At 35.7% G+C, this 70,720-nt stretch overlaps 7 protein-coding genes and 2 long non-coding RNA genes across 18 annotated transcripts; 5 read left to right on the top strand and 4 right to left on the bottom strand.

The window, feature by feature from the left end:
* Positions 1–6,174: 6,174 nt before the first annotated feature.
* On the bottom strand, positions 6,175–8,652 carry LOC147277564 (small ribosomal subunit protein bS16m/bS16c-like). Of its 7 annotated transcripts, none has more exons than XR_015123792.1 (5): positions 8,343–8,652; positions 7,928–7,973; positions 6,896–7,305; positions 6,708–6,764; positions 6,175–6,437 (listed from the first exon to the last, which is right to left on the bottom strand). XR_015123792.1 is itself a non-coding variant. In XM_086253546.1 (3 exons), the coding sequence occupies exons 1-3, from the start codon at positions 8,473–8,475 to the stop codon at positions 7,083–7,085; spliced, it is 402 nt and encodes a 133-aa protein (XP_086109672.1). In that variant the 5' UTR covers positions 8,476–8,652; the 3' UTR covers positions 6,679–7,082. The 7 variants fall into 7 exon arrangements, 1 of the variants encoding a protein (XP_086109672.1); XR_015123793.1 differs by having other exon boundaries at positions 6,175–6,430; XR_015123790.1 differs by having other exon boundaries at positions 6,708–7,305.
* An 11,185-nt stretch (positions 8,653–19,837) lies between these two features.
* Positions 19,838–24,008, top strand: LOC147277563 (Peroxidase superfamily protein). The gene is made up of 3 exons (XM_086254141.1): positions 19,838–20,111; positions 21,260–21,454; positions 23,206–24,008. Exons 1-3 carry the CDS (start codon positions 19,863–19,865, stop codon positions 23,827–23,829), a joined length of 1,068 nt encoding a protein of 355 aa, XP_086110267.1. The 5' UTR covers positions 19,838–19,862; the 3' UTR covers positions 23,830–24,008.
* A 3,842-nt stretch (positions 24,009–27,850) lies between these two features.
* LOC147277562 (uncharacterized) lies at positions 27,851–29,323 on the top strand. Its single transcript, XM_086255662.1, has one exon. It carries the CDS (start codon positions 27,851–27,853, stop codon positions 29,321–29,323), a length of 1,473 nt encoding a protein of 490 aa, XP_086111788.1.
* A 5,607-nt stretch (positions 29,324–34,930) lies between these two features.
* Positions 34,931–35,435, top strand: LOC147277561 (uncharacterized). Its single transcript, XM_086255478.1, has one exon. The coding sequence runs from the start codon at positions 34,996–34,998 to the stop codon at positions 35,257–35,259; it is 264 nt and encodes an 87-aa protein (XP_086111604.1). The 5' UTR covers positions 34,931–34,995; the 3' UTR covers positions 35,260–35,435.
* A 288-nt stretch (positions 35,436–35,723) lies between these two features.
* LOC147277560 (putative serine/threonine-protein kinase At1g54610) lies at positions 35,724–42,902 on the bottom strand. Of its 2 annotated transcripts, none has more exons than XM_086255472.1 (7): positions 42,300–42,902; positions 41,415–41,696; positions 41,007–41,324; positions 40,666–40,887; positions 39,266–39,360; positions 37,788–37,896; positions 35,724–37,236 (listed from the first exon to the last, which is right to left on the bottom strand). In XM_086255472.1, the coding sequence occupies exons 1-7, from the start codon at positions 42,690–42,692 to the stop codon at positions 36,871–36,873; spliced, it is 1,785 nt and encodes a 594-aa protein (XP_086111598.1). In that variant the 5' UTR covers positions 42,693–42,902; the 3' UTR covers positions 35,724–36,870. The 2 variants fall into 2 exon arrangements, with proteins under 2 accessions (XP_086111598.1, XP_086111597.1); XM_086255471.1 differs by having other exon boundaries at positions 37,794–37,896; positions 42,300–42,707.
* A 1,909-nt stretch (positions 42,903–44,811) lies between these two features.
* Positions 44,812–46,381, top strand: LOC147277559 (uncharacterized). Its single transcript, XR_015124065.1, has 2 exons — positions 44,812–45,014; positions 45,800–46,381. It is a non-coding gene; the product is annotated as an uncharacterized LOC147277559 (long non-coding RNA).
* Positions 46,382–47,665: 1,284 nt separating this feature from the next.
* On the bottom strand, positions 47,666–49,744 carry OHP2 (one-helix protein 2). Its single transcript, XM_086255477.1, has 2 exons — positions 49,190–49,744; positions 47,666–47,988 (listed from the first exon to the last, which is right to left on the bottom strand). Exons 1-2 carry the CDS (start codon positions 49,621–49,623, stop codon positions 47,874–47,876), a joined length of 549 nt encoding a protein of 182 aa, XP_086111603.1. The 5' UTR covers positions 49,624–49,744; the 3' UTR covers positions 47,666–47,873.
* A 2,259-nt stretch (positions 49,745–52,003) lies between these two features.
* LOC147277557 (Low affinity potassium transport system protein) lies at positions 52,004–59,446 on the bottom strand. Of its 3 annotated transcripts, none has more exons than XM_086255475.1 (3): positions 59,296–59,446; positions 56,148–56,795; positions 52,004–52,593 (listed from the first exon to the last, which is right to left on the bottom strand). In XM_086255475.1, the coding sequence occupies exons 2-3, from the start codon at positions 56,696–56,698 to the stop codon at positions 52,524–52,526; spliced, it is 621 nt and encodes a 206-aa protein (XP_086111601.1). In that variant the 5' UTR covers positions 56,699–56,795; positions 59,296–59,446; the 3' UTR covers positions 52,004–52,523. The 3 variants fall into 3 exon arrangements, with proteins under 3 accessions (XP_086111601.1, XP_086111600.1, XP_086111599.1); XM_086255474.1 differs by having other exon boundaries at positions 56,148–56,774; XM_086255473.1 differs by having other exon boundaries at positions 56,148–56,770.
* A 3,421-nt stretch (positions 59,447–62,867) lies between these two features.
* Positions 62,868–64,308, top strand: LOC147277556 (uncharacterized). The gene is made up of 2 exons (XR_015124005.1): positions 62,868–63,671; positions 64,108–64,308. It is a non-coding gene; the product is annotated as an uncharacterized LOC147277556 (long non-coding RNA).
* The last annotated feature ends 6,412 nt before the right edge of the window (positions 64,309–70,720 follow it).

The following is a 70,720-nucleotide window of genomic DNA, read 5'->3' as shown; positions in this document are numbered from 1 at the left end:
GCTAAAGCAATGAGATCTTTAGTATACTTGTGCTGATTGAGAAAAATCCCATGAGGAGAATAATGCACTTCAAGACCAAAAAAATATGTGAGTTTCCCAAGATCCTTCATGTGAAAAGAAGAGTGTAAAGAACCTTTTAATTTTTTAATGCCATCTTGATCTGTCCCTGTGATAATAATATCATCCACATAGACTAGAAGAATAGTAATACCTCTAGCACAATTGCGAAAAAACATAGAAGGATCATTAGTGCTTTGCTAGAAACCAATATGGTGGAGAGTCTTGTGAAACTTTTCGAACCAAGCCCTTGGAGCTTGTTTAAGGCCATAAAGAGAACGACGTAGATAGCAAACATCAGATAATGAACTACCAGTGACACCTAGAGGAAGCTTCATATAAACATTTTCTTTGAGATCACCATGCAAAAAAGCATTTTTCACGTCCATTTGAAAGAGGGGCCAAGATTGTGATGCGGCAACAGCAAGGAGTGTACGAACAGTTGTCATCTTCGCCACAGGAGCAAATTTCTCCTCATAACTAATACCATACTCTTGCTTGTTTCCAAGAGCCACTAAGCGAGCTTTATAATGATCCAACGATCCATCAGATTTGAGTTTAACTGAGTAAATCCATTTGCAACCAATGGGTTTGTGACCAACAGGACAAGAAACAATATCGCAAGTATGATTTTGTTGGAGTGCATCCAATTCTTCCTGCATAGCTTTCTGCCAACATGGATGTTTTATGGCCTGTGAATATGAAGAAGGGATAAAAGTGGATGACAAAGTGGTAAAAAGTGACAAACGATCAGGAGGCTTTGTTTGGCGAGTAGATCGTCGAAGAGGAGGTGCATGACTTGCATCAGGAGGTGTAGCAATCGGATCAACATGTGAAAAATCTTGATCTAGAGGTGCTGGACTTGGATCAGCAGGTGCAATACTTGGATCATAAATGGATGATGGTGGATCGGAAGGGCCGTCTTTCGCACGAGTTGTTGATGTACCTCTTCGCTCATAAACCATCCCAGGTTTAAACCTTGTAATAACATTAGATGATGAATCATTGCCAAAGTCATGAAGATAAGAATAGGAAAGTGGAGGAGATGAAGTCTGGTTAGTTTGAAAATAAAGTTGCTTTTCTACGAACACAACATTACGAGAGATACGAATACGACGAATAGATGGATCATAGCAGAGAAATCCTTTTTGATTAGGAGCATAACCAACAAAGGCACAACGAGCAGCTTGGGCAGTCAATTTATTCCTTTCAGGTGCAGGAAAATGAACATAACAAAGACAACCAAAAATATGCAGATGATTATAGTCGGGATTAATTTTATGAAAACGAAAATATGGAGATTGATGCTGAAGAATAAGAAAAGGAAGTCTATTTATAAGATATATGGCTGTAGAAATAGCTTCTACCCAAAAATGAGCAGGTACAGAGGCATCAAGCAGTGGAGTACGTGCAACATCCAAGAGATGCCGATTTTTTCTTTCAGCAACTTCATTTTGTTGCAGAGTATAAGGACAACTCCGCTGGGAAACAATGCCTTCATTTTTAAGATAGTTTTGAAAAGCATAAGATGTATATTCACCTCTAGAGTCAAAGCGAAGAATTTTTATGGATGTCGAAAACTGAGTTTTAACATAGGCTAAGAAACGTTTGAAGACATCAAAAACTTCAGATTTAGAATGCAAAAAATAAATCCATGTACGGCGACTATAATCATCTATGAATGTGACAAAGTATTTGTGATGAGAATGAGAAGGAACGGGAGAAATGCCCCAAACATCACTATGAATCAGATCAAAACAATTGCTGGAAAGTTTATTGTGAATTGGAAAAGGAAGAGTCATGCTTTTACCCATTTTACAACTGTCACAAGTAGATTGAGAGACATTATGAGCAAAAACTGACTCTTTATTCAAAAGCAAACCAGAATTCAACAAAAACAATAATTTTGTGGCATTAGGATGACCAAGACGTTTATGCCACAGTTGAGATACAGTATGCGAAGTAGAACAAAATAATGAAAACAAGGATTTATTGCTGGGATAGCCTGACAAGCATAGATGAAACAATCGTTCGCATTTAGGTCCCTTCTCGATCACCTTCCCCGAGTCCTGATCCTGCACAATACAACCAGATTTAGAAAATGAGACGGTACAGTTGTTATCAACTAATTGTCCAACTGAAATCAAATTTGAAGTTAAGCGAGGTGTATGAAAAACATTATTCAATGGCAAAGGATGTGTGATATCACCAACGGATTGAATGGGAAGATGTTCACTATCAGCAGTGTGTATTTGTAACTTCCCTACATAAGGTTTCACATTGGTAAGATTTGTTGAAAAAAAAGTCATGTGACTGGATGCACCAGAGTCAACATACCAAATAGGTGAAGATGGAATCTTACCAGTAAGACCAATTGCAGAAAATGCAGATTGGATCATTTATTGAACTACCTCAGGAGTACGTTAAGACATTAGATAATTGAGATGGTTGCTGAAATGAAGGTCCCTCTGTGGCCACAGCACTCATAGCCTTCGGTTGTCGATTCTGAGGTCGTTTACGGCAGTCAGAAAGTACATGTCCAGGTTTCTTACAATAATTGCAGCATTTTTTCTTACATTGGTTAGCAATATGCCTGTATTCCTTGTAGCTATAACACTGGATGTTGGTTATATCTCTTCCCTTTGCCTGAGTTGCATAGGCAACATCTAGTGAAACTGAAGAAGTCCCATTTTGTTCAAGAGCAGCTTACGTAAAACCTCGTTGTTCTTTGCGAAGTAATTCCCCCAGACAAATTTCTAATGATGGGGAAGGACTTCTATTCATCAAACTGGAACGCAGAGATTCAAACTCCCGTCGCAATTTCATAAGAAACTGGTCGTTTTTAGTAACTTCATGCACCTTTTGAATGGTGGGTAGTTCCTCAGATGGAACAACAACATAAACGAGTTCCTGATATTCAACCCAAAGATTCATAAATCCAGAGTAATAATCTTGAATTGACATATTACCTTGTGAATATTCAGCAAGGTCCAATTCGAGTTGAAACCTCCTTGCTGAATTGTCTTGATTGTAAATCCTTTTAAGATGATCCCACATCTCCTTAGCAGTGTGAAAGGAACGCAGATTGATAACAAGATGAGGATCCAAGGAGCTTAAGATCCAGCTAATGATTTTGGCATCACGAGACTCCCATTGAGCAATCTGAGTAGCATCTGTCCCTGCCGTTGGTTTGACAGTAAACCCATCAAGATGTCCCCATAGTTCCTTCCCTTTGACAAACATACGAAAATGAAACTCCAAAGAAAAATAATTCTTTCCATTCAATTTAATAGGCAAAATTTCTAATTTTTCTGACATTGTAAGACAAATAAAACTCAAAAGAAATGTCAGAATACACAAATAATCAGAAACTTAAACAAACACCAGACACCACAGATACTACTATGATGTATTCCAACGAAGAAAGCCTAGAACCTTCTCTAAATCAGACAAGCTCTGATACCATGTTAAAATGATTTTCAAAATATATTTATGTTTCTTTCCTTAGAACAATGCTATCCTTATATACAGGATCATTCTATTACAATGATTATTTACTTCTTCAAAACTATAGCTATAAACTCCCTAATATTGAGTATTTACAAATGAATGCTATAATTACATATAACAGTTGTAGTATCCTTGCTGATATCGCTAGTAAAGGCTCAATCCCATAGTTCAAGCAATCAACTCAATCATCTCTGAAACTTCTGATTTCCTCAATTATAGGGTCAATTCCTTGATTCAGGAAAGCACCATAATCAGCTCTAACACGGTCCTCTCCCATGAGGTTTGGTCCTCAAGTCTTCTTCTTGGTCTTCTTATCCTACATCACAACTAAGCAAAACCACAAAGTATAAACTCACAAGGGAAAGGAACATAAGTTAAAAAGGAATTTTGTTTGGTCAAAGTTGAACATAAGCAAAACCATATTTTGGAGTTATAAACATGCCATAATCGAAGTTATAATTAATATAAGTGAAAACATACCTTTTGATTATTACCATAAATCTGCAGCAATAAAGGAGAAAATGAAAAATATGAAAGAAGCTCCATATATCACCAAAAAACAAAGTAGCATATCATAACTTTCAACTTGTGGTATAGACTCAAACAACAAGATAATATTTAACACTAAATAAAATTTGAAGTTGGATATATTAGTGATACCAAAGGAATACAACTAACAAGATAATATTTAACACTAACAATATAATAATAAATAAGGTGAACAATCAGAATACAATGAACTTAAAAAATAAATGGAATTGATACCAAAGAAATGACCAAAAGTGGCTGTAGATACTCTAGGGTTTGATTTGGGGGTTTTTTATTCATCCACAATCGGAATCATACATGTGCACCAATGGAAGAGCCATAATGAGAGAAGGAAAACCTGATGAAGATCGCTGGAATTCGCTGCCCATATCGCCGAAAACGACGGAGGAGGGTCGCGGCTGTTAGGGTTTCGAACCACCACGTGTGGCGGCTGAATGGGCTAGGTATTTACACCATTGAACTCAACTCACCCATGGGAAGATTTCAGGACCAACTCAATGGCAAGAGGTCGTCAGAATTAGTGACCCATCGGAGAAGAAAGCTGGATCAGGTTCGGTTTGAATCCATGTTTTCATTGGGTTGTTAAGCAAACAAAAGGCAGGGATAGAGAGAGGAGGAAGAGACTAGTTGATTGGGGTCCATGTCGCCAGCGTTGACTGCTAGACGGTGATGAGATGGCCGGAGAGGGCTCATGGCAGAGGAGAGAGAAGATAGAGAAACAGAAAGTGGTGTGCGTCTGCTTCTGAAGGCAAATGAGAAAAAAATATGCTGAAGTTAGGTTTTTATAGTAAAACTCTATCTGACGAATTTACAAAATTGCCCTTTAACTTAAAATACCCGAAACTTGATGGTCATAGCTCTGTTTCACGTCTTCTTCGTGTCTACGCTCTCGTAGTCCCGAACCCTATCCAACTAGACCAAAACTCATTTAAAATCTAAATATTTAATTTTGTCAAATTAAAACCTTAAACCAATTTAATTATAAAAGCATTTCTTTTTAAAACAAAAAAATTTTATAAATTCATAGAAAAATAATTTTAATGAAATATTTTATAAATTCATCTCTAAACCCAAAATGTCAATTGTCACTTTTTCAACTTTAGTTTCAAAGAAAAGAGGTCTTGTGCACAACCACCATTATAAATTTAGTTTGGGTTAGGGGTGGGAAAAGAGAAATTATCCCACTAATTTTCCAATTTGGTTACTATGTTTATGGAGCTACCAAAAAATCAACTATCTTATAAATTAGTGTGTTGTAAAGCAATTATTATCTCCATCATAAACATAATAATCACTAACAATAAGTATTAGTGACCACCTCATTTGTCAATAGGCACCCTCTCATCTATGGGTGCAAAAAATAGAGGCCTTTGGCCATTTTTGTTGTAGTGTAATGATGGAATTGACAACTCTGAATAGGCTAAAGGCTAAAATTTCCTCAATGACAAATTGCAACTCATTTTGTCTTTTATGCTCTTGTTTCTTTTTTCTTTTAATTTGCAACTAACAGGTTATTAAGAGTTGGTCTTTTGTAATTCTGAGGAAAGCAGCTACTTACAAATTTAAAGTCTGAGAGTTTGTTTCTTTTTTTGTAATTCTGAGGAAAGCAGCTACTTATTGAGGTTATTCAGAGTTTGTTTCTTTTTTTTTTTACCAAAGTTGTTGTAGTAGTGATCGAGCCTAATTTTGTTTATTTCAATATGAACACCAAAAACATAGTTAATTAATTTGTTGATTCCCAACTGAGCATATGTATCAGACCCACCAATACAATATGTGGACCATGAAATTAACTTGCAACCTTTTAACAGTACATAATATGCATTTAAAATCTGTCTCAATTCAAAGTTTAAATCCGTATAAGAAGGTTAGCCCTTCCACCGTATGTACTACTAATTAGCACTTATGAGTTCTGAACACATACTATACCACATAATTAAATAGCACACTTAATTATCAAACAAACTTTGAGGAGGAGAAAATGGCTTGCCCAATAGACTAATATAGATTAATTTAATAAAAATAAAAGATGAATTATGATCTTAATACAAAAGGGTAAGGTATGATTCATTCTAGATGAACTCTCTTCAAATTACAAGCAAGCAAATAAATACAAGAGAAGTAAATATGAGTACTACTACTGCCTCCTCATCAAAATTGCTATCAAGGTTCACAATTCCAAGTTATCCAAATTTAATGATTCACCATATCAACTATCAACAAAAGGGCAGTGGGGGTGCAGGGTATGATGCTGTGCCATTGGATGAGCCTACGCCCCTCACCAGAAAGACCACTTAATTTTTTTATTTGCCATCTGCCAACTAGAAACTCCAAAATATCAGCGTAATCCTTAGCAGTATACTGTAAATACTTCAAGCCACCGGGTCACAGTGGAGAAATATTCAAAAAGATTATCATCTTGACCATTGTACACCAATTGGGTAGGCCATGAAATAGTGTTTTAACATTTTATAATTCTTTCTTGTCTATCATACTGTGATATATTTATTGACTGGCTAAAAGTTTTTAAAGCTTCCCAATGTCTAGTCAATGCAAAATGTTAAAAAAAAAAAATGACAAATGCATTGCACCTTAGTCCAGCAGTTTGCAGAGTTTTCCTATAATTCCAAAATTCCCAAGTGTCTACTCTGAAAAGTCACTAAAACATAAATGTTTAGACATAACAAAATTCCCAAGTGTCTACTCTGAAAAGTATCACTAAAACATAAATGTTTAGACATAACAAAATTCCCAAGTGTCTACTCTAAAGTTTTATTACCTATTTTCCCCTTTTTATCACCAGCAATTGGGGGTCATCAAAAGCATTTTTTCTGCAGTATATGAGCAACTTGCAGAGATGATTATCTAACCAAGAGTTCACTTCTCCTGCAGCAGTCTGATCTTCTTGGTGGACCTACACAAGGCATCAGAATCTTTGAACTTCTGAGAGAACAGCTCTCTCATATTCACATTTCATTTTCTTCAGTATTTTCGACGTCTTTCACTTGATCGCCATTAGCCGGCTCCTCAGGAGTCAAGATCCGCCCACTCAAAGGATGTACAGGCTGTGTGTCACGTGGTCCGCCCTTACGCCCCATTGCTATCATTGGTGGTGGAGGTAACAGCCCTGCCCTGAAAAGAATGTGCTGCACAGGATCTGAAGGCTGAGCTCCAACAGATAGCCAATACCTGCAGAAAGAGCAAAAGAAATTAGAGTAGATAATACTTCATTTGAAAACACAAGAAACCTTAGCAACCATTTACTACTCTACCAAAATAAAATTATAAAAATTCTGCTAAATCAATTGTTCTCCTCTCTCACTAAGCACATAAAGAACAGAATAACAATCTCCTAGGAAAAGTTGTTTCAACCTCCTCAAAATTTTAAAATTCCATTAAGTAACTTCACTGTAAAGTAGCCTCAGAATTACAAAAGGCAAAAGGTGATTTAGATAGCAGTGAGCACATAGGCTCCTCAATTATAGACTCTCCCAACGTCTGGCCATCATCATCAAGGGTCTAGATTTACACACATTACATGTGCCACCTTCCAATTTTAGCAAGAATGTAAGACTTTACAGCTTAACAGTAACTGTGAAGTGATAATTTGTATATACATGGGATGAACAACAAAACATATAATCAATTCATAGAGCTGAAGATTGAAAGTCTTATATGCCATCACATGATAACTTTCCGAAGCAAATAAAAAACAATGAAACTGTAATGATTCAATTAGTAATCCAAAGGTACAATTCACCAAGAATGAAAGTGAAACATACAAATTGAAGCAATGAAGAAAGTCACTTACTTGACTCTTTCAAAGCTCAGACCCATTCGTTTACCACCATCTTGGCCTGTACAAAAATATTCACATTGTAGACAATTAGCATATCACAAATCATATACCAGATGATGAAAAAATAACCATTTTCTTTGGATTCAGATTCAAAAAGTGGCAAATATAAATTTTCCAATCATTTCTTGGCAACCAAAAATTATCAAATTCATTGAACATTTTACCAGCTTCCACAGCCATTGCAATTTTGATCATCACAATTCATCAAACTAAGCTCTACCAATAACGATAAAACAAAATAATGATACATTTCTTTAGCAACCATTAATAAAACCCAGTAAGAAACCAACAAAGAAATAAAAATAGCCACAAATTCCCACCCGCGCGCACACACACACACACACACACATATAAAGCGAGAGAAAACCTGGCAAGGGATTGTAGTAGCCTAGGACTTCGAGGTGCTTGCCATCTCGAGGAGATCGGCTATCGGCGGCCATGACCCGATAGAACGGCTTGTTTTTGCATCCGAACCTCGCTAATCGGATCCTGACCACCATTTTCTTAGCTCTACCAAAATCAGAGAGATGGAGGTGAGACAGAGAGCAGCGACGGCCAGTGAGCAGCGAGCGACGCCGGTGAGACAGAGAGAGGGATGCGACGAGAGAGAGTGAACGGTGAGAGAGAGAGAGAGAGAGAGAGAGAGAGAGAGAGTGGCTGGAAAGAGAGCGGCTGGAGCCTGGATGAAGGGGACTGACCGACGTTTTAGTGTTTTTACACTTTTAATCTTTTTTTTTTTTTTTTTTGGAAAAAATGAGTTTTAAAATTTTAATCTTTTAAAGTTGTAGACTTGTAGTAATTTAATTTTGGAGTATTAAAAATTTAATTAAACAAATTAACACATATATAAACTAATTTAATTAAATCTTATACTACTTTACTCTATACCCTAAACTCTCTAAACCTTAAACCCTTCTCTTACACATGAAGCAAAGCGCAATATCCATAATTTTCCTTTTAAATAATTTCATACTAGAAGAAGGTATAAACCGTATAGTATATTTCTTTTTGTCTAGAAAGAAAAAAAGAAAGAAACAATAAAGTCCTTTTAAAACGTTTGTCCTTCTAAAAAACTCAAAATCAGTAAGTATAAGATAACAGTAGACAAAAACAAGGATATAAGATAACAATTTTCCAAAAAAAAAAATTAATGACGAATTTTTTTAAAAAAAATAGCAATTATTAAGAATTAAGTTTGTAATTAAATATATAATTGTATTTAGTTTTTTGAAAATATTTTTATTTATGAAACTAAGAATTAGTCTTTAAATAAAAAAATAATTTAGAAAAACTAATATAAACGGGTTGGCCCAACCCAAGACGAGCTTGTGTCGGGCCGGCCCAACATGATAGAAAACCTTGGCCCTGTGATGGCCGATCTACTTGATTTTGATTTTGCACCCATCAACCGCACATTCACTTTTACTCATTGTATCACCATCACACGAACTCCGACCATACTACCCTAAGTCCTTGTAGCCAAGGCATTAGAACCTCAGTGACCGAGAGGTGTTTCTTCCTCGGTCCACGGTCGCTTGACCGAAAGTCAGTTTCGCGCAATTCTATCATTTGTACGCTCAGCCTACGGCCATGTATTGGCATGCCTAACACAAATTTAAAGGACGTTAGTTTTCTTGATTTGCGGCCTAGTTGACACATGGCTATAGAAATTTTGAGGCAAAAAACTCACAATCCTTTTTTCTTGGTGGTTGGGATAATGATGCCTCTTTAGTTTCAACCCACGGTACCATATCAGGAGTTACCCAATGGAATAACCACGAACTCGATCTCACCGCTCAAGACCCTTAACTGTAGCATAGGCCCTCTGCCGCAACTCTAATGCCAGTTCTCCATCACCAACCAGCTACTGCAACTTTTGGTTCATCTTCTCTGACAAAAATATATACTTAAAATTATTAATATAAGGATTAATCATAACTCTTATAAATTATTTAAATAATTTTTAAATATTTGTAAAACTTACATTCAATTGCTCAGAGTTGCTATCAATATAAGGGCGACCATCCTCGTGTTGGCGCTGATGGGTATAATCAAAAAATTTTATCTCATCAGAGAGATGACCATATTCTTTCTCCTATTGAGATGCACAACAATAACATAAAAATATATTAAATATATGCAAATTAATACAAGTGTACTTAGAAACTATATCCAGCAACAAAAGAAATACACTATGAAAAGAAGCAGTAAGGTCTATTTCACATTTTCATTACTTAGTGCAAGATAAGCAAAGGAAAAGATACGAAAAGGCTACAAGTATAAATAGAGGAAAGAATACATGATTGAAAAAAGTTTGAATCATGCATCAATTTGAAATCAAATAACCGATAATTTGAATCATTAATGAAATCATACTTACATTGGAAAACACAATTGACTAAAAATAGTGAGCATGTGAAAAATCAATAAAATTGCTCAAGTTGTCAAGCTATTTAAACATCTATACGAATCTGCTCAACTGAAACTAACATACTTATACTTTTACTACTATCACGCAAAATCATTGCCACTATCAAATAGTAACAACATTGTTATTGTTTGACAATAACTATTAGTAACTACTAGCAAAAAAAAAAGACAATAATTATCAGAAACAATTATTGCTACTGTTCAAACGTAGACAAGTGTAACTCCATAAGCTTTAATTTTATGTTATATGTTTATTACTAATTTTGACATGTTATTGTATGTAAGAAAAACACATAACATAGGTCTATAATTTATGGGCGATTTTTTTGTAGTTAATGGTTGTCACTGTCCAACAATAATTATATGGGCAAACTGCAATTTAATACCTCAAGTTTGCCTTCGATTGCAAGTTGGTACCTCCAGTTTAATATTCAACGATTCAATACCCCCCAACTTCATTTTTTTGGCAAATAAAGACCTCCGTCTAAACCTCTTTACGTGGTGACTTAGTGCACATGTGGCGTATCGCTGGATGCCAAATGGCTGGACAAGAATGCTTCCCGCCCAAATGAGCCACATCAGACCTGACTCCTTTTCTTCCCTCCAAAACCCTTAGACACTTGGACTGACACAGTGCCACCTCAGATTAAAAATAATAAAAAATTAAAAAAAGACAAATTTTTTTTAAAGTCCCACCTACCTGCAACCAATTTGAAAGAAGATGCCCGTTGCAAAGCTTCTTGTCCGCTCTGTTTCGTCTCTCTTCCTCAAAATCATGCTCCCATTATTGACTTGTGCCTCCCAACCATCTATTTAAATTACCTAGCCATCTTCAAAATAATCACAAAGTTGGGTGTGTAGCAGAGGAGCCCCTTTGAGATTCTGAGTATGTTGCGCCGACAAGAGTCGTACAATCCAGACAATGGCCTTGGTTGAAGGCTGGGTTTTTTCTGTACTTTTTCTCCAATCAAGATTGGGTTTTGGTAATTTATATGGTTTGACTAATTTTTATGGTTTATCCTAACAAGGTTGGGTGTTTTTATAAACCCAATTCAGAGGAAATGGAGTATGCAGCATGTAGATGTGGAGACAGACCTGAGGTGATAACATCGTGGACAGACTTGAATCCTACGAGGAGGTTTATACGTTGCCCTAGATATATATGAAGTAGGTGATGGGAAGGGTTGACCTATGAAATCCAATTTGTTCCCCTCTATTTTTCATACTCATTGATTTTTGTAGTTGATTTTTTATTGTAGCAAAGAGGAGGATGCCAGCACTAGGTTTGGTAGGATCCACCCATGTGTGATCGTGCTAAGGCTATCATACTGGGGTTGTTGAGGAAGTTGTCAAATGCAGAAAAAGAAATGAGAATGGTTGGACGAAGAGGATTCATGTACTGGGCTATGTTGGTGCTTCTATGGCTGCTTTGTTGGGGGCTATATGTGAGATGCGGTTAATCTTCATCAACAAAGTCATCCCCTCCAGCCTTTGGATTTGGAGCTGTATCAGTATGTGTATAAACATCCTCACCCTCAGAGGCTTGGGGCACTTGATTACCTTGATCACCCTTAATGTCTCCCATGTCCTCAAGACCACCACTGAAGTCACCAAACTCATGGTGTGTGTCTCTTTCTACACCAACTTCAGGCTCTCTCTCTTCATTTGCTAATGCAGCATCAATGTCTCTCTCTCCAATCTCTGGAGCAGGTTCAGGCTCTCTCACTTGAGCAGTTGGAGAACCTGCAGTCTCTCTCTCATCTGTATGAACAAGTTCAATGTACATCATTGCCTTAGATTGGTGCCTTGGTTGCACCTGATGCTTTTGTTGGCGCTCAACTTCATCATCACATGTTATTTCCTTAAGGACCACAGTGCATGACAGCTTATATAAGGAGTCCACATATGCCTTGTGCTTTTCCAATGCTTCTTCAGGGGTTAAGTGTGCAAAAAAGAGTTCAATTGTGCCAACTTCCTCAGTCATAAACCTACACATCCTTTGCACATCATCATCACATAGTATCCTTGCCAACCCTTGTGAGAATAGTTGGTTTGGCTCCTTATAATAGTATCCCACAAAAGTGCCAGTATACCCTAGATGCTCTGCCATATATCATCAATGGTTGTTAAACTTACTAAATCATTATCTAAATAATCGAACCACTTGATTTTGACCCCTATGTAATCATTAGTTTCTATTTTACCATCATGAGCCACACAAATTGAGAAATTTGATGGAGATGATGCAATATTAACAATAAAAAGACAGTCAATAAAATATGTGCTTAATTGCATAAATGAATGGCTACACCAATTCAGAGAATAACAATACAATTTATGCTCAAAGTTATGATTTTGGAAACAATTTTGTGCATCACGTGGTCAGCACATGCACTTTAAGGTTAGGACTGCAAGACTACTTCCACATATTTTCCCACCCATTTTCTTGGACCACCAAATAGTTTCTATATGCCTTTCACTCACCAACAACCAGTCACGCATTTCACATGGTTCAACTTACAGTATCAGACTGGTAGATTCCCTAAAACTACTACTCCATTACTACTTTATTCATACACTAGCAGACAAGCACATGCACCTTACACAACAAATAAAAAAGTCTTTTCACCCGTCCCCATATACAAACCTTTACTCAAACACAGACCAGAACTCATATTCAGAGAAACCCATATTTTTTCAACACAGACCCAAGCCTTTACTCTCACCTTATAAAACCCGCAAAACCCATATTTTTTCAACACAGACCCAAGTCTTTACTCTCACCTTATAAAACCCGCAAAACCCATATTTTTTCAACACAGACCATAACCCACACTAAGAAAAACATAGATATTGGGTTTGAACTGCTTACCATAATAGGGAATGTCATGGTTATGGTCATCTTGCGAGATGAACTGTAATTTGCGCTCCATTGGGCTTCAAATAGGTACGTAACCTTCAAACTCAAGGATTTCAAACTATTTTTTCTTCAATCGGGTGTGTTTTATATCAGATCTGTATACGAATTTGGGTTTGGGTTTGGGTTCATGCAAATTTGGAGTTGAGTGCTTTTCGACTGAGTTTGGGGATTTCAAATCTAGATTTTAGAGGAAATGAAGAATTTTTAGAGAATGTGGATGAATAATCGCATGTAAGTTTGGGAATTCTGAGGGTTTCTTTTCTTAATTTGTTCTCTTAATTAATTTGTAGGTGGGTGGGTTTTTTTTTTAAATTGTGTTTTTTAAATTTTTTATTATTTTTAATCTGAGGTGGCACTGTGTCAGTCCAAGTGTCCAAGGGTTTTGGAGGGAAGAAGGGGAGTCAGGTTTAATGTGGCTCGTTTGGGCGGGAAGCATTCTCATTCAGCCATTTGGCATCCAGCGGTACGCCACATGTGCGTTGAGTCACCACTTAACGAGGTTTAGACGGAGAAATCTGACGGAGGTCTTTATTTGCTAAAAAAATGAAGTTGGGGTACTGAATCGTTGAAAATTAAACTGGAGGTACCAACTTGCAATCAAGGGCAAACTTGAGGTACTAAATTGCAGTTTATCCTAATTATATTGTAAACTACAAAAAAAAAAAAAAAAGCGATGAAATACTGGGCTCATTAAACTAGACCCACCTATCGCCATGTTTTCTAAATTACACTATTCAATCATGCTATTATTGATTTTGGGTGTTAAAAAATAAGGTCTATTGACTTTAGGTACCAAATTATAATGTTTTTTCATTTCAATTACTAAAATATTTATGTCATTTCACTAGGTACTAAATTTCAGTTTAGGTATCAACTTTAAAAAACATGGTTATATCAAACTGTGACTGTCTAACAGTCATAACTTTTTTATTGATTTGTTGTTTTTTCAATATTTGCAAGACTTAAACTTTAATGGTTAGTCTTTGGGTTATAGGACTTCATCCCCCAAACCTAAATCAAAAGTATGAAACCCTTAAAAATTTTGATTTTTTATAAATTTTAAATAGTCACAACTGTGACTGTTCAACAATTACAACTGTAACTGTTCGACAGTCACAACTGTATAACAAACTGATTTGTGACCTAATCCAAAATGTTTTACTTTAGGTTAGTACCTAAACTAAAAAAAATTAGTGTCTTGCTGCTTTACTAAAAAACTATTGATATTTGATATTTAATCCTAATTTTTTATAAAAAATAATCTAAAATAACCATACTTTTAAAGTGCTCCAATACATGGTGGGAATATGTATAGTTTTTTCTTTTATTTTTTATTTTTGTTAAAAAGGATCATAGTTCGTATTAGCTATTAAAAGGAAAATTTTGGTAATCATTTTTTTTTTCCCATCATTACTGGCTGTCTCTGCTTTCTGACTTTCGGCGTTCTAATAAAAATAACAATCTGTGCTAAAAAGGCCACATGGGCTGCTTGGGTCTCTATGGGTCTATATGGCCTGGTCCCAATTAGTCCCAGTCATATTCTAAGAGAGAGAAGAAAAAAACAAATGGGGCCGCCTGCTTGGTTCAGCACTTCAGCACAGGAAGTTGTTGGAATATTTGATAGAAACAAATTAAAGATCAATTAGAGAAACAAAAGTCAGATCATATATGATGGCCTGATACAATGTAGAAACTGGAGGTATACCGTATACGTAGAAGCTTTTTGTTTCTCTACAACTTGCAATGAACAAGACGACAAGATGAACTTTAGTTTAGAATGATTCTAAACTCGAAAAATGCTCATTGGGGTAGGCAAAAAGACACAAATTAATATAGTTTCATAATACTTTTTTAGTATTGTAAAATATAAATCGACACGTGCTATAATTTATAATTAAATTAACATATTATGACTACCATAGTACCATGGTCCACAATTGCCTTTATGCATCTTATATGTCTTTTTTTTTTTTTTTTTTTGGTAGTTTCTTGCATGGAAGTTTGTGTTGGACCACAACCCTACATTATTCTTCATTACATTAGCCCAAGTTTCAAGGGACAAAAATTAACCTGGGTTAGGATCTGTTTGCTTTTTAGTCTCAGGCTGTCACATGATCTCTTCTACAATCATGGTTAAGAAACTAACACATCACTAATTTGGTTAATTTCAGAATTTCTTGTGTCTTGAATAATTCTGTAGAACAGATTCGTTTGTCTATACTTCATAAGTTTTTTAATGAGAATATATTCTTAAGAAGAATTGATGCGCGCAGTTCAATCAAAAACTCTCAAATCATATCATTATGTAGAAGCTAATTTGTACTACATTGCATGGAGAACAAAAAAGGCAAAACAAAACGTGCCATTAAATCATAATTAAAGTAGCAATGAATGTCATGGCCAAAAAAAAGTAATGTGACAGAGATTAAAAAGTAAATGTGGACCGAACTAATCATGCCTGGCTACGTGGATGAGGATTTTGTTTTTGAGAAAATTATAGATATGGTCTACTTATTTTATATCTAGTTCAATTTTAGTCTACGATCTTTTTTAAGTTTTGTTTTGGTTCACTAATTATTTCATTTGTTCAATAAAAGTTCAGATTTGTGACTTTAAATCCTTTGGGTTATGTTTTCTTCAATTATAATTGAAGTATAAGTTATATTTCATCATTTCTTAGTCATAAAACAAATAATAATGCTAGTTGTTCCACATTTTTTTTCCCACATTTGTATCCCACCTGATGTGTCATTACTTTACTGGAAGGGTATTTTCTTTTTATTTTTTAGGTTTTATTTTTTAATTTTTAGTGTCCAATGTATGAATGTCATGTAAGATGGTATGGAATTATGGTATAAAAATATGGTAAGTATAGCATTACTGAAAAACAAATTTGGAGTATTAGAATCTAAGACAATTGAGATTGGGTGAAGTTTGAAAAATTGACAGTTTCGGGTACCCTACTTTGGGGTCAATTATCTTCAATTTTAGAACCCAATTTGAATGATCTTTATATGGTTGTAAAGAAGAAATGCATAGCTTTAAAACAAGTATATGTTTGCTGAATTTGGGTGAGATTTGATAAAGTAAAAGACAGGCCAAATTTAAGAAAACAAATTTGGACCTTTATTGAACAAGGGAAACAATTAGTGGACCAAAATATAACTTAAAAAAGATTATGAACCAAAATTAAACTAGGTATAAAATAACTGGACTAAATTTGTAATTTCCTCTTTTGTTTTTTAATTACTTATCAATAGACAGTTCTCCTTTATAATTCTCAGCTGCTTTTTAGGGAAAAAAATCAGATGTGGGTCAACTTTATGGTGCTTTGTACATTAATCGTATCGTAAAGAGGTCTTCTTTCTTTGTTGGCCAAAAACAAAAAAACAAAAGAGGTCTTCTTTCTTTACATGGTTTTTGAAAAGGTTGAATGATTTTAATCGACAAGAAAACTTAATATTAAGATCTTTGTGATAGCACTTATGTTTTTGGGGACGGATTCGTGACATTCTATTTTAACACAAGTTTTCAATAGAGTTTACTCCATATAGGATTTCAACGATCCGAACCGTCTATTTTTTAGGTCTCTATTAAAGAATCATTCTTGCAAAAAATTAGGTGACTCAAAATCATTTATCTACAAAGATTAAATGGTTAACAAAATAAACACTTGAAATGTTGACCACATAATCTTATATGGTAAATGATTTCTGATTTACTTATTTTTCACAAGAATGATCCCTTAATGGAGACCTAAAAACTAGACGGTTCGGATATATATATATATATATATATATATACAAGGAGTTTCAAGTGTGGGATCCAACATTTAGTGTTAAATGTAGGATAGGGGTGAAAGGGCCCACTCTATGTAGTTTTTTAACAATATGAACCATCTAATTTTTAGGTCTCTATTTATGGATCATCATTGCAAAAAATTAGTCAAATCAGAAATCATTTGCCTATCTAACTTTGATCAAACAAATAGACAATTTTATCGAAAATATTTGATTCGTCTAATTGTTTGATCAAAGTTAGATAGACAAATGATTTTTAATTTGGCTAATTTTTTATAAGAATGATCTATGAGTACAGATCTAAAAAATAGACGGTTTGGATTATTGAAAAACTACATGGAATGAGCTTATCCGCCTCATCCCACATTTAACACTAAATGTGAGATTTCACACCTGAAGGGGCCTGTATATATATAGGCCCCTTTCATTGAGGGATTCCTTAAATAAGCTTATTTAAGATATCTCTTGTGGGAACCATTCTACAGAACCGTCTATTTTTTTGGTCTCCATTAAAGGATCGTTCTTTCAAAAAATTAAGAATTGTTAATAATAATTTTATTTTTTATTAAGAATTGTTAATAGTGAATTTTCAATCCACTCCTGTGGACGTAAGCAAGTTTATAGTTTACCAGAGCTCACAAGTTTTTGTGTTCGATTTCTCGTTTCTCTATATTTATTAATATATTAGATTATTTTTTGGTGACTTGTGAGTTTTGGGTAAATCTTTGGACAATATAGTTGAACTATATATATATTTAAGTTAATTAATTAGTTAGGTGATGGAGTTCTAGAGGGTAGGTATTCAAACAATATATTAAAAATATTTGTTTTTTTTTTCTTTCATTTTAAGTTTAGCTAACGTAATGGAGTGGAAAAAAAGTCAAATTTCGGTTATAAATTACCAGTTAAGTTCTACAAATTTTATCGCATAGACTAGGGGTGGGCATCAACCCGTCCGAACCCGGTTCGCCGGCCTCCACCGACCCGCCAAGCAGCAAGCCAACCCGTCCGATCACTAACGGGCTGGTGTCGGCCTGCCCCCTTCCACCGACTGTCGAAGCCGACCCACCCGCCAAGCTTTCAGCCACCATCTTCTCAGGCACTGCAAGACTGCAACCACCTCTATTTCTGTCACGTCCACCTCCATTCCGCCACCAACCACCTCCATTTCTGCCACCAACCACCTCCATTTTTGTCACCGTCCACCATCGTCCACCATTGCAGCACAAGAACCACCTCCACCAGCCACCATTTCTCAGGCGAGCCACCTTCTCCTTCTCGGCATCTTCTCTCTTCTGCTTCTCCTTCTCCTTCTCGGCCAACCCATTTTCCGACCGTCTTCGACCCGTCCCCGACTGAGATCCGAGCCGTTTAGTCGGAGATGGTTTAGGCTCCCACCAGCCCGATGCCCACCCCTAGCATAGACTCATAAAAAGCTGAAAAAGTTACTATTTTAGAGCTGTGAAGGTTAAGTAATAAGTATGAACCAAGTTATCCAACAAAACAAAGAAATGAAACACAAAATGGATTAACCTTTAATCATCTGAACTCCTTTTTTTTTTTTTTTTTGCGTCAAAATCATCTAAACTCGTTAAACACTCCATCTAAGATAAGCTAAAATTGAACATTTTAGTATAATGGAGTGTTAGAGTTCAAATACCTGTTTGACACTGCTTTTTAAAAGTGTTTTTATTTAGTAACGTTTTTACTAAAAACACTTCTGTTAAGAAGTATAAATATATTTTTATAAAATTTTAAATAGTTTATGCAAAAGCATTTGAAAGTGTTCCCTCAAACAATTTCTTAAAAGTATTTTTATAATTCAAAAATACTTTTATTTATTTTTACTAAATATTACTAAAAGCGCTTCTATTAATCCAAAAAAACTTTTGACAATTCTAAAATTAACGTCGACACTAATAAATATGAGTACATGACAATTAACAAATTAAAGTCAAGTTTAGCAATTCACATATTAATTCTACATAGCCACTTTACAATTTCGTCGGTTGACTACAGGAATATTGAATCATTACAAATTTAGATTCTTGGGTGCCAAGTTTGATTACTCGACAAAAAAAGTTCGATTTCACTTCTTTTTCCTGTACGTCCTTTATCGGATAAGATTTCAGTTGCATGACTTTTCAACAGGAGGATAGTTGCAATGAATGTGAAAGAGTGAGAATCAGATGTGTTCACCACGCGTCTTTGTGTCATAAGTCATTTTTAATTGATATTCAAATTAATGAAGAATTTTTTTACAATAATATTAAAAATACCAATTATTACTTTAATTATTTTTCACAAAATAACGCGATAGTTTCTTAACATAAATAAATGAGGTCTAAAATACATTTAACTATTAAAAAAATTATTTAATATAATTAATAAACTGTTATGTGATATAATTAAATTATAAATAAATATTATTAATATTATATCTTACAAATATAAATATATTATCTAACATTATCTTTACACATGAATTCATTACAATATATGACCGTACATCTTTAAAATTTTAAAATAGTAGTTGTCAATTTGTCACTGGTAATACACTTCCAATATTGTTGCCAAGGAAATAATTATAATGAATACCCAAATTAGCAAATATATTATTCAACAGACCCAAAAAAGGAAATATGCTATTCAAATTCAAAATCTTAAAAAAATGAAATATCTGCCTATAAAAAGGAGGTCTCTGCTGCTCAATTTATCTATATCAAGAAACAAAACCATGGCTGGTGCTGCTTCATCTTCCTCTCTGCTTCTGATTTCTTCTGTTTTACTTTCTTCCTACTTTTGTGTACTCTCAGAGGCACAAGCCTCTGGGCCAATAGTTAAGGGACTTTCATGGACCTTCTATGAGTCCAGCTGTCCTCAGCTTGACTCCATCATAAGAAAGCAGCTTAAGAAAGTCTTCAAAAAGGACATTGGCCAAGCTGCTGGCTTGCTTCGTCTCCATTTCCATGACTGCTTTGTTCAGGTAATCATATATCAACCTCAAATATTTACAGTTTTGGTTCACTAATGCCAACCCATTTGCAAATTAAAATGCCTGAAACCAGTGACTTAATGGATGATTAGTACTAGTAACCTGTAATGGGGTTGCTAATTAATGAAGATCCACTAAGCATTTTCTTTGCATAAATATGGTGAAATTGGTTTTGACCTTTACTTCTTTTCTTCCTTCTATTTACCGAAGTCACTGCCAATTTGGAGCTTGTTAATTAGCAATTTAAGGAAAGCAGTATTAATTAGAGGCATCGATTATTATTTCAATTTTCTGGATCTCAACTAAATTGACAGTATTTTAATTGTTCAATAAATGGGTTTACTCTAGATTTCATTTATTTAGTGCAAGTAAAAACCTGTTATGTCATCTTAGTGAACGAAAGTTAGAATAATAGTTTATGTTTTTAGTGTTATTATTTTAAGCAAATATGTGGATTTTCCTTTAAACTGTTAAAAGTGATAGAAATTGGGAAATTTGAGGATAATAAATTTATTGAATGGGGGCAGGCATAATGGGATCTTCCCTCATCTATTTTGGGGTGGGGCCCACTCATGTATGTGGATCTCACCGGACATCTGTGAGAGCAGCACTATTAAAATTGCCTCACTAAAAGAATTACTAGCAGATGACCACATGTTAGAGACTCACAGAAGAAGGATTCAGCTTAATGACAAATCTGAATTGAGCTACCTTTCAAACTAATTCTTGAAGCACAGCTGGGATGCCTTTAAACCTTTAATTATCTTTTACTTAAATATACTTCTTGCAGTTATTATATTCAAAATTAAACCTGATTAATGGTCTTTGTCGGTCACTAATTTACTTTTAAAAATGTACTTTTTTAAGAGGAGAAATTTGGAAAACTAACCCATTTTTGTTTTCATTAAAGACTTTTAACCCTTTTTAAAAAAAGTATAGAATTTTGACCATCGAGAAGTGTGCTCGAATCCCTCTCGAGCACCACTGCTCGAAGTCTTTAATTAACTTAAATTTAGGTTAATTTTCCAAATTTCGCTTTTCAAAAGTTTGGTTTGTTAGACTTTTTAATTGGAGCGTTGAGATGATGAGCCAGAGACTTTAACAACATTTATTTGTAAAATTGAACAATAATATTGCAGGGATGTGATGGGTCTGTGTTGCTTGAGGGCTCAGCCAGTGGGCCAAGTGAACAGGAGGCACCTCCCAACCTGAGCTTGAGGGCGAAGGCTTTTGAAATCATCAATGACCTCCGTGACCGTGTTCACAAGAAGTGTGGAAGGGTTGTTTCTTGTGCTGACATCACCGCCCTGGCTGCAAGGGATTCTGTTTTCCTGGTAATTTTCTTAGTCACCTTTTCATACATTAAGTCATAAATAGTTGGTATTTTCTTGCACTATGAAAATGCTAGTTTAAGTGTATTTGATATAGACTTCTCAAAAGTGTATAAAATTGTGGATTTTATGGAATATGCTTTTTTAGTTTTCTTTGACAAAAATGGATAAAAGTGTTTTTTAGATTATATAATACGTACGTCCTATTAGGCAAGCGCTTCTAGGGAAGCACTTGATATTTTTAATGAATAGGCCCTCTTAAGATCAAATTTGAAGGTAAGAAAAGTCAATAATTAATTTCATGTCTTTAAATATTGAGGGTTCGACCCCAAATCTTATGAATTCTTTATATACTTATATGTTATGTTAAACCTAAATAATGTATATAAAAATATACATGGAGGGCTCATTTTTGTGGTTGACCTCAGCCCCTAAAATATCAGCCTTAAGCCTCCCATAACATGCCCTAAAAAATGAGTGAGAGTGAGAGAGGCAAAAGTCTTTACAGTAGAGATTATTTTATATTGCAGAAAGCTGGTACGTTGCACATTGAATCTACCTTAATTAATTCCCTGTTGTCCTTATCCACCGTTCAATATTTCAACCTAACTTTTAGCACAGATCTCAAAGATATGTTATTCCACAGGGTAGAATAAATGGATGTTATTGTTGGGATGTATGTGGAACAATGAATTCTTGCATTGCGTGTAACCAATTTTCACCGTATTTAATTTCTTATTGCTGACATACCCAACAAGCACTTGATAAAATGTGATGTCATTGCATTCAATTTTAACATACAAAACTTAATTTTAAAACCATGATATATAGACTTAGTCCCATATATTGACCATTGTTTTCTGTATACAATGGTTTACTTTCATCCCATTGGGGCATCTGAATCTTGAGCTAATTAATGCATTTTTTCTTATGATTTAAAATGTTTCTACTTGTGAAAGTTGTTAGAACCTTTTAGGTTAGACCAAGGGAGAGAATCCAGGCATATATTATAATTTATTATGATTTTCATATTAAAATTTCCTCCAACACATGACTATCTACTTTAAAATACTTTACTTAACAATTAACAAATCTTAGCAGCTTTAGTAGTTGGAATTGTGCTGCTTTTCCAAATTTAATTAGTGTATGAGCGAGAGCCATTGACAATGAGAAGCTAGGAAGAAGTAAAGATTAGTACAAATTTTAAAAATCTTAAAAGAATGTGCAATATTTTCTAGGGGAGTGTTAGGGTGCCTCAATAACATGAATTTTCCATGTCAATTATAATATTTGAATTTGTTATTTTCAACTCATAATTATTTTTCATGTAAGTTTTTTTAAAGACTTATATATCTATCCTTTTTTAAATCTTACAAAATTTAAATTAAATTACAAAAGATTAAGATTTTAAAATCCCCAAATTAGAAAAACCTATAGCTAAATCTTTGAAAAAAAAAAAAACGATTTCATCACAGAAAAAAGTTAGCCTTTACTTATTTAATACAAGCAGATTCCAACAAAGAAGGCAACACTAGGAGGGATAGTAGTGGAATGGGGTCTTTTCACTGATTGAATTTAACTCAACAAAGACGAAGAAGAAGGAGAATTTGATGAACTGCTTCCCAAAGAGTTTTTTTTTTTTTTTTTTTTAAACTTTTTGTCTATTGGTTTTAGATTGAATGTGTCTTTTTTACCATTGTCGATTAATTTTAAATTAATTGAATACTCTAATATTTTTTTATTTTTTTTTGCAGGCTGGTGGCCCTGACTATGATGTGCCATTGGGAAGGAAAGATGGACTAAACTTTGCCACACAAAATGCAACCCTTGAAAACCTACCCGCACCCTCAAGCAACACCAGCACACTTCTCACAGAGCTTGCCAAGAAAAAGTTGGACGCCACTGATGTTGTAGCCCTCTCTGGTGGCCACACCATTGGCATTGGCCATTGTTCCTCCTTCACTGACAGACTCTACCCAACCCAAGACCCTACCATGGACAAAACTTTTGCTAGTGACCTGAAAGAAGTTTGCCCTGCAAGTGACACCAACAGCACCACGGTGCTCGATATCCGGTCTCCCGACACATTTGACAACAAGTACTATGTTGATCTCATGAACCGCCAAGGTTTGTTCACATCAGACCAAGATTTGTACACCGATAAAAGGACCAGGGACATTGTCACTAGCTTTGCTGTTAATCAGACTTTGTTCTTTGAGCAGTTTGTGCGTTCCATGATCAAGATGGGGCAACTCAGTGTGTTGACTGGCTCCAAGGGAGAAATTCGTGCAGATTGCTCGGTGAGGAATTCCGATAATTCTCAGTACTTGAGCTCTGGGGTAGTGGAAGAGGATGAGGAGAGTTTGTCTGAGTTTTAATGGATGTGTCCATTCAATAAGTTAACTTGTTTATGTGTACTCTTTTTTTTTCTTTTTTTTTTTTATGGCTCTTTTTCCTTCTTGTGATGAAGGTTTACTTCATGTGCTAGAAACCCGTGAGACGGTTTAGTGTGTTTTCTGTTGAATGTTTATATAATAACCAGCTGCTTATGTTTAAATTGAGTTTTTCTCACTAATCTGATACATGTGTATCTTTTATTAATTAATCCCTAATCCCGTATTCAAACACCCCCCCCCCCCCCCCCCAATTTGACAATTATAAAAATTCAACCCTCTTCCCAAGATCACTTCTGTGTTATATAACATCATATGACATGCCAATATAGTGTTATTAATTTACTCAAATTATAACACATATATAATTATTAATATTTAAAACTTTAGACCTTAATTATATATATTCTTACAATTGTACACATGTTATAATTTAAATAAATTGATAATACCACATCCGCATGCCATTAGAGTCGCACCCAAAAAAATTTGGTGCTAATTTGCATATGTGGGTCCTGCACACCCTATTTTCTGCTATTCTTAAAATTTGTTTAAGGAAATTCTTTTTTTTTTTTTTTTTTTTGAAAGAAAAGGAAATTCTATTTAAGAGGGCTAAATTTTTGCTAGTTTTGAAATAAAACTTCATTCCTACTCCACCCTTTTAACAGGCCCGAGATATCAGGTTGCAGGGAATCATAAATATGGAGGCCCAAACTATAAGATAAGCTCACATCAACAATCCCTATCAGCAATCATATTTTGCTCCCTATAGAGTATGGCCATAAGTAGGTAAGCTTCTTTGGCCAGCCAAAGACTATCCGAGGTTCTATAAATGTAAGCTGGTTTTAGAAATCCCTTCTCAAGGTTGCATAGTTGTAAATAGATCGAAGACTCAAAGATGGATTGTGATTGGCACAAAATAAGAAATAAATCTGTGAAAACAAAACAGTTTCTAATAGGGCAGAATGAGTTTCAAAAAGTCTTACCCTTCATTAAGAGTTCGGGATTTTATACAAATCAATTGGTTCAATGGAAAGAGACTTTAACATACTCTAGATAGACTCCAAAGGATGTTATTTTGAGATACAAAACACTCTACAAATTCCCTAGGAGGGTTTGAAAGAAGAAAGAACCATTGAGTATATATACATACGTACTAGCTGCCAGCAACTAGGCTCACTAGCCTAATTAATTATCAAACTTAGTCTAATTAACTTGACCAAGTTCAAGGTTCTCAAGGTATCTTACCGAAATATCTTACTCTTAAGACGGGTCGAAAATTTGGCAGAATCTCTCTACAATTAGCCTCATGTTTGATTGTTATGTACATGGTGTAAAATCTTAACCCAAAAAAATTAAACTATGAAGTATGGACTACTTAAAAAATGAAACTTGTTCCAAGGGGGAAGGAAAAAGTTTCAACTAAAAGACTAGAATTGGAAAACTCCAACTTTTTGGTATGCGCGCCCAAAGACTCCCAACAAGTGGTATGCCTTAAAAGGCTAGAATCGGAAAACTCCAACTTTTTTGTTTATTTTCACAATTAGAGAGAGAGAGAGAGACTTTTAGAGTGAAAAGCTCTCAACTCACAAAAACCAGCTAAATGAGAAGTTGTGGAAATGAGGGGTGAAGTGAGGCATATTTTTAGATACGAGGGGCTGGAACTAAGGGTTGAGATCAATCCTTTAAATATGGATGGCTAGGATGATTTGTAGGTGATCAAGGGCTAAGATTGAAGAAAAACAGGTGATCTAATTGTGCGAGGCGAGTCGAGTCAAGCGGGATCTGGTAGGTCAACATGTGGATCTTGTTGAGTCTATAAATGGGCGAAACCACAAGTAAACGGGTGAGAGGAAATGGGTTAGGTTGCGGGTCGATGCATGGGTTTGGGTCCGGTGCATAGGTCTTCTATAGTCGAAACGAAGTCGTCAGTGCTCTAGCAAACCACTTCATGTCGCGTGGCACTTTGTCAGTCCAGTCAGCTTGTTGAATCAAAAAAAATAAATTTTCTTTTTCTAAAATCCTCCAAACTTCTTTAATTTACTAAAAATACATCTGAACTCTAAAATATCTCTTGAAAAATTCTGCGTACTCGTTTCACTAAGTACTATTTATCTAAGACCTTAAAACAACATTTTGACTTCCAGAATTTTTATAAAAAATCAAATTTCTCAAATTTAAATTTTGGAAAATAAAAAATAATCTTAAATACTTATCCTATTTCGAAAATTCATAATTCATTCTCGCAAACTCTAATCCACGCTAAATTAATAAACTTTATTGGACTCATAGAAACGTGCACTATACTACTATGGTCCTACCTTGACCATTTGACTTCAGAAAAAAAGTGTCACTCTGAAGAGGATAAATTCTATTCACCAAATAAATGAAAAGAAATTCTAATAACATCAAATAATTATTAGAAAATTAACAAAATTCCAAAATAAATAATGGAAAAATTCAGGGACATTACACCTACCCAACGATGATAATCCCAATTCCCAACAGTAGATTTTCTCTTAGAAGCTAGGAAACACTCATACACAAAGTTCAGAAGGATACACTCATATATACAATATAGACATAAATTCAATTTAGACACATAACTATATAAGCTATTTCAACGGGGTCCATGAACTTTAATATATTTCAAATATACACCCGATCTATTATCTAAATTGAAAAATGAATTTTTGTCCATTGATTCGTTGAGAGATCAGTTAAATGACAACTTGGCTTTTGCTGACCGGAATTACTTGATGACGTGGCGCTATCTCAGCAAACATTTCCTGCCGAATGAGCGACACAGGCCAACAATTTAATAATAATAGAGAGAGTGAGAGTTTGTGGGCTCGTGTCAGGGGTTAGGTGGACTCATGTCGCTCATTTCCCGCCAAATGAGCGACACAGGTCCACCTAACCCCTGACACGGGTCCACAAACTCATCACCTCTTTCTCGCTCGTTGAACACAAGTGAGAGATTTATATTCGAATTTGGGGGAAAACGTGATGTTTTTTGGAGACTAAAAGGTTAAGAGAGCGTTCGACGAGTGGGAAAGAGGTGATGGGTGTGTGGGCCCGTGTCAAGTGGACAGGTGTTGCTCATTTGACGGGAAATGTATGCTGAGTTGGTGCCACGTCGCCAATTAATCCCCATTAGCAAAAGGCAAGCTAACTTTTAACTGATCTCTCAATAAATTGATGGACGAAATTTCATTTTTCAATTTGTTAATATTAGTTAGTAATTAGTTAGTTGCCTTTATTAATAGACTGCCAGGTGTAATATTTTGGTTGGTTCTGTTAGTAAGTCTGTAAGAATCAGTTTGGTTAGCTCTGGTTATATACCCAGCTTATGTACAGTTCACGCACTCATTCATTCATTCATTACAGAAAATATATCAATACACTTTCAGATTTTTCTCTAAATTTCTCAAGTCTTTACAAGCTTTTATGGTATCAGAGCCCAGGCGTCCATGGCGTCCATGGCGACTTTCTTGCTCAGCTAGGTTCTGATTCAATTTCTACAGTTTCTAATTTCTGATTTTCTTGATTCGATCTTTGCGATTCCATTTCTACAGTTTCTTTTCATTCTCAGTACTTTATTTTCTTTGCCATTCAATCTCGATCTTTGTGTCACTCTTTTCTGTCACTCAATTTCTTCAATTTCTTTAATTTCTGCAAGTTGTTCTTGTTTCTTCAACTTGTTTCTTGCCCCTTGTTTTCTTGAAACCCTCAATTTCTTTACACTCCCAAATTCTTGTGATCTTGTTCTCGTTTCTGCTTTTTTGGTCTAATCATGACTACTTCATCTTTTTCTCCTGTATTTTTGCCTTCAATTCTTCTGGATGAGACCAATTATCCTACCTGGTTATTTCGCATGGAATCATTTTTGCGTGGTCAGAATCTCTATGGTTTCATTGATGGTTCTTTTTCATGTCCTTCTCAATATGTTTTCTCTTCCACTGAGGGACTCACCTCTGATGTTCAAGATCAGAATCTTGTGCATATGATTGGTCAGACTCTTTCTCCTGTTGCTTTCTCTTGTGCTGTTGGCAGTAAGACTGCTAGGGAAATGTGGTTTAATCTCCAGCAAAAGTTTGCTGCACCTTGCCGCCAGAATATTCTTCAGCTTAAGTCTAACCTCCAAGAGTTACAGAAAGGTTCAGATTCTATTGAGGTGTATCTTGATAAAGTCAAGGCTGCTAGGGATGCTCTTTCTATTGTTGGTGTCTCTCTTGATGATGAGGATGTTGTTGTCACTGTTCTTCGTGGCTTACCTTCTGAGTTTGCTGCTATAAAAACTGTAATCCGAGCTCAATTTGTTAGTTGTTCCATGAGTGAGCTGAAGACTCTTCTCAAAGCTGCTTCCTTGCTTCCTCTTACTGCTATGGTAGCAAAGGCTTCCCCATCTGCCTCTTTGCCATCATATGCTTCTTCCTCTAATTCAGCTTCTAACACCCCCCACCCTGTTCCTCTTGTTCCCCCAGGCTTCACTCCTCCTTCTTCTGTCTTCATGCCTTATGGTTATCCTCCTGTTCCTTTTGATGGCATGACAGGATTTTTTGCTAAGGGCAGGGGTCGGCTTTCTAATGGGGGTCGTTTCTATGGAGGTCGTGGTCAGCATGGTAGTTTTCCTCCCACTGGTGGATTTTCTCATCAATTTGGACATCACAATGATCATTCTGGAGCCCAATTTTCTCATAATGGTCATAATGGTCAGTTTTCTCATAATGGTCCTAATAGTCGTTTTCAAGGTCACTTTACTAGTCAGCATGGTGGGACACATGGTCTCACTTGCCAACTCTGTGGTAAACATGGTCATGGGGCACAGACTTGTAGGACGCTTAACCACTTTCAGAATGGCAATGGTGCCTCATCTTCTATTGAATGTCAGTATTGTGGCAAGCACAACCATACCGCTGATAAGTGCTACTTCCTTATTGGTTTCCCTAGTCAACAGCAACACTCTGCTCCATCTGCTATGTATGCCTCTACTACCTCTCCCACTCCTTATTGGCTTGCAGACACAGGAGCAACCAACCATATGACCAATGAGGTTCAGCATCTTACTGAAGTGACTGCGTATCCTTCTACTGATTCAGTCACTGTTGGAAATGGTGAGGGCTTGCACATTTCTCACACTGGAAATGGTAAATTGGTTACTCCTACTGGTACTTTAGCCTTAAAGGATATTTTAAATATTCCAAATCTTGCTGCTCATTTACTTTCAGTATATCAGCTATGTAAGGATAATAATTGCCTAATGTGGTTTGATGAATATATGTGTTGTATTCAGGACAAGGTGCAGGGCAAAATTCTCTACAAGGGACTGAGTAGAAATGGTCTTTATCCTCTTCCTCTGCATCTTCCATCTGCTTCTACTCTATCTTCATCTTCACCTTCTTTTTCTGCTTTCTTGGACAGCACATCAAACACTCCTTATGGCATCAAAGGCTTGGCCATCCTACTAATGAAATAGCTTCTATTATGTTGAATAAGTGTCGGTTGTCTAGTACATCTGATAGTGTCTCTTCCATGTGTGAACCCTGTTTAGCTGGCAAGTTTAGTAAACTGCCTTTTCAGTTGTCAAGTTCCAATAGCACTACTCCTTTTGAGCTTGTACATTCTGATGTTTGGGGACCTGCCCCCTTTCCATCCTTGGATGGGTTTCGATATTTTGTACTCTTCATTGATGACTGTACCAAATACACATGGATTTTTCCATTGCGCAATAAAAGTGGAGTCTTTTCTTTCTTTCAGTTTTTTGTGCTTATATTTCTAATCATTTTTCTACTTCCATTAAAACTCTGCGCACTGATGGTAGGGGTAGTATATGAGTTCTCAATTTAAGGAATTTTTATCCTCTAAAGGCATTGCTCATCAAGTGTCTTGTCCTTACATACCTGAGCAAAATGGTGTCTCAGAAAGAAAGAATAGGCATTTAAGAGAAACAGCTGTTACTCTCATGCACACAGCTTCCTTATCAAATCCTTTATGGTATCATGCTTGTGCTATGGCTGTTTATCTCATTAATAGGATGCCAACAACTATTTTACACATGACTTCCCCATTTGAAAAATTGTTTCATGCCATTCCATCCCTTGAGCATCTGAGGGTGTTTGGCTGTGCTTGTTACCCTTTGATGAAACCCTACAACTCAAACAAACTTCAACCCAAGACCATTAGATGTATTTTTCTTGGTTTTGCCTTAGGATACAAGGGGTTTATTTGTTATAATACTGTTGCAAGGAAATATATTGTGTCTAGGCATGTCCTTTTTGATGAGACTCATTTCCCATACGCTGCTAAACCATCAGTGTCTACTTCTGCTTCCTCTCCTATTCTGAAAGCTATTCAGCCACTTTTTCCTTCTCCTATATTTGTTCAGTCTGTTATTAATTCTACTCAGTTGTCTCCTATTTTGCCTGCACCTGTTCTTAATGACTCACCAGTTCTTGGAAGATCTTCAGCTAGTAATGATCAAGTTAGTGCTTCATATCAGTTTCCTACATATCAAATTCTCTCTACAGATGCTCATCTCTCAGGTCAGTCACCTATTGCCTCACCTCTGCATAATAGACATGCGTCTCCTCTGTCTAATACTCAAACAATCATTCATTTTGAGGGCAATAATGGTGATATGTCAGTCGATACTGTGCCTGGTAGTGGTGTTTCAGTCATGTTGGATAATACATATACCTCAAGTCCTCATTCAGATGCCACTACTTTACATCCTGTTCATGGTCTTACTAATGCCACTGTCAATAATCATAGTATGATCACAAAGGGTAAGAGAGGCGTTTTTAAGAAGAAAGGTTTTTTGTCCGTTATATCTTCAGACACTTCTATTCCTTCTCTCATAGAGCCCTCCAATTATAAGACTGCTATGACAATCCCAGAATGGAAATCAGCTATGCAGGATGAATTTGATGCCTTGATGACACAAAGAACTTGGACTCTTGTTCCTCTTCCTCCTAATAAAAATCTAGTTAGCTGCAAATGGATTTTCAAGATTAAGAAAAACTCAGATGGTTCAATAGCTAGACACAAGGCTAGGCTTGTTGCTAGAGGTTTTAGTCAAGAGCAAGGTGTTGATTATGATGAGACTTTTAGTCCTGTGGTTAGGCATACCACAGTTAGGACCATTCTAGGATTGGCAGCTCATTTTGGATGGAATTTACATCAATTAGATGTTAAAAATGCCTTTTTACATGGTCTGTTGAAGGAAGAGGTCTATATGTGTCAACCAGGTGGTTTTGAGGATTCCACTCATCCTACTTATGTGTGTAAGTTGGAAAAATCATTATATGGTCTTAAGCAGGCCCCTCGAGCTTGGAATGAGAGATTCACAGCTCATTTACCTTCTTTGGGATTTAGTCCTTCATATGCAGATCCATCATTGTTTGTTAAGATTGTTGAGTCATCTCGAGTTTATCTACTCTTGTATGTTGATGATATCATCATTACTGGAAATTCTGAGAGTGATATTCAGCTAGTTAAAGATGAGTTACAAAGGGAATTTGATATGAAAGACCTTGGGGATTTACATTATTTTCTAGGCTTGCAGATTCAGTATTTGAATGATGGTTTGTTTGTTTCTCAACAGAAATATGCCAAGGAAATCATACATAAGGCATGCATGGATACTTGTCATACTCATGTTACACCTTGTCAATTTGGTGTGAAGCTTTTAAAAGATGAGGGTGCTTGTCTCTCTGACAGTGACATATCTCTTTACAGGAGTTTGGTAGGGTGCCTGCAATATTTGACATTTACCAGGCCAGATATTGCTTATAGTGTCAATAATGTGTGCCAGTTTATGCAGAATCCTACAGATCAGCACCTCATAGCAGTCAAAAGGATCTTAAGGTATATACAGGGTACATTGACCTATGGGATTACATACAAAAGAGGAAGCTCAAGTTCTGCTACCTTACAGAATGCTACCTTGCAAGCCTACTATGATACAGACTGGACATGTGTTTCTGCAGGATTGCTTGATACTTTGCAAGCCTATTGTGATGCAGATTGGGCAGGTGATCCTAATGACAGAAGGTCTACTACAGGGTTTGTCATTCTTCTTAATGGCTATCCTATTTCCTTGTGTAGTTAGAAGCAAAATGTAGTCTCTCACTCCTCCACTGAGGCAGAATATAGAAGCATGGCAGATACTACCTCAGAGATCTTATGGCTTAAGAACTTGCTTGCAGATCTGCAAATTTCTTTGCCCTCTACACCTATCTTATACTGTGATAATATCTCTGCATTGGCACTTACATCAAATCCTATTCATAACTCCAAGCTTAAACACATTGAAGTGGATATTCATTTCACTAGGGAAAAGGTGAAAGCTGGTTCTCTGGTGTTACAATTTGTCTCTTCTACTGAGCAGCTTGCTGATGTCTTCACCAAGGGCCTTTGCTCACCTCAACATTCCTATCTTTGTTCCAGCTTAATGCTTAGACCCAACCATCAAGCTGAGGAGGATGTTAATATTAGTTAGTAATTAGTTAGTTGCCTTTATTAATAGATTGTCAGGTGTAATATTTTGGTTGGTTCTGTTAGTAAGTCTGTAAGAATCAGTTTAGTTAGCTCTGGTTATATACCCAGCTTATGTACAGTTCACGCACTCATTCATTCATTCATTACAGAAAATATATCAATACATTTTCAGATTTTTCTCTAAATTTCTCAAGTCTTTACAAGCTTTTACAATTTACATAATAAATCAGGTGTATATTTGAAATATTTAAAAATTTGTGGACCCTGTTGAAATAGCACATATAGTTATGTGTCTAAATTGAATTTATGTCTATAATATAATAACGGATATATATATATATTAAACAAATAATTAAATAATTAGGTAATTAATATGCGCATGCATAAGTGCTGAAGATAATGCATGCATCAGCATCACAAATCATAATACACCAAGGCCCACACAGCACCGAGCTAGCAGAAACCTGCCAACATCAATTAGCATAAAGTCGGAGATGACTCCACACCTTTTCATAAAGTTAAAGCTGGCAGGCTGACTTTCTATGTGCCACCGTGATGGACCAACTGACTAGACATGTAAATTAGAAGCGGTAATTTGTGTTAGTGGGTCGCCTTTATATCATCTCATTTTGTGTTGAATATTAGTCTACTCTAATATAACATATTTAGTTAATGTGACATGTCTGGATCTTAATTTAATTCGTTTGTAATCGTATTGTGTTTGGATTGACGAATTTATCTTGTGTTATAAAATTTTAAACATAATTTATTTTATTTTAAACCAAAACTATCTTTTATACATCACTTATAAACCAAAAATTAATTTAATTATAACCTTAACACAATAATTAAAAAAGAACTCTATAATTATATAAAGGCTCATATACTAAATATTAAAAAATGAGAAAAGTTACTAATTTTCTTTAGACAATAGTTAAACGTGTTTATCATGTCATAATCATATTACTCATATTTGACACTAATCCAATCGGTTTATTATTCGTGTTTTGTGTGCCGTATCATAATTGTGTTTGTATCAAAAAATAGTCATCCTTAATCCGCTAATTCCATGTCAGATTTGTGTCGTGTCAAAAATAACCACCTCTTATATATGTAAATATACATGCATGCATAATTCAGTTTCGAATAATGCTAGAGCGATCAAATTTTTTGGTCACATGTCATAGTCACTTGGGATTCGAAAAATGTTAGAGAGAAAATTTGAGAGAGATTACATTTGGACAAAAATAAATGCAATATTAATTTTTGATTACATTAATTGATCATATAATGTTGTTGGTTGTTGATAAGTATTCATTATATATATAACAATTATTATAAGGATTAAATACAATAACGTCTCCTATTTTAATATCTTTTTTCATTTTGATTCCTAAACTTTAAAACTTCATAATTGAATCATTGAATTTTGATTTATGCGTTTAGTAGATAAAAAAATTAAAACATTCATTTAAAAAACTTGATGCGATTAGGACAACTTGGTCCATTAATTTAAGTACTATCAATTCTTCATATATCTTCCCACTTTCAAACCTTACACTTTCCCATTGTTCCATCTTTCTCCTTTACGTACAATCTACTATTCCTTCTTGCTAATATTCAAGAGTGGATTGAAGTGCATGTATAGCTTAAGATATAGATAAATTAACCAACATACATATTTCTAGGAACTAAGAATTTAGAAATTGAGCTCCTAAATGGACAAATTGTCATTGCTTCATTATGTTCATTTGTAAACAAATATCTTTTATTTTGCCTTTACTAAACGCCCAAATTAAAATTAAGTACCAAATTAAAAACTTTTAAGAACCAAAATGAGAAACCAATGACAATAGGAAAAACTTACTTATTCTCATATTGTAGTGATGTGACATCCCTTAAAGAAAGAAATATAGTAATAAGAGATGAGAGAAAGAGAGAGATAAAGAAGAAAAATTATTAAGTATATCTGATATATTGTTACGTTATATAACTAATCTAATATGTAAGAGTATTATTAGATTGTGTATTTATATTAATTGGGTATAGTATTAATAACATTCACCTATATTATGACACGTTAGATTGGTGACACCACGTGACTATATATCGGATATATAAAATAATTTATCGAGAAAGAGAGTGAGAGAAGAGACAGAATCAATGAGAGAAGGGGATATTATATGGTATATATTACTTGGGGATAGTTAAATTCTTCTGATAAATGTACGAACAAGAGATAGACTCATACTTGGACTCTTAGACCAAATGGTCCTACCATGACCCCCAAGTAGTTGTGTTGTGTCTGCATCCCACCATGTGAACCATCAGTGATCAAGGCATATCCTACAACTAGGGCCCACCAACAACCCAACACCATCACCTCCACTGCCCTCATGATTCCCCTCCCCATAGTCCCCATAGTGACAAACCAAAAGCAGCCTCTCAACATCACACATGGGTTGCAACCACACTAGATCATTATGCATGCGTGCATCCACTTTCCTTGATGTTCAATCACCACCGTTCATTGCTTATATAACAATATAAATATCATGAAGCTTGAGAAAGGGGTTTCCTAACAAATTGAGTTGGCTTTTGCTTTGGCCAAAAAAGAAAAAGTTGGCTTTTGCTAGCTAGCTTTTGATAATGGAGAAGAGCAAGTCATTCCCTGGGTACACCTCAGCTTACTCCGGCGAATTCGGGTTCGGGGAGGACTCGAACTCGTACAACTTCAACGGGTCGTCCCAGAAGGGAAATGGGTTTGCAACATCAAGCGATCCAGAAATCCAGAGGAAGAAGAGAATTGCCTCATACAACGTATTTACAATGGAAGGTAAAGTCAAAACCAGCCTAAGAAACAGCTTCAAGTGGATCAAGAACAGGTTCACCGATGCTCGTTATGATGTATGAATCTGATTATCAATCACATATAAAATAGAGTTATTGTATCCCATAATCCCAACCCTTCTTGTTTACTTGATGATCGCCCTCTTGATTGTATACAGTTTGTGTGTCATGGTTGAAAATTCCACATCAAAGATGAAAAGCTAGCTAGAGAGAAAATTCTCTCTCAGTTGAGAAACGCACATAGAGATTAGAGAGTGTCATGATGATGGATTGCATGTCTATATATGGCCTACTTTGCATGAAAATTACATGTATGCATGCATCTATTGTTAGGGCTACGGCCATTTGAATTCTAATAAGTTTTGGTGATAAATATATAGTTGAGTTAATTACTTTAATTACTTTTATTTTCATCCCCTGGCCTCCAACCTTGAGTACATTTACTAGCCATCGATCTAGAGGCAAGTGAGGTCCCTGGCACTTCTTAAGGAGGGTACTATGTGAGAGAGAGAGAGAGAGAGAGAGAGAGAGAGAGAGAGAGAGAGAAGGTTTGCAGGGGAGGGTAAGAGAGCGAGGTGACATGATGAGGGATGAAGGGAGAGGAGTCGCCAACCGGCGGTGGGCCAACACCAGTGACTGGCAGCAAAGAGGAGGGTGAGAGAGCTGCTGGCTGTCTTTGTTTTTGGTTTTTGTAAGTTTATTTAAAGAGTATAATTGGAGGTGAAAAAAAAAAAGAAAAGAAAACAAAAGCCGACTAATAAAAAAATTTAGGGTATGAATAGAAGCACTATAATAAAATTTGTTAAGAGTATATGGATACAAATTTGGTCGATGCATATTCTTAATTGTCGTATTTCTGCCATTATATTCTTCAGAAATTCTTGAATTAGATTTTTTTTATTTTTTTTATTTTTTTTCATGTTGTTGTGGAAATCTACCTGTTTGTGAGCTACCGAAGCGAAGGAGTCCTGTAAATCCTAGAGCTGGCCTCCATATGCTCTTTGTGAACCGTTAGCTCCAACCCTACAGATTTAGCCCCCTAGTGTTCTGAGCCTTCTTTTACAAGTTCAGCTTAGCTAGCTCTGATACCAAATATATTCAGAATAACAACAAAAACTAGGAATTGTAATGGAAATAAAGCTGCTAATAGAAAATAAGGATGAGATTTCTAGCACCATCAACCTTAGAGAAATTCATATTCAATGCTGACATAATTCTTTACAATCCCTGTAACAATTCCTTGAAGTAGTACAACCTAAAGACGATGGAATTACTACTTCTTGTGTACAATATTTCTAATTGAAATGGAAGCCACATAAGTGTGTCACTAGTAGGTTTCACCTCTATCAAAGAAATAATACACAAGATAGTCAGTTGTGATTGTACAAATATTCATATTCTTAGAATAATTTGTGAGAAGCTGAAAATAGAGATAAAAATGTGGATCAAAGTGCCTAGACTTGGGATCGTTGCAATAATCCAATTAAACCAAGCCCCCTAAAGAAGAAATGTAACCTTTGATTTTCTTTTTCTTCCTAGCTGCCTCACTAAACACCAACATATCAAACACAGAGCGGTTCATGTGCAGGGGCATATTATACAAATAAGAACAGAACAGAAACCTAAAGGTGCAGCAAACGATAACAACACCAAATATGGTTCAGTTCTACTTGGTCATCCCATGATTTGATTATCAATAGCATAGAGTTCTAATTGCTCCCTTTGATTTGATTTTCTGAATTCTCTAGTGGATGCAGACCTGTGGATGATCTGATTTGATCTGTACATGCTGCTGTCCTTGTTATAATTGGTGGTGTGCGTTTTAGACTTGGGTATTGGAGGTAGATTCTTGATGTTCTTAACAGCATTGGGATGGGCTTGGGCTCTTGGGGACATTTTCTGGTTGGAAAATTGAACTGGGGAAAGCGAGAAGATCGGGCTTTCTTTCCGGCCAGCCTGGTTTACACTAGAGGAAGTACTGCTGGTAGTGCTACCAGGCTCTTCACTTTCAACATTTGACTCAGAAGTTTTCTCCAGCTCCTGAACATATTTACAAATCACATAGTCTTCAATACCCCCGAAAAAGATTACATGCATTCGAATAACTTGCAAGTTTTGCTTTTCCAGTGGAAATAAAGGCCATCTCGATGTTTCAAACTAAGGTGTGCCTAACTTTAGGTTCCATTTGGATGGAAGAATTTAAAAGGAGGGATTTGTATGTGCTTTTAGTGCAAATTCCTTGATTAGACTTTTAAGAATATGAATTTTTCATGAAAAAAAAAGTCCATTTATAAATTTAATTATTCAAGAAAAAGAGGGACTGAAATAACTTTTTTCTCTTGACTATTTGAAATACCTGTTTTTTTAAATAACCAAATTTATATGTCAATTTTATAAACATAAAAAATTCATATTTCAAAAGTCCAATTAAGAAATTTATACTAAAAACTCAAATCTAAATCCCTCAATTTAAATCCTTTCATCCAAATGGACACTTAATTATGAAATTGTTGATGCACCTTGACAAAAGACTTAAGGGGAGAATGGAGAAGGGATGAGGGGAACCTGAAACGCTGAAAGTAAGGACTTACATTTACCTGTTTGGAAGATACAGAAATTTCTTTAGATTTTTCAGCAGATACATCTTGTCTCCGGTGTTCCCGCAGTGTTCGGGACCGTTTCACTTTAGAATTCCTAGACCTAATACAATGAGAATTCTAATCAGATTCCTCAAGCAACAAACTACACCTTAAATCCTTGCATTAGGCAATCAATTTCCAAGTATACAAATGTAAGATATTGGTATAGAAAATTTTATATAAAAAGTAGAAGCCATTATAAAGGGAAGTCTAAATTTTTTACATGGTACTACCTGATTCCAGTCTGTAATAAATCTAAATATCAAATCGACTACTCATATAATTTATGGTTATTGGTTGCATGGTTACGTTAGAGAAGAAGTCTTGCTACCCAAGGACTAGCTTCCTTGTGGGTTTCGTATTCCTCTTAGGGTTGGGTGTTCTATTACTTGTTTATCTGTTATCTCTCCTGGAAGGCTAAGGAATGAGAGGTGTATATAGAGACCCTGTATTATGTAATTCTATTCATTGAATAATAAACTTCTACATGGTACCTGTAGGTTAATATCATACTCTTCCCTTACAACTTTGGGGTCAGTTGTAATATCCCCTCGAACTCTTAGATTGTGTCAAACAGCTCCTTCGTTAGATTTGACCATTAACATACGGGAATTGCACATGCTAATCATGTGAGGCTTATATTTCACGCTACTTAAGTAATGGATGCCATGTACACAAAATACTTATCAAACTATGAAATTAACCCTCCAGCCTCCCTCTATTTCTGCATGATCAGTCTCTATCTCTCTCTGTCTACAGCACAAATCATACACCATTTCCATAATCCTTTAATTAATGACTAACATAATAGTTTAGACAAATGATATTATTACAGAAAAATGACCTTAAATAATGACATTTATTTAAGACATTATTAGATATTGGTACACACAAATGCATGACACATATAGAATAGGCTTTAGGAAGTAGGTAAAACAAGTAGTTAATCTTATGCTATTAGATCTCTTTCTATAGATAAGATTAGAGCACTTTTAATCTTGGTCGTTTAGGGTTTGGTATTTTTTTTTATGGAGGGAATAGTCCAGGATTAACTACGTATTTTAAATTACTTCCTAGAGCATGCTTGCGTATGTGTGTGTGTGTGTGTGTGTTCATGGGTTTAGGGTGCCAGGATCATGTGCCCTCTTATGCCTGTTATTCCCAAAATCATTCACTACCATACAGTTGAATGATCTATTCAGTATGATTTTTACTCATGTGCACATGCATAGGTTCCTGCACTTAAATCTACAGAAAAACAGAAGCCACATTTCATAATCATTACAAAGCCATAATTGGAGAGCTAACAGATAGAAAACCAAGGTTCACTTAAAAATTGCAGCCAAGGTTAGTGAAAATGAACAAATTAACAGGATGCTAATGTCATGCTGTAAGATAAATTCATTATCTGAGGCGAAGCATCAACTTACTTTCTCTGCTCATTGGTTAGTTTCGATTCATCATCCTCATTGTAGATTACAGGTAAACCAGAAAGGTCACATGCCAAGGGGCTTCTGAAAAAGAACTGTAAGAACAGAGTACTTTTTAGTATCATATTAAAAAATTAACACACAACTCAAGTGTACACTAGCAATGCAAATTCAACAACAGTACAGACGGTCAAGTGTACACTCACTCATACTATTTGGCATGATGCTCACAAATCAGGAAAGATAATAATTACCATCAAGCAAGTAGAAGAGAAACAAACCTGAGTTGTTCCCTAATGTTAAAAACACACACGAGCAAGTAGAAGAGAAACAAACCTGAGTTGTTCCCTAATGTTAAAAACACACACTAGCAAGTAGAAGAGAAACAAACCATTTGAAAGGGTGAGAGTAAGAAGAGAGAGAAATTCAAGTTTCAAACCATTGGCGAGAGAGCACTCTACATTGTGATCTAGCTCAGATGGTAGCATGTCAAGACCTAGCATAGCTGAAAAAGGTATGGGACATAGGAAATTGATATGCCACATCTCCAATTTGGTTTATAAATTTAGTTTACAGAAGAAGGGAAAAAAAACACTACACATAAAACATAATCACAAACAATATCCATATCAAATGCATGGTGTCAGAAGATAGGGTTCCTAGGACATGCCTTAAGTGATAGATCTCAGGGGGTGCAGATCCATAATAGACATATAGAAATTATTGTACATCAAGTTGTAAAACCAAAAAAACAAAAAAAAATTAAAATAGATGCTTTTCAAATAATGTATTTTTTAGATGGAGTGCAACGTTTTCTATTGATGAAGTAAAATTTTATGAGCATTAGTACATTAGAATTCAGTATGAGATACGCTAAACTTGCAATGCTGAACATAGTGCATTACAGATACCACCCCAAACTATGTCCTGTTTGACACTTTGCCCCCAAACTAAAATTTTTTGATGCATACCCCTCAAACTCAATTCCATTAAACACTTTACCCCAAAACCGTTAAAAATTAATTTCTCCCTAGCAAGAAATCAATTTTTAAATGGTTTTGAAGTAAATTGTTAACGGAATTGAGTTTGGGGGGTAAAGTGTCAAAAATTTTAGTCTGGAGGGCAAATGTGAAACAAGGTATAGGTTAGGGGTGATATCTGTAATTAAGCCTAAGAACAATAAAGTAAGAAACAGAAGAGAAACATACATCAGGTTAACAAATATAATTCTGAATAATTTGCAGAAACGAGCAGTAATTAATAAATAATCTTAATCATTATTAAAGACTCAAGAATATGCCAAAACATTGGTTGCAACAAAGAACATTATAGTTACTAACAAAACATGTGGTTGGAATAAAAAATTCATCAAAAGAGTAAACCTTCCAATTTGTACATACTTCATTTTTGAGAGCTGAAGACGCAGAGCCACGATAACCAGGATCTAAAGCAAGAAGAGTGCTCAACAAACCCAAAGAAGATGAAGGGAAATCCCTGAAAGCTTCTTGAAGACTGGGTTTGAATGAACACGGAGGTCTGAAAGTTGTAGGCAGCTTCAGTTTTTTCCAGTATTCTTCTGATGGTGTGCCACAAAGCTTGAAAATCCTATGAAGTTGCTCAACCTAAAAGCAAGTAAAATGTGTTTGAGATAGTAGCGAATGGAAGTAAGATCATAAATTCAATCCTCTCTCTCTCTCTCTCTCTCACACACACACACACACACACCCCCGTATTGAATTACCTCTGTTCTACCAGGCATAAGTGGCCTCCCTGTAAACATTTCAGCCAAGACACATCCAGCACTCCAAAGATCAATGCCAATTCCATAATCTGTAGCACCTAACAGTAGCTCAGGAGCTCTGTACCAAAGTGTCACAACTCGGTTTGTGAGTGGACGCTTAGGGTTTGGAGTATAATAACTTGCAAGCCCAAAATCAGCAATTTTCAGCATTCCATTTTTATCTATCAATAGGTTTGATCCTTTGATGTCTCGATGTAAGATTCCCCTATCATGGCAGTGCTGCAGACCTGAGAGAAGTTGATGCATATAGCACTTGACCTGTATCAAAACTTTAGATGAGAAATTGAGAGTCTACAATGAATCAAAGTGTTCAAATTAAGAATCCATAAAATGAGGAGAAAATCAAACCTGTGGTTCAGTAAGCCCTTCAGGGCTTGAAATAATTCTCGCCAAATCTGACTGCATGAAATCAAAAACAAGATAAAGGCTGTACTGCATTCTTGATGTCGCCAGTCCTTCAAGCTTAACCACATTGGGGTGGTCCAATTTCCGTAATATTGTAATCTCTCGTGCCATAAATTTAACACTCTCAGGTTCTGATGAATCGAATCGGACCTTCTTCAAGGCAACAATTTTTCCAGTATCCCTGTCTCGAGCCTTATACACATTGCTGTAGGTTCCTTCGCCCACCTACAACACCAAGCATTTAAATGAAAAAAATTACAAGTTCATATACCAGTCTCCTCTCAATAATGATCTAGCCGACTAAAAAACTTGTGCTTTGCTTGATTACCAAGAATATCTCGGAAAAAACAGCCAAATTAAGATTTTATATCTTAAATTTTTAGTTACTTGGGAACCCAAAAAACAAGTATAATAATAGACTCCAAATTGTAATTAGCCTAAAAAGAAACTGTATTGCTTTGTTGGTCTGAGTTTTCAATTTTTCAGAATCAAATCAAAGGATCCCCCTCCTCTCTAATTTCCTATAAAATGGAGAAAAGGGAGGAAAGATGAGTAACCCCCAATCTGAACACGAGAACATCCAAAGTTTTCCAACTGTCCAGCATACTTAGCTTGTTGATTCCATCAAAAAAACCACTCAAGATTCCCAACAAACTATCAGAACAATATAATTTCCCATCACTATGGAAGGCATAAGAAAGCATCCATATAACATACCAAATACCATTTTCTTTTGTTTTGATAAGTATCACATAACAATTATAATTCTAACCATATGCAATAATTCAAAACCATAAAAGTTTGAAACTGAGAAGAGAAAGAGCAAACCTTATCCAGCTTATCATAAGAATCAGCACTCTTGGGAACCAAGCCAGCCAAAACATCTCTTGAAATGTTATCAGTGAGCCATTTAGGCCAACCATCCACCATCTTCTCCTCGTCAACTGATATTCTATGAGGAATACGCTCGCTATCTTTCTCTCCCTCACTACCAGTTAACAACACCCATTCTTCTCCTGCATTACCATTGCTACTACCAGGCTCAACATTTGAAATTCTGGGCTCCTGTCTATAGGGCCTGAAAGACTCCTTCTGTGAGTGGCCGGTTGATCTTCTGTGAGCATCAAACCAACCATTTCCCACATACCCATTTTCCAGTTCCAGCTTATCTAGTCCCCCAGGTTTAGAACTCGTCAAAGGCTTGGCCTGAACGCACCCCATTGCGTTTTGGGTCTAGACCAGTCTTGGTTTTCTTTGAGCTGATGATTGGGTAAAGGGTTGCAGCATAGCAGAGCAGAGAGCAAGAGAGAAGAAGAAGAGAAGAAGAGAAGAAGCAAGAAAGATCACGGATAATAGAGGAATATAAGGAATATTGGCCGTCCATGGCCGGCAATTTGGAAGCTTGCTGTGCGGGAGAAAACAGAGGTCCTTTTCCTTGATTTGTTGCTCTTCTTGGCTTTCTCGCCGAATTGGAGCTTCGGAGGAGGTAAAGAGGGACGGAGCTGTCACGTGCAAAATACGTGACAATCCGTTTTATCTTTTTTGCCAAAAGACATTTTTGTCCCTGGAGTTTGCCCAACTTGAACTTTCGTCCCTGTAGTTCTTCTGTTTGTAATTGAGAAATTCTATACATACCCAAAAATCTTATTATTTTACCTAATTTCACAATTTACCCAACCATCACTTTTTTAAAATTAATATTTTCTCATTTTACCCAACCCAAGTTGCTCAAGTTGTTAATACCCAAAGAAAATGTAAAAAATTGGCACACATATCTTATTTGGAGCCTCGAAAATAATGATTTGACCCCCCATTCGAGTTAAACACTTGATTGAATGATATAAGGTCAAAACTTTGGTTAGGATTGGAATTTGGTTATGGAAGAGGTTGAAGATGAAGATGAAGATATGATGTTGGGTATAGAAAGAAACAAAGGTTTTTTTTTTTTTTTTCCATTTGTCCTCAATGGTCATTTTATCATGGGACATAATTGTCTATTCATGATTAAAAATTTTGTTGGGTAAAATAAGAAGAATGTTGGGTATGTATAGAATTTCCCTATGTAATTTTCACCTTTGTAGTTTCATTGTGTTATCACTTTTGGTCCAAACTGTGGATTGGGTCATTTTCTTCCATTTTTATTGTCATTATTGTTCTTAGAGTTTGATTTTGTTAGGCCTTCAATTATGACATCTGATAAAGAAAAGAAAAATCACGTTACATGATTTCCTGCTAATTAGAGGTTGTATTTAGTCAACTAATTATTGATTCATCTTACCATATTTGTTATGCTTAGATTAAGGAGATAGCTTATTTCTAGCCTTTTGTATAGGATCATAACCTTGTAATCTTGTATGAAGTCTATACTCAATTCAGAGAAATATAATAAAAAATTTTCCACACATCATCTAATTTTTCCACATGGTCTCAAAGCAATAAGCTCTTGGTGACCTAAAAACTCTTGCAAGAGAGACGTGCAAAAGAGAGAGAAAGTCCTATGGTAAACCCTTTTATGGTAGGTACAAAAATCCTTAGTTATTTGAGTGTGAGTCAGTCCTAAATTTTTAATAAACTCACTAAACATGTGACGAAAAGACAGTTATCCCTTTTAATTGCTTAGTCCTATCTAGTCTTGTCCTCCAAATGAGATCCTCACGAATTTGTAAGTGCCACAGTTGTTCATGTAAAGTAATGGACCAAATAAAAAAAGGGGAATGATATTCACCTTTTCTAATCTATTTTTTTCATCGACTTTTTTCTTTATTATTCTTATCTTGCGGTGTATTTTTATAATCTGAACCGTTTATTTTTTAGATTATTCTTTGAAAATTATCTCTTCAGAAAAATTAACTAAATCAAAAATTATTTGATTATGTAATCGTTATTAAATAAACTAACGATGAATCAAACTGTTACTCAAATTATTTGTTTATTTAATTATAGTTATATAATTAAACGATTTTTAATTTAGTTAATTTTTTATAAAGATGATTTTCATATAATGATTTAAAAAATAAACAATTTTAACCATAAATTTATACTGTAAAATAAAAATAATAAAAGAAAAGGGAGATAGCAATTCTCGAGGATCATGTCAAACACAGGGATCATGAAAGTGCATATTCAGTCAAACACAGGGATCATGTCTTTTGGTCTATCTCTTATTTCAACTCCTGTGGACCTGCACACGTGAGAACTTTCATTGGTTGGGTGAATTACATGTCACAATTCTTATGCTGCATCCCCAGACTTGATATTGACACGTCATCCTCTGGGTTCATGGTGGGTCCATTCTGATGAGATGAGATGTGGGTGCGCACAGGGTCTCAACTCTCAACCAGTACCCATTTGCGTGACTGCCTCGAGGCGCTTTCTGTCAAGCAAAAGAGAGTAATGTTGTTGCTCTCCGTCCTTTGGATTTCTCCTACCCCTGAATCTTGATTGGCAAGAAACCCTAAAATCCTGGAAAATAATTGCCGACACTGTCTGGGCCTCAGCTCTAACAAAAAATCTCCAGGTTTCTCCTGTTGGGTCTCTTCAAAGGTATGTTTTATTTTGTTTTATTTTATTTTAGTTTTGTAGAATGTGGGTCTTTGACAAATGGTGGTGAAATTGGATAGAAAATGGAATGGCAGCAGAGAAAATCTAAAAACCCCAGAAAACAGAAAGCTGAGATATTACTGCCTGATGCCCTTTGAGCATTGAGTATGTATGCTTGACCCCAATGGCCTTTGAAATTTTAGGTGGGCACATATCACATATGAATTGAATGGAGATAGAAGAAGTTATAAATACATGAAAAGAAATATACAAATTGAACTATCAATGAATGGTTTTGTTCATGTGACACTAAGTCATTGGCTGTATCTTTTATGCTCATGAAATTTTGGGAAGCAATGGTCTAATGTAAGTAATTTGGGTTCATAGTTTCAATTAATTGACCTCAATGCAGTTTATCTCATCTTAATGGGACTGACTCTTTGTGTACAGTCAACCCAAAGAGGAAAGGCGTTTGTGAGTTAAAGTCAGATTTTGACTCTTTGTTTTCTAATAAATCGTTTTAGTTAATCATTCTATATGATGCACCATGATTGTGGAATTTATTGATCATATCACTACCAAAACAACTTGTCCTGTTTAAAGTTTATGTCCAGAATTTATTGAAATTTATTTTAGTCACAACTCTTTAGCCATCACACCATAAACATGTTGTAAACGCAATAGCTATCTTTGATTTGCATTAATAGCTTTAAATGGTGTGAGGTGGGATTGTGACCCCAAGTGAAACATAGCTTTGAGACTATGAAAATTTTGGGCTGTTCTTGCAGGAAGTTTGGTCTGTTGAAATGTGTCACTATCAAGCATGGGAAGATGATTCACTGCAGAGTGAACATTATGTTCAAAGTACTGCAGATGGCATAGACCCTATGGAGACAAGGTGGGGAGCCCGGTTGGCAATGTTGGAAGCGCGAATAGCACGAGTTGAGGCTAGGGTGGAAAGACTTGAGGCAAGGATGTTATATCTGCAAAAGGGAATGCATGTTGTTTGCGTGCTATTTCTGATTACTCTTATGTATGCAATATTCAAGTAAATGTTAGGGTTGATTCGCTGATTAGTTTCAGCTGTATGCTCTTTTTCCTGTGAGATATCTAGTTAGGCTTCGGATGATTTTCTGACCAGCAGAATTTTCTTGCAAGTAATGGTAGGTTAGGAAAATGGTATCCTTTTTTCTCATGACACTCTTGAACTGAAATTGAATTTGGCAACAGGCAAAGGCAAAAATAGACCCCAGTCTAGTTATACATTGAATTCTGCTGTCATGATTTGTCAATCTCTGTATGTGACAATTTCAATGTTGTTATTTGTCAGTCTGTTTATCTGGCTAATGAATATCTCTAGAGTATAGTCATATTATTGTCACTGAGTCATGAAATTTTTTGCCCAATACAACCATTTCCTCTCTTTTTTTTTTTTTTTTTTTTTTTTTTTTTTTTTTTTTTCTTTTTCATATTCTTGAATATGATTATTATGGCTGAGAGTTCACATTAATGGTTCTGTAAGCCTATAACCATTGAAGCTCAAGCAGGTGCAACTTTTCTCATTCCAGCCCTACTAGATCATAAGTTTAACTCACACCTGTTTAGCCAAATTGAACATTCATCATGCTCGAAGACAACCCTCAAGCAACGCTGCATGACCTGTGACTCTTGGTTACGAATTTGATGTTTAAGACTCACGAAAGATTGAAAATGTGCGCTGACCAGAGCCTGAAGGCTGTCCTGTAAGTAAATCTCAAAGACTTGTTCCATTCATAGTTCTTGTTTTTCCATTTCTTTAATTGCATGAGAGAGAGAGAGAGAGAGAGAGAGAGAGAGAGAGAGAGAGAGAGAGAGAGAGAGAGAGAGAACTTGAGCTCATGCAAACTTAAGTACTCCACTGATTTAACAATTTTTTGTATTTGGTTAATAGTACTGAGTTGACAATTTGTTCTCACTTTTTGTTCCCCCTTGCCGTGCTTTTAGGAAGGAGCTTTTAACAATGGGCAAGTATTGGCATCCCATGAAAAGAATTACTCAATCATATGTGAAGAAACAACCTTCCCCAAGCCTAGGATTCATATTTAATTTTGGGAGATAAAAAAACCTGCACTTTTGAGAAGGCCTTAAATTCTGTCTTGACTATTCTAGAGGACAGCTCTGAGCCATAACATTCTACTCAACCGAGTTTGTGAATAATATAAGTAAATGCATACACTCCAAAACTGAACACAGAATGCTAGGGAATATATGAACATATTTTATACTTCCATCATATTTTTCTCAGTCCTGTTCAGCTGAGCTCGTTTCGTGCTTCTATTTCATATTCCACATTCCAACACACATGACAAAGTTACATGTTAATTGAGATTGACAAGAAGAATCAGTCCAAGCATGTAGGACCCCGTTTGATAACATTTTTGTTGTTTATTTTTTTTAATTAAAGTTAGAAAAAAAAAAAAAAAAAAAAGGAGGGGAAGACGATAGTGGTGAGAGAGATTGAAGCAAATACCCATTGGATGACATATAAAATAAAAACTAAAGCAGTTTTAAAATAGTTTCTTTTTTATGGGGTTTTAAGTATTGTTCTTCCTTTCTTCATTCGTCTCATATATATATTTTTCTCTCAATCTTTAACTAAAACAAAAAAACAAAAATGTTATCAAACGAGCCCCAAGGAACTTCTTCTATTCTTGAAATCCATGTAAAACAATGTAGTGAAAATACAGCTTAAGATAGCCAAGTATTTCTGGAAAATGAAAGTTAAACAAATTACTCCACAAAGTTACAAGTGAAATACTGAATGTGTCAACAACAGCTCCAGTAACAAGAAAGTATTCATGTCTTTTAACATGAAGCCTTGTATCATTCCAGATCTAGTATCCCAAAATTGGAGAGAAGGATCTTTACTTGATCAACAAAGTCCGAGCCAGTTGCATACTCGGTTAGCATTCCAACAGCAAACCCGAACATTGCCCATCTGTAAAGCCAAAATCACAAATCCAGGAGAAAGAAGATCCCAGATCAAGAAACCAAAATCGTCAGACAAGTACATAAACGGATAGAACCATGTAGGGAAACAGAACTTTCTTTTCTCCCTTGGATTCATGTTGCCAAACCCAATTTTTGTTTGTTTTCAGACCAAAATGAAAAGAGAGAATCAAATAAGATTGACTATTAAAGTAAACGAAAATCAGCCATAGAATCCATTTGATTTGAATTCCAAGTTAGGGAAAGAATATAGGATCTACATAGGGGTTAGGGAAAGTATCATAGGAATAATTATGCAAGCACTTCACAACTAAAATTGTAGATTCCTCTGCTTATGTTATTAAAAATAAAAACCAATTGACAGAAAGCTGGTCGAGATTCGAGAAGTTATCCTAAATCACTCAAACCCCTGGCCAAAGAGAAGGGGAATAAACCCCTCAAATATTAAAACTATACGCTTTTGAAGTCAGAATGAATGATTAAAACTACAGAAAACGAATATCGTGCTCCGAGAAGTACCCTCTCCTCTGTCTAGCATGCTTTAGGGTCTACTTCACTAGTTTAAATTTTGTGGTATGATTGTGAAGAACAAGCTGACTGCATCTTCACCATAACTACAAATGGATGAGGCAAAGGCACAATAACGAGTGTGCTAATATATCATCCAAACCCAAAGGTTAATTGTTAACAGATCCAATTTAAAGAGGGGAAGCTATTTCTATCTCATAGAAATAGGATCTAATATCCTAAACTATAAAAACACAACTCTAATGTGTTTGACGGATTCCTAGCACACAAATCATTTTATTGGTTTCTTGTTTCTTGTTTCTTGATGGAACCATCACTCTTAGGTCCAATAAGTAAATGGGGACACAGCTAGAGCAAAGGACTAGCTTAAGGGGAATGAAGCATTACATCACCATATGCATCTATATATGCTTGTCCCTTTTGGGGAAGTGGTTATTAGGGTTTTCTGTCCAAAATTACTAATTTGGTAATTCACAATTCAGCCATTCTTAGTTTACCAAATTGTTCACCAACTCCTATACTATTTCAGATTAATTTCAATTGCATAATCTTCACAAATCCCAAACTAAGTCCAACCATAATCAAGACAATCATAAATTACACAAACCCAGATAAACCAAACTTCAAAACCCAAACTCTCTCAAGCAATTGCAGAGCATTACCTTCCATTGCTAATCTCATTCTTGCCAACAAAGCCAAAGAAAGGACCCTGATTAGCTTCTTCAAGCTTCTTCTGCTTGAAGTACTCCTGAATCTCCTTAGCCTTCTGTCTCTGGAACTCCAAGGTGATCACATTCTTGTCCTCCACCATAGTCAGCCCCGGAGCCGGAGCTGGCGGCGGAGGCGGCGGCGGAGGGGACTGAGAAGGAGGTGTTGGTTTGAGAGGAGAAGGTGGGGAGGAGGGTTCTCTAAGAGAAGGAGCTACAGGTCTTCTTATGGGTCCTTCAGTTTGGGAGCTCCTTATAGTTTTTATACAATAAGGCTTAGTTGAAGAGAACATAAGAGAATAATTACAAGAAGATGAAGAATGTGAACAAGATGGTGAGGATGATGAAGTCGAGATTTTGATGCATGGGAATGAAGATGCCACTGACATTTTTTGAATTTCTTTCTCAGCTGGATTGTTTTTTCTTTTTTCCTTTTCTTTATTTTGTTTGGTTTTGGAGAATTTGGGGTGTGATGTGTGTTATCCATCAAAGAGATGGTGTTCAAGTGGTTTTGTGGATAAGGTGTGGCCAAGTCTTCAATAAAGGAGATGGTTGCCTTCTAATTCTAAAGTCAGTTGTTCACTTGGTCTGGTGAAGCAGTGAGAGGTCAGGTTGGCTGGCTTGAGTTTGGCGCCTATAGTGTTTTTAAGCGTGTGAGATACACGTGCCAATTCCCACTCTCCTTTTCTCTTTCTTTCTTTTACGGGGAATACTATCAATCTTCTCCACCAACCTTTTTCTTTATGATTCTTATTTCTCAAAGTAAATTCATGATCAAAATCGTTCATTTTTTAAATCTAACTATGAAAATCATCTCTACAAAAAATTATAAAGAAACGGTTTTAATAACAATTTTCTCCACCAACTATCTAACTATCAATCTTCTCCACCAACCTTTTTCTTTATGATTCTTATTTCTCAAAGTAAATTCATGATCAAAATCATCTCTACAAACGGTTTTAATAACAATTTGATTCACCATTAGTTTACTTATAACGTTTACATGATCAAACGATTTTCGATTTAATTAATTTTTTGCAGAGATGATCTTCAAATAATTATCTAAAAGATGAACGTTCTAATCATAAAAATACATTGTGGAATGAAAAAAAAAAAAACAGGTCAGTGGAGAAGATGAATATCATTCCTTTTCTTTCATTATTATCTTTTTATTATGGATAAAAGTTGAAAGATGGTAAATGTTAAGGAAAATAAGTACACTGACTGCATGTGGTTCAAGATTGTAATTCTCCCTAGTTTCTAATGAAATGCTTCTTTGATTAAGAAAAAAAAAATGTACACCGGCTACACCCATTCTAAAGCACTTGCAATCTTGTGTAAGCACTTGTAGTTTTAGTGGTTAAACATATTTCCTTTATATTTAGGCCACTTTTTGTGTTTAAGATTGGACTAGACTTGTTGTTTTGTGTAAGGCCTTGTAGTTTTAGTGGTTAATTCAAATTTAAGGTATATTGAAGAAAGAAATAAGGGACTCGCATTTTATGTTGTATTATTTAGCCAAAACTATGTCTTTCTCATCAAAAGGCTCAAGTAACTTACCATTCCTTCTCTTGTTTAAGTTTTTCTTTTCTTTTCCTTTTACTGAGCTCAACCCTTCTTTTTAAGGGATCTCAATAACTCAATAAGTACATTTTATTACCACCATATTTAGGATACCCTAACTTTAAAATTTAATAATACAGTAATAACTTTTTACAGAATGTAACCCATGTCTGAACAACTTCTCAACATGGATTGCGATCTTCCCCATCTTCAAGGCTTCAACTTCAAGCCATCTATTTCCAAAATAAAAGAAGTTATGAAACGTTATAGTTTTCTAAGGGAAAATTCTCCCATTCAAACATTGGATGACATACAAACGCTGAAACGCATTTGTTACTCTTAGATCTTTACGCTTTCACTTTTCACTTCTAAGGAGGTATTGATCACCGTTTGATCTATTTGTATGTCATATGATATTTGTAACATAAGCAAACTTCTTTTCTAATTGGAGTATCGACAGTTTATTGCATCACAGCATGTCAATGCATTTCTTCTTCCATGTTCTTTTCCAGGCGCCAGCAGGCAAGTTCCATGCTTAATCAATTACTTCATTCATCTCTCATCATACAACTATTAGAATTCAATGGGATCCATTGCAGCCAATCCATAAATACAAAACCCCTAGTTTTCACCTTCTTTATGCGTCTCCAAAAAAACCAGGAGCATATACAAACCACAAGCAGGGAATAGACGTCACCAGAATGTAGAAATGGAAGAACAAAAGATACACAATTAAAGAAGGGCCAGAGTGATGCTCTGAATTCTCAATTTACAACACATAGGATCAAATTTAGAAGCTCCAATAGTGAGAACGTAAAAACATCATATTTGCGACCAACATGTATGATTCTCTTCACAAGCTGTGCCACCGAAACTAAAAGCCCCCTATATCTTTGAGTTTTGTTTGACAGCTTAAGTATGAACAGTATCCTGTACTTTTAACTGTAGATGATCCTTAATCACAAATGAACATAATTCATATACACGTACATAAAGTAATGTTCAGGCACTTACTGGTTAGTGGTTTTTAAAAGGCACTTACTGGTTAGTGGTTTTTAAAAGGCACTTACCATGTTCTAAACTGGTGGATGAAAATCTAAATGGTTAATAAGATAAGGACTTGGAGCAAGTAAGCAAATAATATGTATTCTAACAACCATTGAATTTTCATCTGGCTACTTAGAATATGGTAAGTGCATTACTACATACCATAAGTGCCTTTGTGAGTGCTCTGGATTAAGGGGAAATATTTCAGTCAAAGACTATGCAAAATTCGGAGATTTCACTATCCAATGAATAATCACCCCAAGACTCCATAGAATCTTAAATTTAGCTGATCTTCAAAGGTTTTAGGAGAAGAAGAAATGACCCAAAATTCATTAAAACCAAGTCATAAGGAGTAAAAAAAATAACACATTAATTACGACAAAGCAATGAACAATGCAGTCACACACGGAGAATAATAAACAAAACGATGTCCCCAAACCCAGAGTGACAAAATTGAAACCCACAGCAACCTGATATAGACATAAATGTTCAGTTTGATGAGCATAGCCAGAAATAAAACTCCTTGCTATGGTGGTGTTCCGCATGGACTCAAAAACCGCTTTTCTTCTTCCAGAAATAAGTAAATCAACCAAACAAGCTCTGTTAGCGGTAAGTTACCTGATGCATCGTTTCATCTAATGAGATGTCAAGCCCAAATCATCATCGGGTAAAGGCCAAACTACATAACCACACACGAGCAACTTCTTTCATTCCCATTGTCGAATTCATCATCTGAACCATCCATTTCACTGCCAATCGGATCACGTTTCCATCTCAGAAAAACATTTAAACGAAGTAGGGAAAAGATGGATGAAAGAATGAGAAATAAGATGAAATAGAAGAAGCAGAAAAATATGCACTTTCTGCATTGCACAATGCAAGAAAAACATCTTGGACAAGTATATATAACATCTGGAATGTAAAACTTAATCGTCAATAAATCAGACAGAAAATAGTAAAAGAGTATTTGACAAGTATAACCAATAGCAGATTGATTATAGTCAATTCTCACTGCCGTTTTCTCTCTTTCCTTACCCCGGCAGTGAGTGCTGGTTGTTTATTTGTTTTGCAGGCTACACTGATGTTTTGGCATTGATATATGTACAAGTATCATTTTTTTTTTATGGGCAGCATAAATTTTATTTAATAAAATAAAAGATAAATAAATAAAAATTGATGGACAAGATGTCCATCGAAGCTCAGCATTAAAGATAAAAAACAAAAAAACAAAAAAACCTTAAAAATTACAAGAAACACATTAGCCATCAGCTCAAAGCTCCCAAAGCAAGAAGTGGAATACTTTTCCATAAGAAATCCACTTCCTCCACCATGTCTTCAAAAATTCTATTTCTTTCCATCCACACAATCTAAAAATAGGCCAGAACTACACATCTTCAAAGAGTAACTGTCAAACACCCATGGAACAACCATCAAGGAATTGCAATTTCTTGTCAAAACCCACACCACTTCAAACACTTGAAGCAACCTAAACCAAAGTTGTAAAGTGAAAGGACAGTGCAGAAAGCTACGATCAACACTCTCAACCTCACCTTTGCACAGAATGCACCATCAAGGAGATAACAAACATAGGGTCTTTCTTTTGCAGCAAATAATAAGTATTAACTTTTTATAGGCCACCAACCATGCAAAATATTAAACTTCAGTACGTAGGTACACTAAGGTTCTAAATCATTTTAGAAGGCCCAAGTATTTTGAACCTTTGGCTGACACCGCTTAGGGAGGTTAATGTGAGTTGGGTAATTCCAGAGGGTTGTTATTTTATACTATACGACAAGCATAAGGTGTTAGGTGGTGTAGAGAAGATAAGAACACTACTATGGGGCTGCACTGTGATAGCAGTTCTCAATTCCAGAGGGTTGTTATTTTCTACTATATGAAAAGCATAAGGTGTTAGGTGGTGTAAAGAAGGTAAGAACACTATGGGGCTGCACTGTGATAGCAGTTCTGAGGGTACTTTGGCTGGGAAGGAATAGGAGGATTGTTGAAGATTATAGAAGGGTTGGAGTGGAGGAGTTGTGGGCTAAAGTTAAATATTGGGCTTCTGTATCTGCTGAATTTAGGGAATTCTCTTTCTCTTCTATAATGACTGATTAAAAAGCATTTGCTTGCTACTTCTTGGTTTGGCTTCTGTATATTTTAAATGTATAAATTTTATGCAAATTACTTTGTTGTATTATTGAGGCGGACATCTTATCCACACTCTACAGTGATTGTAATGTTCCTTCTTCTGGAGTTTAATAAAGTTTTTTATTCTTTTCAAACAAAAAAAAAAAGGCTCAAATATTGGAGAGATGACAATACTAAAGGGTATTTTTGGTATTATAAAAAGGCCAAATTACTCTAGTCCCTGAGATTTGGGTCATATTTCCATATAAATCATGTGGTTTCAATTTTTTTAATAATACCCTTGTGGTCAAGTTCGTTCCCAACCTTAGTCCAAATTAAGAATTTCTTCCAATTGACTCAATGGAGGCAGAGGTATATATGTCATTTTGGCTTCTATATACGTTAAAAAATAAAAATCATTTAAAATATGAAATTAGAAAACTAAGAATAAGGAAAACTGACATAAATACCGTCATCACCGTTGCTAAAATTGGACGGAAATCTCCATTTGGACAAAGATTGGTAAGACCACAAGGGTATTATTTAAAAAATTGAAACCACACGAGTAACATTGATATATGACCCCAACCATAAGGACCAGACGTATAATTTAGCCTTACAAAAGATATGAAAGGAATCATTTTTCCAAATGATCAATTTACTCCAGTTCTCAATGCTGATAGTCTGATACCCACCATCACACCTACTGACATGTTAATTTTCAAACCTGATGCTAACCTGAAAAATTCAATAATCTTAACCAATTTAAAAAGCTATCTTACTCCCCTGTAATGAAAGGGATGGTATCATCCACATTCAGTAAATCAGATGTTTGCATATGCTCCCCCATATCAAATCCATCAATGTTGCACACACTAGCTCTCAGCAACACCTACTCATGATATAAACTACTAAAGTAAGGAGAGATGAGGAGGACGTGTCACCATGTCTTAAGACCCCTAGAAGCTTTAAATCTACACTTGGGCCAACCATTAATAATAACTAATGAGTTAGCTAAAATCAAATAGTCATAAATCCAATTCCTCCATCTACTCCCAACACCTTTCCTCTTCAAACCATGATCTAAAAAATCTCAATCAACATGGTTGTGGGCTTTCTCACACCAAGTCCATAAACTGTCTACCCTTAACAAAAGCCTCCTAAGAAATAAAACTCAGATCAGCCAAAATCTTATAAAGGCTCATAACTGAAAATATGGGTTTAATCTCTCACTTTCAAAGCTTGGAGCTCTTTACCAATCAAATAAATATAGGTAGCATTAGAACAAGCATTAACAACCCCATTAATAAAGAACTCCTAAAAAGTCTTCGTTAAATCATTCTTGATCACTGTCCAACAATCCTAAAAAACTACCATTGAAAAACCATCTGACTCTGGAAAGTTATCCCTACCACAAACAAACACAGCCCTCCTTGCTTCATCCTCCTCGAAAGGCCTCTCTCCAACCATCTAGCTTTCTCCTCACCAAATTGGACATCAATCTAAACCACCCATGATATAAACTACTAAAGTAAAGAGAGATGAGGAAAATGTGTCACCAATCTTAAGACCCCTAGAAGCTTTAAATCTATACCTGGGACTACCATTAATAATAACAAATTAATTAGCTAAACTCATTAATCTACTTGATGTACTCCCAAAACCTTTCCTCTTCAATATATGATCTAAAAAAGATCTCAATCAACATGGTTGTGGGCTTTCTCAAAATCAATTTTCAAAACCACTTCCTCTTTATTTTTCACTTGATACTCTTCAACCACTCCTCAAAAGGCCTCTCTCCAACCATCTAGCTTTCTTCTCACCAATTGGACACCAAAACTAAACCACCCACGGGCCACCTTTATATGCTTCAATAAAAATCTAAACCTTAAACTTCAAGCTCTCATATATGCATATATATCATTTTAATATATGTGCGAGATAAATGACACATCCAACATGAGACATATCAAAGACCATTAAGAGTGATTCAACTATTATATTCCAGTACTCAGGAGACAACACATCACTCGAACCCAAAAATGAGGGTTAGTTTCTGGAGAGCAGCAGCTCTCATTACATAGTTGACTCTAAGTGGGCCTAATGGCCTAAATAAAGTTAAGTTCAATAATATTGTGAAGCACGGTACTTAATAAAATAAAAAAAATTCAAATACCTGGGCTCAAATTCCCTGATCTCAACAAGCTCACTCCCGCAATTGTCTGTCCACTGCACTTTCCTCCTTTCCATATGACCAGGAATGTCACTACCTGTTTCGCTCAATGCTTCATGTTCATTAGCACTCCCAACAGAAACTGGAATGCTTTTTGATGACTTCTTCAGGCTACTTTTAAGAGAAACCATTGTTGCATTATGATCATCATCATGATCAGCAGTATGATCCTTGCCCTCATCAGAAACAAGAGACCCAGGCAAGACATCCTGCTGTTGGGCAGGGCCCACTTTAAGAGGAGATGGAGTGTCGAGCCCAGCGGAAGCGCGACCAAAGCAGACAAAGGAGGCGCACCCGCGGGAAAGTCTGTTCTTCGTGGAAGCCAGCTGGAGGTCAGTGTCAGATACTTGGTCCACCAACTGGTACTGATTCCACGGCGACACTCTCATGGGTTTATCTTCGTTTTTCTGACCCAAGAGAAGAAGGGTCAGGCCTTTGCTATACCCAGAAGCTGAAGCTGAGAAGAACCCTCCTCCTTCTACTGCTAATAGCATCAGTTCTGCTCATCTGGGAACCAAGATATGTTTTCTATACAATCCACCTCTTCTCAGAAGAACCAAAGCCACCTGACTTTCATGCACCAATAATGTACTCTCAGAATAGTGATAAAAACAATATCAGATTTACAACTTTGGCATACTAATTAAATTGTGGGTGCATAAATATGTGTGTGTACATATGTATACATACATACATATATATATATGATGTTCTTACTTTTCTTAATGTAAGGACATCCTTACTTGAAAATTTCCCATATACATATATACATATAGATATATATATATATATATATACAAGGGTTATCTAATCCGGGCATCCCAAACTTCGTTAAAACCCGGACATCCTCTCTTAGCCGTTGAATACACTGAAGAGCTAAGATATGCAAAACTTTATTAAACCTCTTTTTATTTCACTGACAGTGCCTAGAGAGCTCTGTTCCACCCGTCAGGCTATACAAAATTGTAGAAACTAGAAAGTCAGCCTTTTATCAGTAATTGTGAAAAAGGGGCTCAAGAGGCGAAATTGAGAATTGAAGGAAAGAAATATGAAACAGATTCATATGTAGGGAAGGAACTAGAAAATATGCAGTAATTGAAGACGCTCTGTAGTGAAAGACACAGCTGGTTGCCAGTTGACCCATAGCTGCCTTGCCTTTGAAAAAAGTATCCTCCAACTCCAACCAGAGTACAGCATCACCCAGAAAATTCTCCGATTTCTAAGACTATAAACAATGAAGTGATCCTTAGAACAGTAATTTAGAAGAAGGCTCTTCCATCCAGTACAATCCCTCATTTATTCATATACACGTTTGGTAGACATGATAGTTAACTCCAAATCAAGAAAAAATCAGGGGCTTTACATAGCCAATAGATGCTGAAACTTAAAATTATGATATGGAATTTTCTCAACGGTGAAAGAAATCTTGCCACAGATATGGCACCTAAGACAATCCATCATAGATTTTCTCAAAGACCCAGATGTAGGTAACAGGTGGCACACCTTCTGAACTAGTGAGTCCATGTCTACAGAAAAATCAAGCATGTGTCCAAGCAGTAGTTACGTGAGTGCAATATTTTTGTGCTGGTACCAGGATTGATGCTTGCATGTACTCCAACTTTGAGTTCTCCAACTCAGCTATAATCATTTCTCAATGTTGGTTGAACCTCCTTCCCCAAATTGCTGATAAAAAAGCTTTGCTTTCTAGTTTCTATGGTCTTTTATGGTCTGGTGGGTGGAGCAGAGCTTTCTATGCGTTATCACTGAATAAAAGGATTTTTAATAAAGTTATGTATCTCTTAGCAGTTGGATGTATTCAACAGCTGAGATAGGATGTCAGGATTTCAACAAAGTATCTGACATCTGGATTAGATAACCCTTGTGTGTGTGTGTGTGTGTGTGTGTGTGGGTGTCTGTGCGCACTTGTGTGTCTATATATAGAGAGAGAGGTAATGTTCCCTTTAAAGAGAATTTGACATGCTCTCTTACTAGATTGTGAATCAAGACATTAATCAAGTGAAATCATGTCTAAATGCGTGATCTAATTGACAATTGACAATCTAGCACACCAGACTCTCGGAAAAGAGAATATTACTACACACAAATAAATTACGCATGGTAGTGAGCATAAAACTCATTAAAACTGTAGGCTTGTTAAACATTCTAAAATCATAGGAACTTGAAAATTGATCAATAATCAATACAATGAGTCGAGGAATTGCTCATGATCATATAATGTCAAAGCTTTGTCCTATTATTCATATTCGCAACACCTTTAGAAGTTAATATGAACTCAATTTTGATATAATAGGGTCAACAAAGTTTTAATAAGATGTTAAACTTATTTTGAAGTTGAGAATTACCAACACACAAAATCACATACATGAGGTTAAGAATGCATGTATTCATGTACGTAAATGTTAACCATCGCCTAATTTAGTACAGCTCCTAGTAAACTATTTCCAAATTACTACAAAAATCAGTCAGCATGCAAGCAACAGTTATGAATTAACCGTAACAACACTTCAAGTTACTTTTTTCTGTACAAACACCCAGTTATTAAAGTAAACCAACAGTAATTAATCATCCTTAAATAAAGTAATATGCAAAGTATAAACAGTATAAGTCCTTAAATAATTTTATCCATTACTATTTTTGAAAACCCAAAAAAGGAAACAAAATAAAAGGCTAGCATGCAACTCATACAAGCCTAAATCAACTTAGTTTCATAAGTCCTTAAATAATTTTATCCATTATTATTTTTGAAAACCCAAAAAAGGAAACAAAATAAAAGGCTAGCATGCAACTCATATAAGCCTAAATCAACTTAGTTTCACAGAATGACTTCCCAAAATGCTCTGTTTGTTCGCAAAGAAAGCGCAGGAAAGGTCAAATCATAGAAAATTTAACGTCTGAATCTGAAACTTCTCATGTAACAGAGCATAATGCAACTTATTGCCATAATTGAGCAGAATTTCACTTTCCCAGAACCCAAAAAAAAAAAAGGGAAAAAAATTTATTGTGTTTTCCTTTCCAACAAGATGTAAAAGGAAAATCAGATCAAAGAAAAATGAAGAAGAGTCCGAAATACCTTGAAGGAGTTGGAAATCCAAGAATTGGGATCTCCAGTGGGTGGTCGTGGAATCGTCGGCTATGGCTTCTTCGATCGCGGCTCGGACCAGAAAATCGGTGATGAATCGGAGAGAGAGAGAGAGAGAAATAAATAAAAAAGGAATAAAAATTGAAAAGAAAAGGATGGGTTTACTTATGGATAGTATTATTTAAAGGTACCTGGCAAAAAAAGCAAGTATTATTTATTATTTAAAGGTAGAGAGAGAGAGAGATGGGATAGTGACTCGCAGGAAGTATGATAGCGATGGCCCTCATTACTTCATTTCTGTCTTGCCCTTTTCTCCATTCACTTTTGTCTTTTGGAAAAAGGGGTGTATGCTCTATTGCTCTTTTCCAAAATTTCAAATCTCAAAACTTATTTTTTTGGTCGGAATTTCAAACTCATTTAGTTATATGGTAATTAAGGAATAAAATTTATCATATGTTATTTAACATATAATCTACTATACTAATAAAAAATATTAAAGAAACCAAATTATATGGTAGGTTTCATGTGATATGTGATGAATATAATGCGCGCTGAAGACAAATACTGTAACAAAAATACTTCACTAATTAATAATTACATAATGAAATTACACGAATAAATCACCAATGTGGTAATGGAAGTAACAAGCTTACTCAAAGGGACTTGCAAATGGTCTTCGATAGTCAAATTGAGCCGAATTTTGTTAAAAGAGAACCGCCCGATGACAGCAGCGGCGACAACGGTTTACCTAAAATTTCAATTTCACAAATTCTTCAAATTGGAAAACCAAACATCAAGGAAATGAAACCCTATGGTGAGGGAGTAAATTTCTTTTTCATAATTTATTTTCACAAAGATTTAAACTAAAAAAATTGGATAGTGGTTCTTTTTAAAAATGTTTGTTTTAATTAAATTTTTTATAATTTAGTTTGACTCCAAAGTTGACTATTTTCAATAATGGGTTTTTAATCTTAATTTTTGTGCCGTTGAAAATGTCTCGAGCTCACGAACGCATACACGCGAACTGTTCCTGAATCGAAATTACGGTTTAAAAATTACGAGCGTTTGATAGTGAAGGGCTTTTGGATAATTTCTATTTTGAATTTTAAAAAGTTAAAACCCAAAATTAGGCTAATCAACTTCAACTTCACCGTACTAACACAGTACAATTTTTTTTTTCTTTTTTTATTCTTTCCTTCCTTTTCCCTTTGACTTTCTTTCCTTCCTTTTCTCATCACTTTCTTTCCTTCCTTCTTCTTTCCCAATCTTCCAGCCGCCTCTCATATCTCTCTCCCATTCTACTGTGACAGTCCCAGATCTATTCTCTCTCCTCCCTCTCCCTCCCAGATTTATTCTTCCTTCTCTTCTTTTCCTTCCCCGATCTCCCTCCCCCATCTCCTCTCTTCTCTCTCCTCCCTCCCCAATCATCACTCTGTTCGATTCGCCGTTCTCCTCTGGCGACGGCTGGCCTCTTCCTCCCCTCTCTCCCTCTGGCTCCGCCTGCCCAGCTTGAAAATTTCGGGAAATTTTTGAAATTTTGGCAAAATATTTTGAAATTTAAACAAAATTAATATGGTATGGTGTTAAAATTTTCATACTCCCTGAAAACGAAATTTTCGGTGAAATTTCGTCAAAAATTCAAAATTTTACTCCTTGATGGTAATATATATGATGATGCCTCTTCTGTTGAGATATATTTTATCTTAAATATAATGAGATATGGCTTATAGAATACACTTTGCATTATAATTTGATGATCAAAGTCATTTAATTTCTAAGTCTCTATACAAGGATCATCCTTACAAAAAATTAGGTAAATAAAAAATTATTAACATCTAATTTGTGATATAATAAATAGACAAATATAGTGAATTTATAACTACTTGAAATGATGACCCTTTAATCAAATCGTTAAATGATTTTCTATTTACCTAATTTTTTACAAGGATGATCTTTGTATAGAGACTAAGAAAATAGACGACTTCGATCATTAAATTACAATACAGAATGTGTCATACAAGCCATACCTCATTATGTTTAAGATGAAATATACCTCAACGGAAAGAAACTGTATGTATGATTATTGATAGATAATTTCTCAGAAAAAAAAAATATAATTTCAAAGCAGGGATAGCTCTAAATCCTACACAATATAACAACTTAGGCTTCACCAAATTTTAGTTTATCTAAAATATTCTATAATAAACAAAACTATAAAAAATAGAAACCTTATTGAGGTTAAAATAGTAAAAAAGTTATTTAAATAAAATTAGAAATAATTAATTCACCTACTAAGTATTATGTTGTTACCTGCTTACCCATTACTCTCTCTTCCTTTGTCACTCTTTCTCTCTCTTTTCATTTCTTTCCAATTTATTAATTTTCCATTTTTTATAATTGACAAGGCCTATTGGCAGTCGCTGTAGTGTGTGTCAATAGGCTATTACTATTGTAAAGTCATAAAGAGGATTTAGAGTAACGGGGTCACCATATTTTAGTTTACCTAAAAAATCTTGTGTTAAACAAAATTATTAATCATAAATTACTTCTAAATCCTATTTTTGAAACATTTTTAACTACAAACTCAGACAATTAAAAAAGGGTTTATTTCATATTTAGTACGTAAACTTTGACCCTTGTCTTAATGTGGTACCTAAACTTTTATTTGTCCCAATTGAGTACCTAAACTTTTATTTTGTGTCTAATAGGTACCAAAATGAATTTTTGTTAAAATTGTCAATAAAAATTAGGGGCAATATAGTCAAAGTATATTTTAATTATTTTCTTTATATGTTTAAAATTATTATAAAAAAACACACAACAAACAAAAAAAATTAAAAATTAAAATTAAAATATAAATTTTTTGAAGTGACTATATTGCCCCTAACTTTTGTTAATAATTTTAACAGAAATTCATTTTGGTACCTATTAGACACAAAATAAAAGTTTAGGTACTCAATTGGGACAAATAAAAGTTTAGGTACCACATTAAGACAATGGTCAAAGTTCAGGTACTAAATATGAAAAAAAACCATTAAAAAATTAAGTTTCAGCCCAATTTGTTCGTGTACGCGCGTGTAGAATTTAAAAAATACAGTATCGAGCGTTCGGTGAATGCTATCTGCATCTGCACATTTTTAAGTTGCAAATGTATCTTTTTAACTAGCATATATTATTTTTAGGTTTCAGATGCATCTTTTTAGGTTGTAGATGTGAGACCCCATATTTTTCAAGGTTTATTTTGAAAAAGCATTTTAAATATTTTGGGAATTGATTTGAGAAATAAAAAAGTTTTGGGTTAATTTTTAAATTAATTTCTTTTTAATTTAATTTGACTCAAAATTGACTTTTTTGTTTTGTTGAGCGTTTGACTTCAAGTTTGGGCTTGTTAGGAATGTCTCGAGTCCACAAGTTCGTAGACACGAAACACGCGTAAATCAGATTCACGGTTTGAGAGTTAAGAACGTGCGAATGTAGGGGCATTTTTGTAATTTTGCATGGAAGGGTTTTAAAACTCAAAAATTAGATTTTATATCTTACTCTCTCTCCTCTCTCTCCCCGATTCTCTCTATTTTCTCTCATTTTCTGATCGCTCTCTTCTCTCTCTCTTCGATTCTTCGCCGTTCGGCGACGGATGGCGGCGAGACCGGTGACCAAACGACCGTCTCCCTTTCCTCTTCCTCCCAGTGGCAGCCATGAAACCGGAACCCAGCAGCTTCAGCGAAATCGAACGAGACAGAATAGATGGCAGCCGCAGCGATCGGTTGTTTTCCGGCCAAATCGAGACGCAGGACCACTTGGGTCATCTCCCTTTTGTCACAACGAGTCTTTTCGTGCCTCCTCTTGCTCCAACAACCTCTCATGACGGCGGATCGAAGGATTTTAGGCTGGCGACTTTCTCCCCTATTTTTGGCGATCCAGGCGGCGACTTGGCTTGATCTTGGTATTTCTGTGATCCTCTCTCACTAGGCTTTATGTTGTTGTGTAGCTTGTTGCCCAATTTTTAATAAATTGAAAAACCCCAGATTTTTGTAGGTCCAGCCACCGCAAGCTCCACTAAGTATGGTGGTGTCAGCGACTCGAGCTCTGTTGTTTCGGTCTTTGCTAAGTTGGTTGTGCTTATTTGAGGTCAAGGTTCTGTATTTATTGGTTGAGTTGTGAATTTTGTGAATTGGGCAGCCACAGTGCTTGGTGGTTACCGCTTGTTTCAGTCGTTTAACGGCCCATTTGTATTTCTAGTTTGAAATTGTGTTGGTTACTGGTATTAACGAGTACACGGGTTTGAGAAATCTTATTCATGATGCCGGATTTGATATCCGAACAAAGGCGCCATAAAAGGCATTTCAGTCATTTCACGTTGTTGCACAGTAAGTGAAATTAGATAGTTTCATGTGTTGCATTGTTTGTTTGTATGAATTGTATGTTAGGACTTGATAAAGTCTAAGTTTGAATGATGAGAATTTTGAGGTTTAAGTGATTAAATGAGGATTTGAGGATAAGTAGATAATTGAGAATTATGGGTTTGCCATGAGAATTATTATTGTTGAGATAAATGTTAATGTTAGGAAAATGGTTGACAATTGGTTTATGATTGAGGAATATTTATTTATGCCTAGTGTTATTTTTTTATGGTTATGTTGATTATGGTTTATTGAGGATATTTGATGTATACTTGATTGATTGAGGATTAAGGATTATATATTGAGGATAATTGTTTAAGTCATTTCGCTCATATATACGAGCTCTAGTGAGCTTACCAGGTTGTTTGTTTGAATGACCCAGTGTACCATGAACATGGTGTAGTGTGGTTGTTTATGTTTTGCAGGTTAAGCAGGCTGTGAAGGCAGTGGAGAGAAGACGAGACAGTGGGACCCACCAGAGTTTTATTAAATATTTTTAATATAGTGATTTTATATAAATGTTTTATTTAAAAGAAATGTATTTATTTATGTTTATGTACATGGCTCATTGTTTGAAAAAGGGTTGAAAGGCAATGTTTTAGTATTTTTATGGTCCCGAGATTCGGGGTGTTATAGCAGATGACAAGTTTTAAGTTGTAAATGCAGAGTTTAGATTGCAGATGCATCTGCTGAGCGGTCGGCAATTCCCACCGAACGCTCGATGGACAATTTGGGCTTCTACTTAATTTTTGGGTCGGCTAGACTTTAGCTTATCTTTCTTTCTCATTTTAGAATTCTACTTAAAGCACCCAATTATTAAAAAAAGAAACTTTATTTAAAGGGGTTAAAAATCATTTAATTAAAATTAAAAAATAATTAGTTCACCCACTAACTACCCACTACTCTCTATCTTTCTTTATCTCTTAATTTATTAATCTTTTGAGAAAAATGCACTATTGGTCCACAAACTTTTCTTTTTTTTCTAAATTGATCAACAAATTAATTTTCGTATCACAATGATCCATGAATTCAATTTCGAGGCCCAACTTGGTTCTTTCCATCACATCTGGTCCATTTGACTATTAAAATGCATCATGTGCAGCCTATGTGCCCTTTTATAGGGGCAATTTGGTCTTTTCCTTTACCAATGCATGCGTAAAGGTAGTCAAAAAGCTGCATTTTTCCATTTTTTTTCAAACTCATTTATTCGAACAAATAAAAGGAATTGAAGGAATTGAAGGAATTGAAGAAATCCACAAATCTGCAAACTTAATAGCCCTAATCGGATCCATCAAGGGTGTTGGGTTATTTCAAATTTGGTGAATTTTCTGCAAATGGTTATGGAATTTCGAACAAATGAGGATACTCTTACGTACTGTAAGTGTGACATATGAGATTGATGGTTTATTTTGGTTTATGCAATTAGGTATTTTGTATTCGACATTTGTATATGGGTTTTTTTTGTTTGGATGTTGAGAATATTTTGTGGAAATGTCACTTTGTTGTGGAAAGGTAGATTTTGCTTTACATGGGTTTAGCATTCTTTATTCGGCATTATCAGTGCACCTGCACTTTAGAGTTTTCTTTTACTGTTTTGTGGTCCTCTATGTTAGGTTTTGGTCTTGGTTGCTATCGATGAGAATCTTGATTGTAGTAGACTGGTAATTGTCCTTTTATTTGATTTTTTTTTATGAACATATGGGTTTAGTGAAGATAGTGGTTAATTGGTATTTGAATATTGAAGGCTGTCACTTAATGATGTCCTTGTTAAACAATTTTGCCTACAGGGTAAGAGTTTTGGTCAATTTGATATGCATATTAGGTATAAGAAAATGGGTAGCTACTGTATTTACTATATGTTTATAGGTAATGTTTAAAATAGGTATGAGTTTAAACATGAGTTTGTTGGTAATGTTTACAGGGGATCCTGATGGACTTACACTTTAGATTCACTATAGGGGTGACATTGTTGACTCGGTTTATAAGGGAGGGAGTGTGTGCTACATACATTACCTAAATGTTGATCTTCTATCACTGCTGACCTTATGAAGATTGGTGAAGAGTTGAGATATGAAGTAAACATAAAGAAATTGAACCAGAGAAGCTGAGCATTTACTACAAGGTCCATAACATGGATGGGCCAGAAAGGGTGGTGTACATTAATCATGATAATGTGGTTGTTAAAATGGTGACTGAGAGACCAGAGAGCAAGGTTGTTATTGTGTGGTACAAAGGCCCAGTTACAAGAAGACCAAGCTTTGTGGAGAATGAGGGTCCATCTGAGAATGCATCTGAAATTGTTAAAGAATGGGCCACCATCTAAGATTGCTGGTCAATTTGAGCATGTACCAGAAATGGATGAGAATGAGCCACCCTATGATAATGGACCAAGGAATGAGGGTCCATCTGATAATGCACATAGAACTCCACCTACAAATGAGACTGAGAGCCAGTTTTCACTTGTGTGGCCTAGCTTGCATGAGCCTAAGTATGAGTTGGGAATTGATGATGTGGATACTCTCAACCTATTGAGCGAAGCAAATAATACAAGTGGATACTCTCAACCTGTTGATGATGAAGTTACTGGTGATGAAGAACACTTAGAAGCAAATGTTGAGGGTGATCAAGCTACTAATGATGATGAAGCTACAAATGATGATGATGAAGCTGATGGTGCAAATGATGAGGAAGAAGATGGTGCAAATGATGAGGAGTTTAATGATAGTAATTATGAGTTCTCTGAAGATGATGATGATGATGATGTTGTTTATGCTGCAAATGTTGAGCCTGAGGTAGATCCTGTGAATGCAACCAATAATGATGGAGATATCTCAGATGATTGCATTGAATTTGATCATCTAGATAGCTTGAGTGATGCATCTGATGGGGATGAAGTGGGTAAGAAGAAGCCGAGAAGAAACTCCTAAAGTTCAAAGTCTTCAACAAAGAAACAAATTTGAAAAACTCTGTTATAGAGATTGGACAACATTTCCCAAGCAAGGCTGATTGCATTACATTTATAAGAGAGTGAGGGATTCAAAATGGTAGGAAATTGAAGTTTGTTAAGAATGATAGAGTTAGAGTGAATGTAAAGTGTGTTGGAAGTCCTGGATGTCTTTTTGATGTTAGGTGCAACCCTATGGATGAAAGTTCTGATACATGGATCATCAAGAAAGTTCAGATGGAGCATAAGTGTATCTCAAATGCAAATCTCAAGCATGCTGACTATAATTGGGTGGCTACTAAGTATGGTGAGTGTAACGCCCCGAACCTCGGGCCCATAAAAATACTGAAACATCAACTATTTAAATCTGTTTTCACTTTCTAATGAGCCATGCACATTAACATAAGTAAATACAACTTTATAAATCATAGTGTAAGCCATAAAACATATATATAAAATCACTGTATAAAATCGTTTAAATCAAATTAAAATGGGTCTCACTGCCTCGTCTTCTCTCCACTGCCTCCTCAGTCTGTTTAACCTGCAAAACATTAAACCCTACACCACGTCCATGGTGTACCGAGTTATACAATAAACCCAATAAGATCGAAAGCTCGTATGAGTGAAATTACTTAACAAATAATCTTCAATAAATAATCACTTCGCCTCAATCACATAATATTTTATTCACCAATGATTCATGCATCAAGATAATCATAATTTCCTCAAATTCACATTAAATCCCACCAATAATAATAATAAAACATTATGGCAATTCTATTGCCTAATCGTCAACTATTAACCTCAACATCAATCATTCACATCCTAACCAATAATCTCATTGCATAATCATCATCATTTTCATTCTTAAAGATTCAAGCCTAGACTTTACAAAATCATAGCCAAACCAAATCTTAACAAACAAATGCATACACGCAAGCAAAGCAACAAATCAAACTATCTAATTTCACTCACAATGCAACCACGTAAAAAGACCAAATTGCCCTTCTTAGCTCCTTTGCTCGGATATCAAATCCGGTAGCATGACGACATCGGGAATAAGATTTCCTGAGCCAGGTACCTGTTAAGACCAGACAACCAAATCAAATACAATCGGAAACATAAATGGGCCATTAAACGACCGAAACGGGCGGCAATCGCTACGCGCGGTGGCTGCCGGACTTAGAACAGCACATAAAACACACAGAAACTCACCCACAAGCTTCAGGTGACTGGCCAGAAGCCAAAAACCAACAATTGGAGTCATCGGCACTGCCACAAGCGGCGGGATTCGAGGTGGTTCGTGGTGGTCAACCTGCACAAAATTCTGAACTCAAAAATCAACCTAAACAAATTACACATGCACGAAGGAGACTTCGAGAAGAACAACTCTATTACCTGGGTCGACGGCCAAAAGTCGCCGGAAAAGTCAGAAAACAGTGGAGGAGCCGTTGGCCTTCACCTTTTCGATTCGCCGCCAAGGATGAATGGATGGGCAATCGAAGGATACCATCTTGCTTAGGAAGTGGAGAGGAAGCCATTCCAGGTGGTTCGTTGTCGCAACACCGCCGGAAAATCTTCGTCGCCGGTGAAGGTGTCCGATTAGCTTTCTCATCGATTCTCCATCGTGGGTGATCATCGGAGCAAAAGGAAGCCATGGCTGAACTCATCATGATGAGAAGAACAAGACCCAGTGCGTATGGCCACCCAAATCTTGCCGGAAAAGTCAAATCGATGGCGAGGGCTCAAATCAGATTTGAGCTGATTTCTCACGTTCTGGATATTTTTTGGGAGAACAATGACTAGGGGGAGATAGAAGGGAGGGCGGCGATGGCGGGGAGCCAAATCTCGACCCCAGCTGCCGCCGGACGCGCCGGTGGCAGGGGCAGCAAAAGTGAGAGAGAGAGAGAGAGAGAGAGAGAGAGAGAGAGAGAGAGAGAGAGAGAGAGGAAAAATGAAATATAAAACTGATTTTGGGTATTTAAAATCATTAAATGAAATTTTACAAAATTGCCCCTCACTTTGAACTTCCGTAAAACCCAAACCGTAACTCCGATTTATGCGTGATTCGTGTCTATAAACTCGTGGACTCGAGACCTTCTCAATAAGCCCAAAATTCAAAATCAAAAGCCCACTAACTTTAAAAGTCAACTTTTGGGTCAAGCCCAATTTAAAATAAAAAATTAAAATTAAATCAAAACTTTTTTATTTCTCAAATCAAATCCCAAAATCTTTAAAATAAATTCTCAAAATATTTAGAATAAATCTTTGAAAAATACAGGGTCTCACAGTGAGAGACAAAGAGATGACTCATAATGGTCTTTACCCAAGTTTTTAGAATCAAGTGAAAAAGGATTAGGGTGTTAATGTGTCAAGGATGAAGGTCTACATAGCTAAGAAGAAGGCTGCTAAAGTGAATGAAGGATTTTATAAAGAACAATATGAAAGGCTCAACTGCTATGCATATAAGTTATTGAGGACCAATCCAGAATCGACAATCAGCTTAAGTTCTAGGGAGGTTGCAACAAAAAGAGTATTCCACAGAATGTATATTGCTTAGAGACTTGCAGGACATGGTTTCTAAATGGTTGCATACCAGTATTTGGAGTTGATGGTTGCCACATAAAGGGCTCATATCCAGGTCAGATTTTAACTGCAGTTGGAGTGGATCCAAACAATGGTTTATTTTCTATTGCTTATTCAGTAGTAGAGATAGAGAACAAAAACTCTTGGATGTGGTTTTTGGACCTTTTAATGCTAGACCTTCATATTGACAATCCTGGACACTGGGTGATCCTTAGTAACAAGAAAAAAGACCTGGTACAAGCAATTAGGACAATGCTACCCACAACTGAACATAGGATGTGTGCCAGACACTTGTATAACAACTTCAAAATGCAGCATCCTGGGCTTACACTCAAGAACATCATGTGGGCTGCTGCAAGCGCATCATGTGTACCATGGTGGAAAATAGAAATTGAGAAGATGAAAGTGTTGAATGACAAGGCATGGGGCTGGTTTTCTGACAAACCTGCAAAGAATTAGAGTACATCACACTTTGGTACTCATAAAAAGTGTGATCTACTGTTGAACAACCTCTGTGAGAGTTTCAACAGTGCAATACTTGATTCCAGGGACAAGCCTAGAATAATCATGCTTGAGGGTATCAGACTATGGCTCATGTTAAGGATGGCAAATAGAAGAGCATCGCGCAGATTGTAGAAGTTGGAAGTTTGACATTGGCCCAAGGATTGTGAAGATAATTGAAAAGAGGAAGGTGGAAGCAAGACTATGCAGCATATCAATTGCAGGAGAGAACCTTTTTGAGGTGAAGACTTCTGCAGGTGCATCATTGTGTATTGATCTCAAATTTTGGACTTGCACATGTAAAAGATGAGATTTGAGTGGAATTCCATATGGCCATGCCATTGCTTGCATGTGGGACAGAGAACTCAACCCTATGGATTATGTGGATGCATGCTACAAAAACATGTTTACCTTCAAGCTTATGACCCCATGATAAAGCCAATGCCTAACACGAAATTTTGAGAAAGATCAGAAAAGGGTGCACTAAAACCTCTTTCATTCAAGAAACAACTAGGGAGGCCAAAGAATGTGAGAAGACAAAGTGCATGTGAACTCCCTGCTACCCACCCAATTACTGAGAATCCAAATGCAAATCCCTTGGAAAGACCTCCACCAGTGGTACTAAAAAGACTATGGATAAGAATAAAGTGCAACAAGTGTGGTCAAAAGGGTCACTACACATAGACATTTATAAGGCCTTTTGGCAGTAATGAGGTAAATGTGAATCCAATGACATTTCAAATTTGATTCATGCTAACTGGTTTAGAAAATGATATTAACTTTGGTTTGCTTGTGTTCAGGGCCAACCACAACTTGGGGAGGGCCAAGTTCAACCTCAGCAGGCCCAAGTTCAACCTCAACCTGAAAATGCACAAAGGTTAAACTTTGGTTTTTTTGAGTAACATTTAGTTTTTTTGTGTTCTCTGCATGTATGGTTTTGACAAGGAAAATGCACAAATGATATTTTGATGTAGACTACAAGAGG

This window comes from Dryas octopetala, chromosome 8, assembly GCF_963921425.1.
Source record: "Dryas octopetala chromosome 8, drDryOcto1.1, whole genome shotgun sequence".
Taxonomy (NCBI): Eukaryota; Viridiplantae; Streptophyta; class Magnoliopsida; order Rosales; family Rosaceae; genus Dryas; species Dryas octopetala.
The sequence above is the reverse complement of the archived record's forward strand: the minus strand, read 5'-3'. Positions and strand labels throughout refer to the sequence as shown.

Excerpts from the sequence above, each read along its gene's own strand:
- LOC147277564 (XM_086253546.1), bottom strand. The coding sequence starts at position 8,475 with ATGGTGGTCAGGATCCGATTAGCGAGGTTCGGATGCAAAAACAAGCCG. Across the intron at positions 7,974-8,342 it reads CTACTACAATCCCTTGCCAG|GCCAAGATGGTGGTAAACGA; the intron begins GTTTTCTCTCGC and ends ATTTTTGTACAG. Across the intron at positions 7,306-7,927 it reads CTGAGCTTTGAAAGAGTCAA|GTATTGGCTATCTGTTGGAG; the intron begins GTAAGTGACTTT and ends CTCTTTCTGCAG.
- LOC147277563 (XM_086254141.1), top strand. The coding sequence starts at position 19,863 with ATGGCTGGTGCTGCTTCATCTTCCTCTCTGCTTCTGATTTCTTCTGTT. Across the intron at positions 20,112-21,259 it reads TCCATGACTGCTTTGTTCAG|GGATGTGATGGGTCTGTGTT; the intron begins GTAATCATATAT and ends ATAATATTGCAG. Across the intron at positions 21,455-23,205 it reads CAAGGGATTCTGTTTTCCTG|GCTGGTGGCCCTGACTATGA; the intron begins GTAATTTTCTTA and ends TTTTTTTTGCAG.
- LOC147277557 (XM_086255475.1), bottom strand. The coding sequence starts at position 56,698 with ATGCTATTAGCAGTAGAAGGAGGAGGGTTCTTCTCAGCTTCAGCTTCT. Across the intron at positions 52,594-56,147 it reads ATCAGGGAATTTGAGCCCAG|TGAAATGGATGGTTCAGATG; the intron begins GTATTTGAATTT and ends TCCGATTGGCAG.
- LOC147277560 (XM_086255472.1), bottom strand. The coding sequence starts at position 42,692 with ATGGGGTGCGTTCAGGCCAAGCCTTTGACGAGTTCTAAACCTGGGGGA. Across the intron at positions 39,361-40,665 it reads CTTCAGCTCTCAAAAATGAA|TTCTTTTTCAGAAGCCCCTT; the intron begins GTATGTACAAAT and ends CTGTTCTTACAG. Across the intron at positions 37,897-39,265 it reads CTAACCAATGAGCAGAGAAA|GTCTAGGAATTCTAAAGTGA; the intron begins GTAAGTTGATGC and ends TCATTGTATTAG.
- OHP2 (XM_086255477.1), bottom strand. The coding sequence starts at position 49,623 with ATGTCAGTGGCATCTTCATTCCCATGCATCAAAATCTCGACTTCATCA. Across the intron at positions 47,989-49,189 it reads AATGAGATTAGCAATGGAAG|ATGGGCAATGTTCGGGTTTG; the intron begins GTAATGCTCTGC and ends TTGGCTTTACAG.
- LOC147277561 (XM_086255478.1), top strand. The coding sequence starts at position 34,996 with ATGGAGAAGAGCAAGTCATTCCCTGGGTACACCTCAGCTTACTCCGGC.
- LOC147277562 (XM_086255662.1), top strand. The coding sequence starts at position 27,851 with ATGATTGGTCAGACTCTTTCTCCTGTTGCTTTCTCTTGTGCTGTTGGC.